The sequence below is a fragment of the Leopardus geoffroyi genome, chromosome E3 (assembly GCF_018350155.1).
Source record: "Leopardus geoffroyi isolate Oge1 chromosome E3, O.geoffroyi_Oge1_pat1.0, whole genome shotgun sequence".
NCBI lineage: Eukaryota > Metazoa > Chordata > Mammalia > Carnivora > Felidae > Leopardus > Leopardus geoffroyi.
In genome coordinates this window covers 17,724,258-17,796,346 of record NC_059340.1, presented here as the reverse complement: position 1 = coordinate 17,796,346, position 72,089 = coordinate 17,724,258, and the positions used below count along the sequence as shown (strand labels likewise).

Below are 72,089 nucleotides of genomic sequence, written 5' to 3'. Positions count from 1 at the left end.
TGTCCTGGATGAAAGCCTAACAGTTAAAAAAATGTACATATTTCATATTAGATTTATGCTTAAGGGTTTTATAGCTTTTTGGTGTTATAAATGATGTTTTATTTTATTTTCTGATTAGAAAATTAGTCGTAGCAGAATAAGAAATAGATTAGATTTTTATATGTTGATCTTGCTGAATAAAATTAGTTCTAGCAAGTTATCAGTTAATGGTCTTGGATTTTCATACTTTCTGCAAATGCTGACTTTTTTTGCCCATTGAACATGCGTTGGGCAGGAAAGAGATTTATGATTGGATGTTACTGCTGCCCATCATTTTTGCTCTTGGGGAGGCAACAGAATGATCAGAACAATTCGTCCTTTTGAAGTGGTTTCCTAGCTGTGCCAGATTTACTCAGACTCAAAGAGAAAATAATTGTACCAATGGTGATAAGTAATACTGGAATATTGCTTTATATTGACTTGGGTAGAGAATGTAAAAGCGATAAAAAAAAAAAGAAAGAAAGAAAATAAAAGAAAAAGATAAAGAAAGAAAACCCCAGACAAATAAAGAGAAGTAAAATTTCCTTCTAAAAGCTTATATTTTTTTAAAGTTTATTTATTTTGAGAGAGAGAGGGAGAGTGTGTTTGCATGTGCAAGAGCACTAGCAGGGGAGGGGCAGAGAGAGAAGAAGAGAGAGAGAATCCTAAGCAGGCTGTATGGAGCCTGGCAAAGCTTGAACCCACAAACCCTGAGATCATGACCTGAGCTGAAGCCAAGAGTTGGACACTTAACTGACTGAGTCATCCAGGAGCCCCTGAAAGCTTATTTTATTAAAAAAATTTTTTTTGCCACTTATTTATTTATTTATTTATTTATATGAAATTTATTGTCAAATTGGTTTCCATACACCACCCAGTGCTCATCCCAATAGGTGCCCTCCTCAATGCTCATCACCCACCTTACCCTCCCTCCCACCCCCCATCAACCCTCAGTTTGTTCTCAGTTTTTAAGAGTCTCTTATGGTTTGGCTCCCTCCCTCTCTAACTTTTTTTTCCTTCCCCTCCCTCATGGTCTTCTGTTAAGTTTTTCAGGATCCACATAAAAGTGAAAACATATGGTATCTGTCTTTCTCTGTAGGACTTATTTCACTTAGCATAACACTCTCCAGTTCCATCCACGTTGCTACAAAAGGCCATATTTCATTCTTTCTCATTTCCACGTAGTAGTCCATTGTGTATATAAACCACAATTTCTTTATCCATTCATTGGTTGATGGACATTTAGGCTCTTTCCATAATTTGGCTATTGTTGAAAGTGCTGCTATCAACATTGGGGTATAAGTGCCCCTATGCATCAGTACTCCTGTATCCCTTGGGTAAATTCCTAGCAGTGCTATTTCTGGGTCATAGGGTAGATCTATGTTTAATTTTCTGAGGAACCTCCACACTGTTTTCCAGAGTGGCTACACCAGTTTGCATTCCCACCAACAGTGCAAGAGGGTTCCCGTTTCTCCACATCCTCTCCAGCATCTATAGTCTCCTGATTTGTTCATTGTGGCCACTCTGACTGGCGTGAGGTGATATCTGAGTGTGGTTTTGATTTGTATTTCCCTGATGAGGAGTGACGTTGAGCAGCTTTTCATGTGCCTGTTGGCCATCTGGATGTCTTCTTTAGAGAAGTGTCTATTCATGTTTTCTGCCCATTTCTTCACTGGATTATTTGTTTTTCATGTGTGGAGTTTGGTGAGTTGTTTATAGATTTTGGATACTAGCCCTTTGTCCGATATGTCATTTGCAAATATCTTTTCCCATTCCATCAGTTGCCTTTTAGTGTTGTTGATTGTTTCCTTTGCAGTGCAGAAGCTTTTTATCTTCATGAGGTCCCAATAGTTCATTTTTGCTTTTAATTCTCTTGCCTTTGGAGATGTGTCAAGTAAGAAATTGCTGCGGCTGAGGTCAGAGAGGTTTTTTTCCTGCTTTCTCCTCTAGGGTTTTGATGGTTTCTTGTCTCACATTCAGGTCCTTTATCCATTTTGAGTTTATTTTTGTGAATGGTGTAAGAAAGTGGTCTAGTTTCATGCTTCTGCAGGTTGCTGTCCAGTTCTCCCAGCACCATTTGTTAAAGAGACTTTTTTTTCTATTGGATATTCTTCCCTGCTTTGTCAAAGATTAGTTGGCCATACATTTGTGGGTCCAATTCTGGAGTCTCTATTCTATTCCATTGGTCTATGCGTCTGTTTTTGTGCCAATACCATGCTGTCTTGATGATTACAGCTTTGTAGTAGAGGCTAAGTCTGGGATTGTGATGCCTCCCGCTTTCGTCTTCTTCTTTAATATTTGGCGATTTTGATTGGGATTGCATTGAATGTGTAGACAGCTTTGGGTATTATTGACATTTTAACAATATTTATCCTTCCAATCCATGAGCACAGAATGTTTTTCCATTTCTTTGTATCTTCTTCAATTTCCTTCATAAGCTTTCTATAGTTTTCAGCATACAGATCTTTTACATCTTTTGCTAGGTTTATTCCTAGGTATTTTATGCTTCTTGGTGCAATTGTGAATGGGATAAGATTCTTTATTTGTCTTTCTGTTGCTTCATTATTATTGTATAAGAATGCAACTGATTTCTGTACATTGATTTATATCCTGCGACTTTGCTGAATTCATGTATCAGTTCTAGTAGACTTTTGGTGGAGTCTATCAGGTTTTCCATGTATAATATCATGTCATCTGCAAAAAGTGAAAGCTTGACTTCATCTTTGCCAGTTTTGATGCCTTTGATTTCCTTTTGTTGTCTGATTGCTGATGCGAGAACTTCAAACACTATGTTAAACAACAGCGGTGAGAGTGGACATCCCTGTCATGTTCCTGATCTCAGGGGGAAAGCTCTGTTTTTCCCCATTGAGGATGATATTAGCTGTGGGATTTTCATAAATGGTTTTATGATGTTTAAGTATATTCCTTCTATCCTGACTTTCTCAAGGGTTTTTATTAAGAAAGGATGCTGAATTTTGTCAAATGCTTTTTCCGCATTGATTGACAGGACCATATGGTTCTTATCTTTTCTTTCATTAATGTGATGTATCACATTGATTGATTGCGAATGTTGAACCAACCGTGCAGCCCAGGAATGAATCCCACTTGATCATTGTGAATGATCTTTTTATATGCTGTTGAATTCAATTTGCTAGTATCTTCTTGGGGATTTTTGCATCCATATTCATCAGGGATATTGGCCTGTAGTTCTCTCTTTTTGCTGGATCTCTGTCTGGATGGCAATCAAAGTAATGCTGGCTTCATAGAATAAACCTGGAAGTTTTCCTTCCCTTTCTATTTTTTGGAACAGCTTGAGAAGGATAGGTATTATCTTTGCTTTAAATGTGTGGTAGAATTCTCCAGGGAAGCCATCTGGTCCTGGACTCTTATTTGTTGGGAGATTTTTGAAAACTGATTCAATTTCTTCGCTGGTTATCGGTCTGTTCAAGTTTTCTATTTCTTCCTGTTTGAGTTTTAGAAGTGTGTGGGTACTTAGGAATTTGTCCATTGCTTCCAGGTTGTCCAGTTTGTTGGCATATAATTTTTCATAGTATTCCCTGATAATTGCTTGTATTTCTGAGGGATTGGTTGTAATAATTCCATTTTCATTTGTGATTTTATATATTTGGGTCATCTCCCTTTTCTTTTTGAGAATCCTGGCTAGAGGTTTATCAAATTTTTTCAAAAAACCAACTCTTGGCTTCATGGATCTGCTCTACAGTTTTTTTTTTTAGATTCTATATTGTTTATTTCTGCTCTGATCTTTATTATTTCTCTTCTGCTGAGTTTGGGGTGTCTTTGCTGTTCTGCTTCTTGTTTCTTTAGGTGTGCTGTTAGATTTTGTATTTGGGATTTTTCTTGTTTCTTGAGATAGGCCTGGATTGCAATATATTTTCCTCTCAGGACTGCCTTCACTGCATCCCAAAACGTTTGGATTGTTGTGTTTCCGTTTTCATTTGTTTCCTTATATTTTTAAATGTCTTCTTTAATTGCCTGGTTGACCCATTCATTCTTTAGTAGGGTGTTCTTTAACCTTCATGCTTTTGGAGGTTTTCCAGACTTTTTCCTGTGGTTGATTTCAAGTTTCATAGCATTGTGGTCTGAAAGTGTGCATGGTATGATCTCAATTCTTTTATACTTATGAAGGGCTGTTTTATGACCCAGTATGTGATCTCTCTTGGAGAATGTTCCATGTGCACTCGAGAAGAAAGTATATTGTGTTGCCTTGGGATGCAGAATACTAAATATATCTGTCAAGTCCATCTGATCCAATGTATCATTCAGGGCCCTTGTTTCCTTATTGATCCTGTGTCTAGATGATCTATCCATTGTTGTAAGTGGAATATTAAAGTCCTATGCAAATACCACATTCTTTTTTTTATACATATGAAATTTATTGTCAAATTTGTTTCCTACCACATTCTTATCAATAAGGTTGCTCATGTTTGTGATGAATTGTTTTATATATTGGGGGCTCCCATATTCGGCGCATAGACATTTATAGTTGTTAGCTCTTCCCACTGGATCGACCCTGTAATTATTATATAATGCCCTTCTTCATCTCTTGTTACAGCCTTTAATTTAAAGTTTAATTTGTCTGATGTAAGTATGTCTACTCCAGCTTTCTTTTGACTTCCAGTAGCATGATAGATAGTTCTCCATCCCTTCACTTTCAATCTGAAGATGTCCCCAGGTCTAAAATGAGTCTCTTGGAGACAGCAAATAGATGGGTCTTTTTTTTTTTTTTTTAAATCCATTATGATATCCTATGTCTTTTGGTTGGAGCATTTAGTCCATTTACATTCAGTGTCATTATTGAAAGATATGGGTTTAGAGTCATTGTGATGTCTGTAAGTTTCATGCTTGTAGTGATGTCTATGGTCCTTTGTGGTCCTTGGAACATTTCACTCACAGAACCCCCATTAGGATCTCCTGTAGGACTGGTTTAGTGGTGATGAATTCCTTCAGTTTTTGTTTGTTTGGGAAGACCTTTATCTCTCCTATTCTGAATGAGAGACTTGCTGGATAAAGGATTCTCGGCTGCATATTTTTTCTGTTCATCACATTGAAGATTTCCTGCATTCCTTTCTGGCCTGCCAAGTTTCAGCAGATAGGTCTGCTACTATTCTTATGTGTCTACCTTTGTAAGTTAGAGACTATTTAGACCTAGCTGCTTTCAGAATTTTCTCTTTATCCTTGTATTTTTTCAGTTTCACCATGATATGTCATGCAGAAGATCGATTTAAGTTATGTCTGAAAGGAGTTCTCTGTGCCTCTTGGATTTCAATGCCTTTTTCCTTCCCCAGATCAGGGAAGTTCTCAGCTATGATTTGTTCAAGTACACCTTCAGCCCTTTTCTCTCTCTCTCTCCTTCTTCTGGAATTCCTTCTGGAATATCCATGGATATTGTTTTGTTTGATTGCATCACTTAGTTCTCTATTTATTCCCTCATACTCCTGGATTTTTTAATCTCTCTTTTTCTCAGCTTCCTCTTTTTCTATAATTTTATCTTCTAATTCACCTATTCTCTCCTCTGCCTCTTCAATCCAAGCTGTGGTCACCTCCATTTTATTTTGCACCTGATTTATAGCATTTTTTAGCTCCTCATGACTATTTCTTAGTCCCTTGATCTCTGTAGCAATAGATTCTCTGCTGTCCTCTATGCTTTTTTCAAGCCCGGAGATTAGTTTTATGACTATTATTCTAAATTCTTGTTCTGTTATATTGCTTAAATCGTTTTTGATCAATTCATTATCTGTCACTGCTTCCTGGAGTTTCTTTTGAGGAGAGTTCTTCCGTTTCATCATTTTGGGTAGTCCCTGTGGTGGCTCCAAACTGCAGGGCACTTCTCCTGTGCTGTCTGGAGTAACTTGTGTTGGTGGGCGGGGATGCAGACCCAATGTCTGTCCCTAGCCCACCACTGGGGCCACAGTCAGACTGGTGTGTACCTTATCTTCCCCTCTCCCAGGGGCAGGACTCACTGTGGAGTGGTGTGGTCCCTGTCTGGGCTACTTGCACACTGCCAGGCTTGTGGCGTTGCTTCGATGGGATCTGGCCAAGGGCATATTAGCTGGGGTGGATCCGCTAGGTGCACAGGGTCGGAAGAGGTAGGCTTAGCTCACTTTACCATCGGTGGTCCCCTGAGGGAGGGGCCCTGCAGCACCAGGAGGGAGACAGGCCCATGGGAGGGATGGATCCACAGAAGCACAGTGTTGCGCATTTGCGTGGTGCAAGCAAGTTCAGTGATGGGAACTGGTTCTCTTTGGAATTTCGGCTGGAGAATGGGAGAGGGAAATGGTGCTGGCCAGTGCCTTTGTTCCCCCACCGAGCTAAGCTCTGTCTTCACGGGCTCAACAATAGCAGAGCTGTTGACTTTTAACATTCCAGATGTTAGGTCCCACTGCCTGTCAGAACTCACGGAGTCCAGTTCCTCCACTTTTGCAAGCCAGACTTCGGGGGCTCTGCCTTGCTGGGCAGGCTGCCCCTCCACCTCCCTGACTCTCTCCTGCCAGTCCGTGTAGCACACACCACCTCTTTGCCCTTCCTACCCTCTTCTGTGGGCCTCTTGTCTATGCTTGGCTCCTGAGAGTCCTTTCTGCTAGTCTTCTGGTGTTTTTCTGGGTTATTTAGGCAGATGTGGGTGGAATCTAAGTGATCAGCAGGACGAGGTGAGTCCAGCGTCCTCCTACGCCACCATCTTCTTGTTTCTTCCAGTTAAAAAAAATTTTTAATGTTCATTTATTTTTGAGTGAGAGATAGAGTGTGAGTGGGGGAGGGGCAGAGAGAGAGGGAGACCCAGAATCTGAAGCAGGCTCCAGGCTCTGAGCTGTCAGTACAGAGCCCCACCCAGGGCTTGAACCCACAAACTGAGAGATCAAGACCTGAGCCAAAGTCAGACACTTAACCGACTGAGCCACCTAGTCATCCCTTTAGTTCCTTTAAAAAAATGATTTATTTTGAGAGAGAAGGAAAGAGAGTGAGAGTGCACGCATGTGTGTGTGACTGTGAGCCAGGGAGGGGCAGAGAGAGATACAGTGAATCCCGAGCAGGCTCTGTGCTATCAGCAGAGTCCAATGTAAGGCTAGAACCCATGAACCATGAGATCATGACCTAAGCCAAAATCAATACTCATACACTTAACTGATTGAACCACCCAGGCGCCCCTGAATTTCTGACTCCTTAAATTGTAAAGTTAGGATATTGATTTGAGGTCTTCCTTTTATTTTAATGTGTTTATAGCTATAAATTTTCCCTTAACACTGCTTTCATGTTGTCCCATTTTAAGTTTTGATATGTCGCGTTTTTGCTTCATTCATCTCTAAGTATTTTAAAATTTCCCTTGTACAGGAGTACTGATGCATAGGGGCACTTGTACCCCAATGTTCATAGCAGCACTCTCAACAATAGCCAAATTATGGAAAGAGCCTAAATGTCCATCAATTGATGAATGGATAAAGAAATTGTGGTTTATATACACAATGGAATACTACGTGGCAATGAGAAAAAATGAAATATGGCCCTTTGTAGCAACGTGGATGGAACTGGAGAGTGTGATGCTAAGTGAAATAAGCCATACAGAGAAAGACAGATACCATATGGTTTCACTCTTATGTGGATCCTGAGAAACTTAACAGGAACCCATGGGGGAGGGGGAGGAAAAAAGAAAAAAAAAAAAAAAGAAAAAAAAAGAGGTTAGAGTGGGAGAGAGCCAAAGCATAAGAGACTGTTAAAAACTGAGAACAAACTGAGGGTTGATGGGGGGTGGGAGGGAGGAGAGGGTGGGTGATGGGTATTGAGGAGGGCACCTTTTGGGATGAGCACGGGTGTTGTATGGAAACCAATTTGACAATAAATTTCATATAATAAAAAAAAAATAAAAAATAAAATAAAATTTCCCTTGTAATTTCTTCTTTGACCCATTGTTTGTTTAAGAGTGTATTGCTTAATTTTTTTTTACAAATTTGTGAATTTCCCAGTTTTCCTTCTATTGTTGATTCTAATTTGCTCCCATTATGGTTGGAAAAGATACTTTGTATAATATCTATCTTTTAAAATGTATTGAGAGTGGGGTTCCTGGCTGGCTCAGTCAGTATAGCACACATCTTGGGGTAGTGAGTTCAAGCCCCATGTTAGGTGTAGAGCTTACTTAAAGAAATCTGTTGGGACTTAAGGGGCACCTGGGTGGCTCAGTCAGTTGAGTGTCCAACTCTGGATTTTGGCTCAGGTCATGATCTCATGGTTCCTGGATCAAGCCCTGTGTTGGGCACTGGGTTGGCAGTGCAGAGCCTGCTTGGGATTCTCTCTCTCCCTCTCTCTCTCCCTCTCCCCTGCTCTCTTTCTTTCTCTCAAAAATAAATACATAAACATTAAAAAAATAAAGTGAGTCTTTTATGGAAAGCACACAGCATATAGCTGGATCCTGTTTTTCAAATCCATTCTATAATCCTTGTCTTTTGTAAAGAGGCTAATCCATTTACATATGAAGTAATTACTGATAAAGAGGGACTTACTTCTGTCATGTTGCTGTTTATTTTCTTTATGTTTATGACTTTTATATCCTTCATTTTATGCATTACATTTTTTGGGTTTAGTTGATTTTTTTTTTTTTTGCAGTGAAACATTTAAATTCCATTCTCATTTCCATTTTTGTATATTGTATACATGGGGTTTGGTTACCATGGGGATTACATTTAACATCATAGCTATAACATTTTAATTTTAATTAAAAAATTTTTAATGTTTATTTATTTTTGAGACAGACAGAGACAGAATGCAAGTGGGTTAGGGGCAGAGAGAGAGGGAGACACAGAATCCGAAGCAGGCTCCAGGCTCTGGACTATCAGCACAGAACCCACTGCGGGACTTGAACTGTGAGATCATGACCTGAGCCGAAGTCGGATGCTCAACTGACTAAGCCACCCAGACACCCCTAATTTGAATTTATACTAGCTTCACTTCAGTAACATACTAAACTCTGCTTTTATATAGCTCCATTCCCATGGAATTTGGCTTACTTGTTTATTTATTTATTTAGAGAAAGAAAGAGTGGGGGAAGGGCAGAGGGAGAGAGAGAGAGAGAGAGAGAAAGAAAGAAAGAAAGAAAGAAAGAAAGAAAGAAAATGTTAAGCAGGCTCAATGCCGAGTGTGGAGCCTGATGGTAGGGCTCTATCTCATGATCATGAGATTATGACCTGAGCTGAAATCAAGAGTCAGATGTTTGACTGAGGCACCCAGACACCCTTCACCCTCCATTTTGCTTATTTATGTCACAAAACTACATCTTTATACACTGCATGACCAAAAAATAGACTAATACATGTTTTTAACTATGCATTAGTTTCTTAAATTATGTAGAAAATAAAATGTGGCATACAAACCAAAGCTAGTAATACTAGCCTTTAGATTAGTAGTTTACAAAGTGCATCAATCTCTTAAATTGTGTAGAAAACCAAAAAAAGGAGTTACACACCATTGTTACAATAACACTAGTGTCTACTACTGCATGTATTTACCTTTAACTGAGATTTTCATTTCTTCATATGACTTCAAGTTGTTGAGTAGTGTATTTTCACTTCTTTTTTTTAAGTTTCTTTATTCATTTTGAGAGAGAGAGAGAGAAAGCAGGGGAGGGGCAGAGAGAGAGAGAGAGGGAGAGAGAACACCAAGCAGGCCCCCTGCACTTATCATGGAGCCTGATATGGGGTTTGACCCCACAAACCATGAGATCATGACCTGAGCTAAAACCAAGAGTCGGACCAAGAGTCCAGGTGCCCCTAGTGTCCTTTCATTTTAAACTGCAGGACCCCCTTTAGCATTTGTTTCAGGGTAGATCTAGTGGTAATGAGCTCCTTCAGCTTTTGTTTACCTAGGAATGTCTTGATTTCTCCTTCACTTTTTTTTTAATGTTTCTTTATGTATTTTGAGAGAGTGTGTGTGTGAGCAGGGGAGGGACAGAGAAAGAAGGTGAGACAGAATCCCAAGCAGGCTCCATGCTGTCAGAGAAGAACTTGACACAGGGCTCAATCCCCCGACTGAGATCACCACCTGAACCAAAATCAAGAGCCAGATGCTCAACCAACTGAACCACCCAGGCACCCCTCTCTTTGACTTTTGAAGGACAGTTTTGTGGGATATAAAATTCTTGGCTTACAATTTTTTTTTTCCAGTACTTTGAAAATATCAGCCCAATGCCTTTTGGCCTCCAAAGTTTTTGATGAGAAATCTGCTGAAATTTTATTTAATATCCCTTCTTTGTGATGATTCACTTCTCTTTTGCTGCTTTCAGACTCTCTTGTCTTTGGCTTTTGACAGTTTGATTATAATATGCCATGTATGAGTCTCCTTGAGTTCATCCTGCTTGGAATTTATTGAGCTTTTGTAATATATATATTCATGTCCTTCAAAAAATTGGGAATTTTAGCCATTATTTCTTCAGAAAATCTCTCTGACCCCCTCTCTCGTCTTCTGACACTTCCACAATGTGTATATTGGTCTGCTTAATGATGTTCCACAGGGGGCCATCTGGGTGGCTCAGTTGGTTAAGTGTCCAACTCTTGATTTTGACTCAGGTCATGATCTCATGGTTTGTGAGATTGAGCCCCAAGTTGGGCTTTCCAATGACAGCAATCAGACTGCTTGGGATTTTCTCTCTCTTCTCTCTGCTCCTCTCCCGCTCTCTCTCTCTCAAAAATAAACATTAAAAAAAAATCATGTTTCTCAGATCCTGTACACTCTTTTAACTTTTCTTCATTTTTTTGTTGTTTCTCAGACTCAGTAACTACAGGTTATTGTCCTACCTTTAAGTTTGCTAATTCATTTTTCTGTCTGTTTTTGTAACTTTCTAATGAATTTTACACTTCAATTAATGCACCTTTCAGCTCTAAAATTTCTTTTTGGCTTCCTTTTATTGATATTTCCATTTTGTTTATATATGTATAATATAATATACATATGTATAATATAATATAATATACATATATATAACATACATATAACATACATATATATTATACATATGTATATATATGTATATATATACATACATACATATATATGTAATTTCTTTACTTTCTCTATGTTTTCCTTTAGTTATTTGAGTAATTTTAAGCAGTTGTTTTATTTACTTATTTATTTATTTATTTAAATCTAAGTTAGTTAACGAGCACTGCAGTATTGGTTTCAGGAGTAGAATTTAGTAAATTATCATTTACATATAACACCCAGTGCTCATCCCAACAAGTGCCCTCCTTAAGGCCCATCACCCATTTAGCCGTTCCCCCCACCCAACGTCCCTCCAGAAACCCCTTTTTTTTTTCTCTGTATTTTAGAATCTCTTATGGCTTGCCTCCCTCTCTGTTTTTATCTTATTTTTCCTTCTTTTCCCCTATGTTTATCTGTTGTGTTTCTTAAATTCCATATATGAGTGAAATAATATGATATTTGTCTTTCTCTGACTGACTTATTTCACTTAACATAATACATTCTAGTTCTATCCATGTTGTTCCAAATAGCAAGATTTCATTCTTTTTGATCACTGAGTAATATTCTATTGTATAAATAAATAAATAGTTATATTTATTTATTTTTGAGAGAGAGAGAGAGAGAGAGAATGAGTGTGAGTGAGCAAGGGGTGGAGAGAGAGAGAGGGAAAGAGAGAGAGAGAGAGAGAACCCCATGAGGGGCAGAGAGAGAGAGAGGGAGAGAGAGAGGGAAAGAGAGAGAATCCCAAAGTGGGACTCAAGCTCACCTGATAAGGAGCTCAAACTCATGAACTGTGAGACCATGACCTGAGCTGAAGTTGGATGGTTAACTGATTGAGCCACCCAGGCACCCCTATATATCACATCTTCTTTATCCATTCATCTGTCGATGGACATTTGGGCTCTTACCATAATTTGGCTATTGTTGATAGTGCTGCTATAAACACTGGGGTACATGTGCCCCTTCGAATCAGCATTTTTGTATCCTTTGGATAAATACCTAGTAGTGCAATTGCTGGGTTGTAGGGTAGCTCAATTTTTGATTTTTTGAGCAAACTCCATACTGTTTTCCAGAGTGGCTGCACCAGTTTGCATTCCCACAAACAGTGCAAAAGAGTTGCCCTTTTTCCACATCCTCGCCAACATAGGCCATTGCCCTAGTTGTTAATTTTAACCATTCTGACAGGTGTGAGGTGGTATCTTACCGTGGTTTTGATTTGTATTTCCCTGATGATGAGTGATGTTGAGCATATTTTCATGTGTCTGTTAGCCATCTGGATGTGTTCTTTGGAAAAATGTCTGTTCATATCTTTTGCCCATTTCTTCACTGGATTACTTGTTTTTTGGGTGTTGAGTCTGATAAGTTCTTCATAGATTTTGGATACTAACCCTTTATCTGATATGTCATTTGCAAATATCTTCTTCCATTCTGAAAGTTGCCTTATAGTTTTGTTGTTTATTTCCTTCTCTGTGCAGAAACTTTTTTTATTTTAAAGTTTATTTTTGAGGGAGAGAGTGCAAGTGGGGGAGGCAGAGAGAGAGAGAGAGAGAGAGAGAGAGAGAGAGAGAGGGACAGAGGATATGAAGTAGGCTCTGTGCTGAAAATAGAGAGCTCGGTGCAGGACATGAACCTATGAACCGTGAGATCATGACCTGAGCTCAACTGACTGAGCCATCCAGGTGCCCCTGGATGTCTTTTATCTTGATGAGGTCCCAATAGTTTGTTTTTGCTTTTATTTCCCTTGCCACCAGAGACGTGTCTAGTAAGAAGTTGCTGCTGCTGAAATAAAAGATGTTGCCTGTTTTCTCCTGTAGGATTTTGATGGCTTCCTGTGTCACATATAGGTCTTTCATCCATTTTGAATTTATTTCTGTAGATGGTGTAAGAAAGTGGTCCAGGTTCATTCTTCTGCATGTCACTGTCCAATTTTCCCAACATCATTTGCTGAAGAGACTATCTTTTTTCCATTGGATAATCTTTCTAGCTGGCCATACATTTGTGGGTCCATTTCTGGGTTCTGTATTCTGTTGCATTGATCTATGTGTCTGTCTTTGTAGCAGTCCCATACTGTCTTAATGATTACAGCTTTGGAATACAGCTTGAAGTCTGGAATTGTGATGTCTCCAGCTTTGGTTTTCTTTTTCAGGATGGCTTTGTCTATTCAGGGTCTTTTCTGGTTCCATACAAATTGTAGGATTGTTTGTTCTAGCTCTGTGAAGAATGCTGGTATTATTTTGATAGGGATTGCATTGAATGTGTAGATTGCTTTGGGCAGTGTTGACATTTTAGCAATATTTGTTCTTCTGATCAATGAACGTGGATTTTTCCCCATTTCTTTGTGTCTTATTCAATTTCTTTTATAAGCTTTCTATAGTTTTCGGCATGCAGATCTTTTACCTCTTTGGTTAGGTTTACCCCTAGGTACTTATGGTTGGTTTCTGGTGCAATTGTAAATAGGATTGATTCCTTGATTTCTCTTATTGCTGCTTCATTATTGGTGTATAGCAATGCAACTGATTTCTGTACATGGATTTTTATATCCTGTGACTTTGCTGAATTCATGTGGCAGTTCTAGAAGTTTTGTGTTGGAGTCTTTCGGGTTTTCCACAGAGTATCATGTCATCTGCGAAGAGTGAAAGTTTGACATCTTGCTGATTTGTATGCCTTTTATTTCTTTTTGTTGTCTGATTGCTGAGGCTAGGACTTCCAACACTATGTTGAACAACAGTGGTGAGAGTGGACATCCCTGCTGTATTTCTGACCTTAGATGGAAAGCTCTCAATTTTTCCCCATTGAGGATGATATTAGTTGTGGGTCTTTCATATACGGCCTTTACAATTTGAGGTATATTCCTTCTATCCCTACCCTCTTGCGAGTTGTTATCAAGAAAGGATGCTGTATTTTGTCAAATGCCTTTTCTACATCTATTGAGAGGATCATGTGGTTCTATCCTTTCTTTTATTAATGTGATACATCATTTATGGATATTGAACCACCCCTACAGTCCAGGAATAAATCCCACTTGATCATGGTGAATGATTCTTTAATGTATTATTGGATTTGGTTTGCTGTTATCTTTTGGGAATTTTTGCATCCATGTTTATCAGGGAGATTGGTCTGTAATTCTTCTTTTTAGTGGGATGTTTGCCTGGTTTTGGAATGAAAGTAATTAATGCTGGCTTCATGAATGAGTTTGGAAAATTTCCTTTCATTTCTACTTGTTTTGGAACATCTTCAAAAGAATAGGTGTTAACTGTTATTCAAATGTTTTTATTAGAATTCCTTTGGGAAGCCATCCGACCCTGGACTCTTGTTTGTTGGGAGATTTTTGATTACTGATTAAATTTACTTACTGGTAATGGGACTGTTCAAATTTTCTACTTCTTCCTGTTTCAGTTTTGGTGGTTTATATTTCTAGGAACTTGTGCATTTCTTCCAGATTGCCCTATTTGTTAGCATATACTTACTCATAATATTCTCTTATCATTGTTTGTATTTCTGTGGTGTTGTGATCTCTCCACTTTAATTTATGGTTTTATTTATTTGGGTCCTTTCCTTATCTTTTTGATAAATCTTACTAGGGGTTTACCAATTTTGTTAATTCTTTCAAAGAACCAGCTTCTGGTTTCATTGATTGGTTCTACTGAGTTTTTTTTTTTTTCTTCAATATTATTGATTTTTGCTCTAATCTTTATTAGTTTCCTTCTTCAGCTGTTTTTGGGCTTTATTTGATGTTCTTTTCCCAGCTCCTTTAGGTGTAAGGTTAGGTTGTGTATTTGAGACATTTTTTTTCCTTCTTTAAGAAGGCTTGGATTGTTGTATACTTCCCTCTTATGATTGCCTTTGCTGCATCCCACAAATTTTGGACTATCATGTTTTCATTTTCACTGGCTTCCATGTACTTTTTAGTTTCCTCTTTTATTTCTTGGTTAACCCATTAGTTCTTTAGCAAGATGTTCTTTAATCTCCAATTATTCATGATCTTTAAAAAATTTTTCTTGTGGTTGATTTCAAGTGTCATAGTGTCATGGTCTGAAAATGTGCACGGTATGATCTCAATCTTTTTGCATTTTTTGAGGGCTGATTTGTGACCCAGTATGTAATCTATTCTCAAGAATGTCCCATGTGCACTCAAGAAGAATGTGTATTCTGCTGCTTTAGGATGAAATGTTCTTAATATATCTGTTAGGTCCATCTGGTCCAGTGTATGGTTTAAAGTCATTGTTTCCTTGTTAATTTTTTGCTTAGATGATCTATTCATTTCTATAAGTGGGGTGTTGCAATCCCCTACTATTGTGGTATTATTATTTTTTTAAATCTTTATTTATCTTTGAGAGAGAGAGAGAGAGAGAGAGAGAGACAGAGTATGAGCAGGAGAGGGGCAGAAAGAGAGGGAGACACAGAATCTGAAGCAGGTTCCAGGCTCTGAGCTGTCAGCACAGAGCCCGACATAGGGCTTGAACTCACAGAGCACAAGACTGTGACCTTAGCTGAAGTCGGACACTTAACCAACTGAGCCACCTGGGTGCCCCTATTATTATGGTATTATTATCAATGAGTTTCTTTATGTTTGTAATTGATTTATATACTTGGGTTCTTGCAAGTTGGGGGTATAAATATTTGCAATTGTTATAAATCTTGGTGGATAGACCTTAATTATGATATAAAGGCAACTGTTTTAAAGTGTCTAGGTCTACCATCTGGTCTTCCTCTGGAATAGTTTCCATTTTTTTCCCCTTTGAATTGGGCCATACTTTCTAACAATATAGTAGCTCTGGAAATCAGATTCTTTCCCTTCCCCAGGGTTTGTGTTCTCTCTGTCTCTCTCATTCTCTCATTGTTGTAGGCTATCTCTGTGTCAGGGATCAGCTTGAGGTATTAATGTCCTCTTTGGGCATTTATGGTGACTTTCCAGACTCTTCCATGTAGCAGTTTCTTTTTTTTTTTTAATATGAAATTTATTGTCAAATTGGTTTCTATACAACACCCAGTGCTCATCCCAAAAGGTGCCCTCCTCAATACCCATCACCCACCCTCCCCACCCTCCCACCCCCATCAACCTTTAGTTTGTTCTCAGTTTTTAATAGCAGTTTCTTTTGAATGTCCTAGTTCTTAAATGGCTGGCTCCCCCCAAAAAAAGAAAAGGAGAAAAAATGGAGAAGAAAATGTCAGGAGCCCTTTAAATCTCCTGGATTTTGCTTCAGTCAGAGATGGAGGGGCTTGCATATTTGTGGAGGATGGAAATCCAACATGGCTGCCTGCCTGTGTCTGAAACTCTGAGATCAGAAGCTGCAATCAACAATCAGAACACTCCTGCAAGCTGCATGCAAGCTGCTCCTGGAACATAAACACAGCTTCCTGCTGCCAGACTGTGGGAGATGGGAGATCCATAGCTGCTGCAATAATAAGAAATGAAATAGACTGAAATTAGCCACAAGTGTATACATAGACTCCAGAGTTCCTATACAGTCCCACCAGACAGATTATGCCATTACAATTGCTGTCTAGGTAGGGAGAAGAATTCCTTGTTCTCCCTACTTTGTTATCTTTTGGAATCATCATTCTGTTTCAATTAATTTTGAGGGGATCTTTATTAGAACCAGCCACTGTTCTGTGCACTGGAAATAGAGTGATGAGCAAGACACACAAGAGTCTCTGCTCTTAGAGGTTATATATTATAGTTGGGAGTCAAACAATAGAAAAACTAAATAAATACATAATTTCATGTCATGATAAGTGCTATGAAAAAATACTTGAGTATCTGTAGCAGATATCGTAGTTTCTCCACTCACATCCCAATCAGTGTTTAACATTCTTATGTAATCTAGTCAGATTTCTAGCTATCATTGCCTGCAAGTGCTTGCCTGACCGTTCTTTCTGTTTCTTGGAGTCTCTATGTGGGTGTAGGTCAGGCAGGTTGGGAGTACCAGAGAATTAGGCTACCACAGAGAACACCCCTCAACCAATAGCTGATGTGAATTGTGGATAAGAATTTAGACCCCTTGCCCTTCAGGTGGATAACTTTGAAGCATGTTTATTTATTTATTTATTTATTTATTTATTTATTTATGTGTGTAAAGAAACTTATTTACATAATATTATTGAATACAAAAGAAAACATACAACTTGGCTGTGAAGACCAAACACATATGACATAACTAACAATAAACAATATGGTGGAAATTTGTAAACAAGAGTTAAATAATTAAGAATAGTAAAGTCTTGGGGCGCCTGGGTGGCGCAGTCAGTTAAGCGTCCGACTTCAGCCAGGTCACGATCTCGCGGTCCGTGAGTTCGAGCCCCGCGTCAGGCTCTGGGCTGATGGCTCAGAGCCTGGAGCCTGTTTCCAATTCTGTGTCTCCCTCTCTCTCTGCCCCTCCCCTGTTCATGCTCTCTCTCTCTCTGTCCCAAAAATAAAATAAACGTTGAAAAAAAATTAAAAAAAAAAAAGAATAGTAAAGTCTTGACTATCAGGATGTTTTAGACAATTATCAGCTAGTTGAATTTTCCAGATAACTGAATTGTATTCCTTTCAGAATCCAAAAGAATTTTATTTTACTCATTATCCTTTCCAAATATTTATGCAATCCCTTGTCTTTTTAAATAGAGTTAGCTAACATGATGCAATCTAAAATTCACGTTATCTACCCTCTCCCATGCAAGTACTAACCAGGCCCGACCCTGCTTAGCTTCCGAGATCAGACGAGATCGGGCGCGTTCAGGGTGGTATGGCCGTAGACGACCCTCTCAAAATAATACCAGCATTCTTCACAGAGCTAAAACAAATAATCCTAAAATTTGTATGGAACCAGAGAAGACCCAGAATAGTCAAAGCAATCCTGAAAAAGAAAACCAAAGCTGGAGGTATCACAGTTCCGGACTTCAAGATGTACTACAAAGCTGTAATCATTAAGACAGTATGGTAGTGGCACAAAAACAGACACATAGATCAATGGAGCAGAATAGAGAATCCCCAAATGGACCCACAAATGTATGGCCAACTAATCTTTGACAAAGCCTGAAAGAATATCCAATGGAATAAAGACAGTATCTTCAGCAAATGGTGTAGGGAAAACTAAACAGTGACATGTGGAAGAATGAACCTGGATCACTTTCTTACACCATACACACAAAAAAAACTCAAAATGGATAAAAGACATAAATGTAAGACAGACAGCCATCAAATTCCTAGAGGAGAAAGCAGGTAAAAACTTCTGTGACCTCAGCTGCAGCAACTTCTTTCTCAACACGTCTCCAAAGGCAAGGGAAACAAAAGCAAAAATGAACTATTGGGACCTCAAAATAAGAAGCTTCTGCACAGCGAAGGAAATAGCAAAACTAAAAGGCAACTGACAGAATGGGAGAAGACATTTGCAAATGACATTAGATAAGGGGTTAGTATCCAAAATCTATAAAGAACTTAAACGCAACACCCAAAAAAACAAATGGTCCAGTGAAGAAATGGGAATAAGACATGAATAGACACTTTTCCAAAAAAGACATCCAGATGGCTAACAGGCACATGAAAAAATGCTCAACATCACTCATCATCAGGGAAGTACAAATCAAAACCACAATGGGATACCACCTAGCACCTGTCAGAATGGCTAAAATTAACAACTCGGGAAATGACAGATGTTGGCTAGGATGCGAAGAAAGAGGAACCCTTTTGCACTGTTGGTGGGAATGTAAATTCGTGCAGCCACTCTGGAAGACAGTATGGAGTTTCCGCAAAAAATAAAAAATTTAGCTACCTTATGTCCCAGCAATTGCACTATTAGGTATTTATCCAAAGAATACAAAAATGCTGATTCGAAGGGGCACATGCACCCCAATGTTTACAGCAGCACTATTAACAATAGCCAAAGTATGGAAAGAGTCCAAATGTCCCAAATGTCATCTACAGATGAATGGATAAAGAAGAGGTGGTATATATACACAATGGAATATTACTTGGCAATCAGAAAGAATGAAATCTTGCCATCTGCAACAATGTGGATGGAACTAGAGTGCACTATGCTAAGCAAAATTAGTCAAAGACAAATATATGATTTCATTCATATGTGGAATTTAAGATATAAAACAGATGAACATAGGGAAGGGAAGCAAAAATAATATAAAAACAGGGAGGCGGACAAAACATAATAGACTCTTAAATACAGCAAACAAACTAAGGGTTGCTGGAGGGGTTTTGGGTGAGGGCATGGCCTAAATGGACAAGTGGCATGGAGGAGGGCACTTGTTGGGATGAGCCCTGGGTGTAATATATATAGGTGATGAATCACTAGATTCTACTCCTGAAATCATTATTACACTATATGCTAACTAACTTGGATGTAAATTAAAAAAAAAATAAAAAGAGATAATAAAAAAATAAAATTCACTTTACCTGGAAAAAACACAAAATCCTTCTTTAATCTCACTAATTATAATATGGGTATTTCTTTTTTAAATTTATCAGTACATGTAGTAATCCTAAGCAGCAGGCACTGTTCTTAGTATTTAACATATCTGCTAAATCAGTTTCTTATTCTTTTTTTAAAATATAAGTTATTCTCAAGTTAGCTAACATACAACGTATACAGTGTGCTCTTAGCTTCAGGAGTAGATTCCCACGGTTCATCACTTTTCTCTTTCTCAATTTTTGAGAGAGAGAGAGAGAGAGAGAGAAAGAGAGAGACAGGATGCGAGCAGGGGAAGGGCAGAGAAAGAGGGAGATATAGAATCTGAAGCAGGCTCCAGGCTCTGAGTTCTGAGCTGTCATCCCAGTGCCTGATGTGGGGCTCAAACAAATGAACTGTGAAATCATGACCTGACCTGAGGTCAGATGCTTAACCCACTGAACCACCCAGGCATCACACAATTTTATGGTATTCTTCCTATTCCCACTTCCCCACCAGTGTTTCTTGCATCACCTCCCAAATAAATTACTTGCACTTGGATCCTTGTCTCAGGGTCCATTTTTAGGGGAACCCAAGCTAAGATTTTATCAAGAGGGGGCCTGGGGATGGATGGGAAGGAATGACAGGGACCCTATAAATAGGTGCCCACCTGTGGTCACTTGGTCAGGTGCACACCCATTGCCGAGTCATTGAGAAAGTCTCCGTGGTTTGGATAGCTATTCTGAAATTTTATCTATGTCTTTATACATAGTGGACGCTTGGCCCTGCTCAGGGCAAAAAAGGGCCCTCATGTCTGAGCTATAGCAACTTCCTGTGGTGGTCAGAGTGTGAAAGCTTTTTTTTTTTTTTTTTTTTTTTTTTTAAGCTTATTTATTTTTGAGAGAGAGAGAGACAGCGCGCTAGAGCACATATGAGCAGGGGAGGGGCAGAGAGAGGGGAAGAGAGAGATTCCTAAGCAGGCTCCAGCTCAGTGCAGAGACTGATGTGGGGCTAGCTAGCACTCATAAACTGTGAGATCGTGACCTGAGCTGGAACAGAGCGTGAAAGCTTTTACCAAAACAAACCAAGCATATTCATGAAACTACTCCTCCACACCCTGATATTCTCTCATCCAGAGCTTATGGTCTTATTCCTCTTTCTTCAGCTCCTTTTCCTGTTAATAAGTATAGGCACTTTGTTGTTTTAAATTATTTACTGGTGTTTTTATTTTCTTTCTGATCATAAAAGTCATTTTTTTGGTATAAAAAATTTAAATACAAAAGAAATACAGAAGAAAATTCATAGACCACAATTCTTTGACACAACTCACATTGAGAAGTGGGATCTATGTCCCCTCTCCTTGAATGTGGATGAGATCTGTGACTGCTTGACCAATAGAATATGGTGGAAGTGACTCTGTGACAGTTCCCAAGTCAAAACCTTATGAGGCTTGACACTTTCAATTATTGTTTTTTGGAATACTTATTCTTAAATTCTAATCACTGTGCTGTGAAAAGCCCAAGGAATATAGAGAGGCCACATGAAGGTACTTCAGTTTACAGCCCCAAATGAGCTCCCTGCCTGCACCACTGCCAGTTATGTGAGTGACCAATTTTGAAAGTCCAGCCCAACTGAGCCTTGGATGATTCCAGCCTTAGTCATGATCTGACTGAAACCATGTTAGATTTTATGAGAACAGCTGAAGCTAGACAACCCACAGGACAATGAGACAATGAGTTGCTGTTTTAAGTCACAAAGATTTGTAGTGGTTTGCTACACAGCAATAAATGATTGGAACAAACTCATAATCCACTGTCTAGAGATAACCATTATTAACATTTTGCTTTTCTTACACACACACATTTTTATCTTTTTTAAAAGTTAGTTGTTAGTTAATTTAAAACGTTTATTTATCTATTTTGGGAGAGAGAGAAGGAGGAACAGAGAGAGGGAGAAAAAGAGAATCCCAAGCAGGCTCTGCACTGACAGCACAGGGCCTGATGTGGGGCTCTAACTTATGAATGATGAGATCATGACCTGAGCTGAAACTAAGAGTTGGATGATTAACTGGACAATTAATCAACTGAGCCACCCAGCAGCCTCCATACATATATGTTAAAAGAAGTTAATTAATTAATTAATTAGTTTTGAAAAAGAGGGAGAGAGAGCAGGGGAAAGGCAGAGGGAGATAGAGAGAGAATCTTAAGCAGGCTCCATGCTTAGTGGGCCCAATCCCATGACCCTGGGACCTGACCCAAAATCAAGAGTTGGATGCTCAACCAACTAAGCCATCCAGGCACCCCTAAATAAATAATTTTAGAAAAAAATGAACAGAGGAGTGGCTGAGTGGCTTAGTCAAACATCAGACTCGTGATATCTGCTTAGGTAATGATCTCACGGTTTGTAAGATGGAGCCCCGAGTTGGTCTCAGTGCTGACAGCATGGAGCCTGCTTAGGATTCTCCCTCTCCTGTTTCTCTGCCCCTCCCCGACTCATGTACAAGTGCATATCTCTCTCTGAAAATAAATAAATAAATAAATAAATAAATAAATAAAATATTTAAAATATTTAAAAAATGTACAGATTTTTAATGGATTTTTAAAATTTATTTTTATTTTATTTTATTTTATTTTTTCAATGTATGAAATTTATTGTCAAATTGGTTTCCATACAACACCCAGTGCTCATCCCAAAAGGTGCCCTCCTCTATACCCATCACTCACCCTCCCCTCCCTCCCTCCCCCATCAACCCTCAGTTTGTTCTCAGTTTTTAAGAGTCTCTTATGCTTTGGCTCTCTCCCACTCTAACCTCTTTTTTTTTTCCCTTCCCCTCCCCCATGAGTTTCTGTTAAGTTTCTCAGGATCCACGTAAGAGTGAAACCATATGGTATCTGTCTATCTCTGTATGGCTTATTTCACTTAGCATCACACTCTCCAGTTCCATCCACGTTGCTACAAAGCGCCATATTTCATTCTTTCTCATTGCCACGTAGTATTCCATTGTGTATATAAACCACAATTTCTTTATCCATTCATTGGTTGATGGACATTTAGGCTCTTTCCATAATTTGGCTGTTGTTGAGAGTGCTGCTATAAACATTGGGGTACAAGTGCCCCTATGCCTCAGTATTCCTGTATCCCTTGGGTAAATTCCTAGCAGTGCTATTGCTGGGTCATAAGGTAGGTCTATTTTTAATTTTTTGAGGAAGCTCCACACTGTTTTCCAGAGTGGCTACACCAGTTTGCATTCCCACCAACAGTGCAAGAGGGTTCCCATTTCTCCACATCCTCTCCAGCATCTATAGTCTCCTGATTTGTTCATTTTGGCCACTCTGACTGGCATGAGGTGACATCTGAGTGTGGTATTGATTTGTATTTTCCTGATGAGGAGTGACGTTGAGCATCTTTTCATATGCCTGTTGGCCATCTGGATGTCTTCTTTAGAGAAGTGTCTATTCATGTTTTCTGCCCATTTCTTCACTGGGTTATTTGTTTTTTGGGTGTGGAGTTTGGTGAGCTCTTTATAGATTTTGGATACTAGCCCTTTGTCCGATATGTCATTTGCAAATATCTTTTCCCATTCCGTTGGTTGCCTTTTAGTTTTGTTGTTTGTTTCCTTTCCTGTGCAGAAGCTTTTTATCTTCATGAGGTCCCAATAGTTCATTTTTGCTTTTAATTCCCTTGCCTTTGGGGATGTGTCAAGTAAGAGATTGCTACGGCTGAGGTCAGAGAGGTCTTTTCCTGCTTTCTCCTCTAGGGTTTTGATGGTTTCCTGTCTCACATTCAAGTCCTTTATCCATTTTGAGTTTATTTTTGTGAATGGTGTGAGAAAGTGGTCTAGTTTCAATCTTCTGCATGTTGCTGTCCAGTTCTCCCAGCACCATTTGTTAAAGAGACTTTTTTCCATTGGATGTTCTTTCCTAAAGATTAGTTGGCCATACGTTTGTGGGTCTAGTTCTGGGGTTTCTATTCTATTCCATTGGTCTATGTCTGTTTTTGTACCAATACCATGCTGTCTTGATGATTACAGCTTTGTAGTAGACGTTAAAATCTGGGATTATGATGCCTCCTGCTTTGGTCTTCTTCAAAATTACTTTCGCTATTCGGGGCCTTTTGTACATGTGCATATTCTCTCTCTGAAAATAAATAAATAAATACATAAATAAATAATAAATAAATAAATAAAATATTTTAAATATTTTAAAAATGTACAGATTTTTAATGGAATTTTTTTTAAGAGGACAAATATTTATTTGCTCTGGTTATTAAGCAGGTGGGACTAGGGGCAAGAGAAAATGTGTTAGAGATAGAGTGAAAAAATCATTGACTTGGGGAATCACATTAGTAGTCATATACAAGGTGCAGTTTGGTGTTCTATATATTTCATGTGTGACTGAATAAAGGAAACCTCATTTATGTATGTATTTATTTTTAATATTTTTATTATTTATCTTGAGAGAGAGAAAGCACGAGTGGGGGAGGGGCATAGAGAGACAGAGAGGGAGAGAGAGAATCCCAAGCAGGGTCTGCACAATCAGCACAGAGCCTGACACGGGGCTTGAACCCACGAATAATAAGATCATGATCTGAGCCGAAGTTGGATGGTAAGCCGACTGAGCCACCCAGGTGCCCCAATGCTGCATTTAAAATGGAGTCAGGAGGGGGTGCTCAGTTGGTTAATCTTCCAACTCTCAATTTGGGCTCAGGTCATGGTCTCACAGTTGGTGGTGAGATAGTGAGATCGAGCCCCTGAAATTGAGCCCTGCATAGGGCCCTGTGCTGGGCATGGAACTTGCATAAGATTCTCTCTCTCCCTCTGCCTCTCTCCTACTCACTCATTTTCTCTCTCTGTCTCTCTCAAAAAAACAAAATGGAGTCAGGAAAACAGTAAGGGAAGCTCTCACACTCACTGCTCCTGGTCATTTGCAGGCTCCAACAGAAAGGGACTGCATTACACAACAGGAAGACACTTATACTTTATATTTTCTTTCCTTTTTTAAATTTAAATTCAAGTTAGTTAACATACAGTGTAGTTAGTCTTGGCTTCAGGAGTAGAACCCAGTGATTCATCTCTTATATATGACACCCAGTGCTCATCCTGAAAAGTGCCCTCCTTAATTCCCATCACCCATGTAACCCATCCCCACCCACCCAGCTCCAGCAACGCTCAATTTGTTCTCTGTATTTAAAAGTCTCTTTTGACTTGCTTCCCTCTCTGTTTTTATCTTATTTTTCCTTCCCTTCCCTATGTTCATCTGTTGAGTCTCTCAAATTCCACATAGGAGTCAAATCATATATTTGTCTTTCTCTGAATGACTTATTTCGCTTAGCAAAATACCCTCTAGTTCCATCTATGTTGTTGCAAATGGCAAAATTTCATTCTTTTTGATTATCAAGTAGTATTCCATTGCATACATATATATATATATATATATATATATATATATATATATATATATACTACATCTTCTTTATTCATCAGTCAGTGGACATTTGGGCTCTTTCCATAATTTGGCTATTGTTGATTGCATTGCTATATACATTGGGATGCATCAGCCCCTTCGAATCAGCCCTTTTGTATCCTTTGGATAAATTACTAGTTATACTTTATATTTTCTTCCTCCTAAAAGATTTTTTCCTTGCTGACCAACAGCCCAGTCAGTGAGAGAAAATGTCCCAACTCAGGAATGAAAAGCCACTATACTTTGAACTCCCAGTTTACTTCAATGGAGTTTTTGTTTATAACTGCCTTTCCCAACTCATTTCTTTCCTCTATAAAAGAGCTTTCCTGTCCTTTGTTTTTGGGACTTGGTTTTGCCATAGCTTGTAAGTCCCAAATCACAATTTCTATTATTCCTGAATAAACCCAGTTTTGCTGGTAAAGTAACTGACAGTTTTGTTTTGAAGGTTAACACATGAAATTATGTCTTTGAAAACAGATTTAGAAGTGAGTAGTCATGATGGAATGTAAGGATGTATCACAGAGTGAGACATCATTCAACCATCCCTCTGTTGTTGGCTATTGAAGCAATTCTAGTTTTTTGTTATTAAAAACAATGTCACAGTGAACAAGCTTGTAAATACATCTTTGTACTTCTCAACTATTTTTTAGGATAAATTTCTGGAAGTGAAAACTCCTAGACAAAGTGTTTGAGGCTTTTTTTTTAAAGCAAAATAATATTTAAAAAGCACTGGGTTTCTCTGTACCTGACTTGTCCTTTCTGATGGCTATAAAAGGAGGACAGCTGTGGCTGAAGGGTACTCCTATTTCCTTGGGCAGGAGGGAAGGACATTTTGCAAAGTGTACTTTCAGAGAGACACAGTGTGACTGTCCACATATGCTTGGTCTGTATTAATATTAGTTTAGACACATGTTCCAGGAGGCAGACCCTAAGTTTCTTCAGCTTGCTTTTCTGTTTTAAATATATATATATATTTATTTATTATATTTATTTATTTATTTATTTTAGAGAGAGAGAGGATGAGCAAGAGGCAGGGGAGAGGGGTGGAAGGAGAGAATCTTAAGCAGGCTCCAAGTAAGCAGGCTCCACACTCAGTGCGAGCCTGTCACAGGACTTGATCCCAGGACCCTGGGATCATGACCTGAGCCAAAATCAAGAGTCAGATGGTCAACCAGCTGAGCCACCCAGGCACCCCTCAGGTTGCTTTTCACAATGTTTGGCCAACCCTAGAAGCGGGTGGGCAAAGAATACCTTTGGGACAAGGATCTTGTTGGTTTGGGCCAGGAATATGGTTAGGGAGGGAGCACAGGCTGTTTGTAGTCCAAGGAAGAAGGTTGAGCAGGACTGTGCTCACTAAGCCCCCGCCCTCTTCCTTTGAATCTCTAATAGACTTCTGCCTCCTACTTCTCCTTTTCTGTCCTTCCTGTCTTTGGTGGCTTTCTTGAAGTGGCTAGTGGTGCATCCAGCTCCACAGTTTCTGCTCCCTCCAGCTATGACTCACAGAGTTCTTCTGTTAACAGGTACCCTAGGGACTTGGTGGTGGTGGGGTGATCAGAGTGAGGAGACGGGGACCTTTTGAGTCTCTGAGTGGAGAGAGAGGGCACAGAATATCTAGGAGTTAGACGGGGGGAATTTGAGGAAGGACAAGGGATTTAAGAAGCAGAGAGAACTAGACCAAGATGGGATGACCAGAGAAGATTGGATGAGTATTTAAATTTACAGACAATGCAATGGGGTTTGGCTGTCCCCTTCACTTTACAGATGAGGAAACTGAGGTCCCAGACAGGTGGAATGATATGCCCAAAAGTCAACATATATTGGATTCTCAAAGTGTTTCTTGGATTCCATTTTACCATCTCCACTTTGTCTACAGTTCTATTTTCCAAGGAACCAGGTGTAAATGTTTGTTGAATGACCAAAATGATTCAAATCTGCTTCCTTTCATGCCTGTGCTTTGTGGAGAATGAGCCAAATAAAGGGAAAAAAAATGCTTGAGAGTTGCATACGAAGGAAATTGCCTAATAGAGAGTCTTTAAGAACTTGTTAGGCAAATCAGCAGGGTAGGAGCATAGGGTGGAGCTCAGAGAGGGACTGATTGTACCCCCATATTAGTGGTCTTTGGGCCAAGAGTCAGCAAAGTAACTTATGCCTGTGGCCATAAGGCATGGATTCCCCTACCTGTTTTTGTACTGTGAGCCATAGGTCTCAGGTGAACATTTGCAATTGATTCATGATAAGGAAAGCTAACTCTGAATCCCGGTGAAGTGACACGTTATTTTCTCAAAAGAATTCCATTTGTCTCATTAGTAAATTTATATTACAAAAAAGCTGTACTCAATTATTATATTTTGAATTTCCCTAGTGAAAAATTTGTGGAAATACATTTTCTCTCTTGTTGTGTAAGTACTTACCTAATGTACTCTACTTGCTTCTTGGCCCACAAAACCTAAAATATTTACTATCTGGCCCTTTATAGAAAAAGTGTGCCAACTTCCACTTCAGACAGTTGGACAGTAAGACAGTTGGACCTGGGAGGCAGATATCTCCATGCTGGGTTAGGATGAATTCCAGCAGGTAGATGCACAGAGCAGGAGGGCAAGTTGCTTTTTTAAAAAATTTATTTATTTTTATTATTATTAGTGTTATTTTTATTTTTATAAAGAAAGGCAGACTGCCACGTGCAGCGCCTCATTTGGATGTGTCTGGAGTCTTGGAAGCTTGACTATCCTACGTTCTCCTACAAATGGACCTTGAGAGCTTGTTTGGAGGTTCTAGCATGGGAGCGCAGCTACTCATATACTTGTGGCGGAAGAACGGTCCTCCTCTGTCAGGGAAGGTCGTCCTCTTCGACCGAGCGCGCAACTTTGGGAGGGAAGCACATGGAGTGGTGAGGGAGGAAGGAGACACCCGCCTAGCCAGTCAAATCAGCCGAATCAACCCTGGCAATCAATGGGGTGACAGATGTTGCAGCCAGATCACCCTCACATCCAAGTTGCTTTCTTATCTCCTTATGTCCTCCTGACCCTCAGGCTTTCTCCTCCTTCCAGCCTTGGCCTTATTATGTCATGGGTTCAACCTGGATACTAAGCATGCAACGCTATTCCAAGAGAATGCAGCGGGCTTCGGGCAAAGTGTGGTCCAGCTTGAGGGATCCCGGTAAGGACCACATGTGGAGGTCTCTGTATTACACTTCTCTTTAACACTTATATACTTGAAAAAAAAATCACAATTTTGTGGATTTTTTTCTTGATTTACTTTTTGTATAGGTAATACAGATAGAGAGTTCTAAATTCAAAAGATCCTAAAGAGTGCAATAGTAAAAAGTCTCCTCAGCACATACTCCCTTCCCCCATTCTTTACCCAGGAGGTTCCCTGTTAAATGGTTTCTTGTGGGTCCTTGCAGAGTCTTTGTTGTGTGTACCTCCAAATTTCCTTAACTCCCATTCCCCACACAATTTGTAGCACACATTTTATTCAAACTACTGCTGCCTATTTTTGTAAATAAATTTTATTGATCCCATCCTCATCCCAACTTGCTATTCGTTGTTTATGGACACTTTGGAGCTACAATGGGAGAATCAAGAGGCTTCAACAGGGAGTATATGGCCTGCAAAGCCTAAAATATTTGCCTATATAAAAAGAATTATGGAAATAGTATTACCTTTCCACAAAAAGTTTGCCAGCCTCTGCTCTATTCTGAGCTTCGCATTTTTTTTTCTTTTTTTTTTTTAATTTTTTTTAAACGTTTATTTATTTTTGAGACAGAGAGAGATAGAGTATGAACGGGGGAGAGGCAGAGAGAGAGGGAGACACAGAACCGGAAGCAGGCTCCAGGCTCTGAGCTGTCAGCACAGAGCCCTACGCGGGGCTCGAACTCATGGACCACAAGATCGTGACCTGAGCTGAAGTCGGATGCTTAACCGACTGAGCCACCCAGGCGCCCCTACATTTTTTTTTTCTTAATAGAGCTTGGTAATTTTCCCAGATACATGCATAAAAACTTTACCCATTCTTAAAAATTTTTTCTTAAATGTTTATTTATTTTTGAGAGAGAGAGAGAGCACAAGCAGGGGAGGGACAGAGAGAGAGAGAGAGAGAGAGAGAGAGAGAGAGAAGGAGACACAAATCTGAATCAGGCTTCAGGCTCTGGTGAGCACAGAGCCTGATGTGGGACTAGAACCACAAACCATGAGATCATGACCTGAGCTGAAGTTGGACACTTAACCAACTGAGCCACCCAGGTGCCCCCTAACTCATTCTTTTAAATTCTTGCATCATATTCTATTATTTTGAGGTACTATAGTTTACATTGATATTACATTTAAATCTCTTCTTAATAGACATTAGATTGTTTCCAAATTTTTGTGATGTGAAAAATGCTGTCCTTTTGTACATGTGTGAGTATATTTGGAAGCAAATTCCTAGAACTAGGATTCCTGGATCAAAGGAATGCATATGTGATGTTATAGATGTTTCCAGATTACCCTTGGTGGAGGTGGAAACAGTTTGCACTTACACCAGAAATTTATGGAAACACTTACTTCCCCACCCACCTGCCAACCCAATGTGTAATCAAACTTCTTGATCTTTGCAAATTGAATAGGTTAGATATGGTATCTCAATTTAGTTTTAAATTGCATTTATTTATTTATTTATTTATTTACTTATTTATTTATATTTATTTTTTGAGAGAGAGAATGTGCAGGTGCTCATGTGTGCGAGTTGGGAAGGGGCAGAGAGAGAGGGAGACAGAGGATCTGAAATAGGCTCCTCACTGTCAACGCAGAGCTCTGTGTGATGCTCTAACTCACAAACTTTGAGATCATGACTGAACAGAAGTCAGACTCTTAGCCACCCAGGTGCCCTTATTTTTATTTTTTATTTTTATTTTTTAAAGCGTTTATTTATTTTGAGAGACAGAGCGAGAGAGCAGGAGAGGGGCAGGCAGAGAGGGAGACAGAATCCCAAGCAGGGTCTGCTATGTCAGGGACTCAAACTCATGAACTGTGAGATCATGACCTGAGCTGAAACCAAGAGCTGGATGCTCAACTGACTGAGTTACCCAGGAGTCATGCAGGTGCCCCTTAAATTGCACTTGTTTTTAAATGAGAAATGTATTTCCTTTTCTGTGAACCTTTTTCTTATTTGTTGCCCATTTTTCTATTGTTTTATTTCTTTTTTCTTTATTGATTTGTAGGAGCTCTGACTATATTGAGGAAAGTAGTCTGTGGCATGAGTTGCTAATCTCCCTCTCACCAGTTTATTGTTTGTCCTTTAACTTTGTATATGGTAGTTTTTCACATACGGAAATTTAGAAAAAAGTTTTTGTTCTCTATAGTTAAGAATCTGTTTCTTGGTTTGCCTTTCTCTTTTTTTGTCCCTTCGCTTATTGCTTGGTTTCTTAAATTCCACATATGAGTGAAATCATACAGTATTTGTCTTTCTCTGACTGACTTATTTCACCTAGCATAATAGTCTCTAACTCCACCCATGTCATTGCAAACAGCAAGATTTCATTCTTTTTTATGGCTATTAATATTCCATCATGTATGTGTGTGTATATACATGTATATGTGTATATATATATCATATTATCATCATCATCATCTTTTTTTTTAAGATTTTATTTTTAAGTAGTCTCTACACCCAGTGTGGGGTTTGAACTCACAACCCAAGATCAAGAGTCACACACTCCACTGACTGAGCCAGCCAGGCTCAAAATACACCATATCTTCTTTATCCATTTATCAGTTGATGAACAATTGGATTTCTTCTATAATTCGGCTATTGTAGATAATGCTGCTGTAAACATTGGGATGCATGTGTCCCTTTGAATTATTTGTTTTGCATTCTTTGGGTAAATATCCAGTAGTGCAATTGCTGGATCGTAGTACAGCTTTATTTTTAACTTTTTGGGGAAACTCAATACTGTTTTCCAGAGTGGCTGCACTAGTTTGCATCCTACCAACAGTGCATGAGGGTTCCCCTTTCTCCATATCCTCACCAATACCTGTTGTTTCTTGTGTTTTTCAATTTTAGCCATTTTGATAGGTATAAGGTGATATCTCATTATTTTTTTAATGTTTATTTATTTTTGAGAGAGAGAGAGAGAGAGCATGTGCACAAGCAGGGGAGGGACAGAGAGAGAGGGAGGGAGACAGAGGATCGGAAGTGTGCTGACGACAGAGAGAACTCACGAACCACAAGATCATGACCTAAGCCAAAGTCAGATGCTGAACCAACTGAGCCACCCAGGTGCCCCCAAGGTGATATCTCATTGTAGTTTTGATTTGCATTTCCCTGATATCACATACAGAAATTTATTCAAAATGACTGAATTTAAAATGGTTGAATTTATTCATCAAAAATTTTTCTTTAAATTCCAGTATAGTTAACATACAGTGTTATATTAATTTCAGGTGTACAATATAGGATGCAACAACTTTTTTTTTTTAAATTTTTTAATGTTTATTTATTTTTGAGACAGAGAGAGACAGAGCATGAATGGGGGAGGGGCAGAGAGAGGGAGACACAGAATCGGAAGCAGGCTCCAGGCTCTGAGCCATCAGCCCAGAGCCTGATGCGGGGCTCGAACTCACAAACCGTGAGATCGTGACCTGAGCTGAAGTCGGACGCTCAACCGACTGAGCCACCCAGGCGCCCCAGGATGCCACAACTTTTTAATGACTTCTTGGTTTTGTGTCATCCTTAAAGAGGCCCTTCCCCTTCCAATATTTAAACTTTTCCCATTTTTTTTCTTTGCTGAATCTTCCTCCTATTTCAGGGAATTGGGAAATACTGAGGGTTGTCTCTTCTCACTTTCCTTTGAGTGGCAGAACTTCCATGGTCTCCTTCTTTCCCACATGCCATGGTTTTCTCTTGTCCCTGTAGTGATCTTTTCCTAACTCTCCCCCCAGGTTGGTGGTTGGAGCCCCCCAGGAGATAAAGGCTGCCAACCAAACAGGTGGCCTCTACCAGTGTGACTACAGCACGGGCAAGTGTGAGCCTATCTCCCTGGAGGGTGAGTCACTGCCCCTCCCTGGGATCCAGGTCTAGGCTTCCACCTGTGTGTACACCTGAACTTGCCAGGCATTCCTTTTGTTCTGAGCGTCTGTAGTTGGGGGCTCAGGCATCCAGTTCATCAGTCTCTGTGCTGTATGCAGACTCTACCTCAGATACTTTCAGGCACCCCCTTCATGCTCCTTTCCTGTGACTTAGGTTCACCTTGATCTGTTTAGTCTGCATGTCTCCCAGGTTAAAGTGACCTCTGTTGACCTTCACATAGCCCATTTTATGCCCCTGAAGGTGACCATGTATATATATATATATGTCTCCTCAGTCCCCCCGGAGGCGGTGAACATGTCTCTGGGCCTGTCTCTGGCATTTGCCACCAACCCTTTTCGACTGCTGGTGAGTTGTCCTGGGTCATGGGATTGTTCTGAAAGAAGGAGTCAGGGGCTTATGGCTGCTGGGGCTGGGGTCTGTGGAGGGTGGCGATGCTGAGGTAAAAGGACAGGAAGCAGGAACAGCCCCTCCCACATGCAACCTTCCCCCAGGCCTGTGGTCCCACTCTGCACCAAACTTGTAAGGAGAACACCTATGTGAATGGCTTATGCTTCCTGTTTGGATCCAACCTACGGCAGCAGCCCCAGAGTTTCCCAGAGAGCCTCAGAGGTAGGTGGCCTTTGGCAAAGAATACAGATGGGTAGTGTGAGCATAAGGGCAGGACTGGGATGGGGACTATTCACAGCCTGAGGGGTGACTTAGGGATCTAGGTGCAGAAGTGGGAGGCAACTAGGTTCCAACAGAGATGGTAGGAGTTGATGCTAGGATTTTGCACTTTAAGAAAAGTCCTGATATAAATATAAATATAAATATAAATATAAATATAAATATAAATAAGGAAAGTCCTGATACGCCCACTCATCTTTGTGAGATGATGTCCCAACCATTGTCCTTAGAATAAGTGCCTAAGTCTCCTAATCATAGCCTTTGAGGCTCTGAATAGTATGGCTTCTTCAACTTCTCTCCCATCCAGTCTACCTCAGCCACTGTGCTCCAGCCACTCTGGCTGCCTTTCTTCAAGAACAACACCAAGTTGTCCATGTCTTAGGGCCTTTGCACTCACTATTCCTTCAGCCTGGAATGCTCTTCCCTCAGATCTTACCTGGCAACCCATTATTGTCAACTCAGCTCAAATGTCACTTCTTCAAAGAGGCCTTTTCTGAGTGGATCTTCTAATCTTTTCCATCATCACTCCCTACCACATTGTCCTACTTTACCATTTTCATACTTGTATGTACATATTTTACTTGTTTATTTTATGTCCTTTCTTCTGGAATGCAGGCTTCATGATAGCAAGGATACTACTGTCCAGCTTGTTCATTGTTCTATACTCTCATATCTATTGCTGCTTAAGAAATTGCCCCTGAACTTAGTAGCTAAAAACAATAAATGTTAACTATATTACAGTTTCTATGAATCAGGAATCTGGGCATGACTTAGCTGGGTAGCTCTGCCTTAGGGTTTTTTTTTGTGAGATTGAAGTTAACTTGTTAAACTGGAGCTGTGGTCTCATCTGAATGCTTGACTGAGAAAAAGATCCACTTCCAAGCTCATTTACCAGATTGTTGAACTGAAGGCCTCTGTTTTCACTGGCTGTTGCTGGAGGCTTCTCTCAGTTGTTTGTCACATGGGCTTCCCTATAAATAATCTCATAACTGCTCCCCACAGAGCAGCTGGCTTCCTCCAGAGTGAGTAAACAAGGGATTAGGAGAGCAAGAGGGAGAGAAAACACCCAAGGAAGAAAACACAGTAGTTTCATAATCTAATCTCAGAAGTAAAAACACATTACTTCTGTAATTTTATATTTCTTTTAATTGAGTCAAAAAGTCTAGCTCACACTCAAGAGAAGGGACTATGCAAGGGTGTTATTTCCATGAGGTGAGAATCTTGGGGACCACCTTAGTGGCTACCTACCACATTCTTGTTCCCCAAACATTTGTTGACTGAAAAAGTGAGTGACTGACTGAATCTTTTTCTTCTAAACTACTTTTTGCCACTTATTTCTTCAGCTGCTTGGCCTTCTTTTTCTTGTCTTCAAGTTGGTTCTGGAAACAAGGACAGATATATCTTCCTTTTGTAAGTTTCTTTTTTCTCTCAAGCTCTGCTCCTTTGTACTTTACTCTCAAAAGATAACCTTCCTTCTTCGCAAAGAAAATCAAAGTTGCCAGGGATGAACTCCCTCCATTTACCCCTTCTCCTTGTTCAAATTTTGCAATGGTATCACCCTTGGTTTTAGAGAAAGACCTGTCTCTCCACCTTTCCATGAATCACTCTTTTCTCTGGGCTTTTGAGGCTCTCTCACCTCACCAACTTGAAATCCACATCCTAAATCTTTCATTCTCTCTAGGAGCTTAAATTTCTACCCCTCTTTTGAATGTAAACATGCTCATGCTTATCCATATCTTAAAATCAATCAACCACCAAAATTAATAGCACTAAAAATACCCTTCCCTCTCCTTGATCTCCTCTATATCTTCTGCCATTTCTCCTTACCTTCACCACCACACTTCTTGAAAGGGCTCTCTCTCCTTGTTTCCATTTCCCCCATATCACCATTCTTCACCCTCTGACATCTGGCTTCTGCTCAACCATCATATAAATCTTCCTCTTGCAAACGGCACTTATGACTCCCTAAATGCCAAATCTCTTTTCTGCCCTCATATTTACTGACTTTTCTGATGTGACTTATAGATCATCTCTTCTTTCCCAAAACAACTTGGCTCTAGATTTCTCCCTTCTCCTCCCTTCCCCTCCTCCTTTCCTCTCCCTTCCCCTCCCTTCCCCTCCCTCCACCTCCCCTCCTTCCTCTCCTCTCCCTTCCCCTCCCCTCCCCCTCTCCTCCCCTTCCTTCTCCTCCCCTCTCCTGCCTTCTCCTCCCCTCCCCTTCCCTCTTCTGTCTTTGCTTCTCCCCCTGCCAAGGGCTTCTGTTAAGCTTCAGCTCCAGACAGTCTTCCTCTGCCTTCTTTGCATGCATAGAGGTACCATGTTACAGCTTCTATTCTTGTCCATGTGTTCTTCCTGCCCAATCACATCCAGTTCTGTGGCTTCAGCTCCACCCTCACATTTCTCTCTTTTGTTCTCACTCTCAGGATTCAATACTTTTCTTTTAAAAGTATTTTTAAAAGTATTTTTAGGGTGCCTGGGTGGCTCATAGCTTAAGCATCTGATTTTGGCTCAGGTCGAGATCTTATGATTCCTGAGTTGGAGTCCCACATCAGGTGAGCACGATCCCCTCTTTGGGTGACCTTGAGCCCCAATTTGGATGAGCATGAGCCTCACTTTGGTAAAAGAAAAACAAAAACAAAAAAGCAAAAAAAAAAAAAACAACCCCGCAAGCCCCACTTTGGGTTAGCCCTGTTTCTCTCCTTCCCTCTCTCTCTCTCCCCCTCCCTCTATCTCTCTCTCTGCCCCTCGCTCACTTGTGACACCCCCTCTAAAAAAATAAAATAAAAAATATCTTCAATTCTTTAAAAATGATTCAAAATTCAAAAAGTACTAAAGGACACACTATAAACATTTCATTGCCAGTTTCTCATCTTATTCACAAGCATATACATATCTATAGTCTTCATTTTGTGCCACAAATGGTGGCACATTCTGTACACACTTGATCCTTTCCAGTTAACATATCTTTGAGATTTTAAAACATTTTTTTGATTAATTTTCTTTGTATATTTTCTATAGTTAATTTTCTTTGTATATTTTCCATATAAATGTTAGAATCTGTTTATTTATTTTTAAAAAGCCAACGCTTTTTTTGGGTAATTTAATTTTTTTATAGATCATACAGTAAAATTGACCTTTTTCTTTTAGTGTACAGTTCCATGAATTTTAAAGTATTTATGGGTTTGGATAAAAAACTAACGTGAACATGGGGTGCCTGGCAAGCTCAGTCAATACAGCATACAACTCTTGATCTTAGGGTTGTGAGTTTGAACCCCATGTTGGTTGTAGAGATTACTTAAAAATAAAGTCTTAAAAAGACAACATGAACAGAAAACAAGAGTTCTATTACTCCTTTAAAAAATCCTTCATACTATCTTTTTATAGTTAGTTGCTTTCTCCCCCTCCACTCTAGTACCTGGCACTCACTAATCTGTTCTCCATCACTGTACAGTTTGTCTTTTCAAGAAAGCTACATATATGGAATTAAAACCTTTTGAGATTGGCTTCTTTCGCTAGTATAGTACACTTGCATTTCATTCATGTTGTTGTGTGTATTAGTAGTTCTTTCCTTTTTTAAATTGCTAAGTAGTATTTCATTGCATAGATTTACCACACTCTAGGACATTTATGCATGCTCAGAGACAGTCAGTGGTTGTGACAGGTTCTGGTCAGTTTCTTTTTCTTTTTAAAGCTTTTAAAATTTATTTATTTATTTATTTTAATTTTTAAATGTTTATTTATTTATTTTTATTATTATTTTTATTAAATATAATTTATTTTCAAATTGGTTTCCATACAACACCCAGTGCTCATCCCTCCTCAATGCCCATCACCCACTTTCCCCTCCCCTGCCTCCCATTAACCCTCAGTTTGTTCTCTGTGTTTAAGAGTCTCTTGTGGTTTGCCTCCCTCCCTCTATGTTTGTAACATTTTCCCCCCTTACCCACCCCCATGATCTTCTGTTAAGTTTCTCAAGATCCACATATGAGTGAAAACATATGGTATCTGTCTTTCTCTGACTGACTTATTTCACTTAGCATAATACCCTCCATCCACGTTGCTGCAAATGGCAGGATTTCATTCTTTCTCTTGCCAAGTAGTATTCCACTGTATATATAAACCACATCTTTATCCATTCATCAGTTGATGGACATTTAGGCTCTTTCCATAATTTGGCTATTGTTGGAAGTGCCACCAACTGAGCCACCCAGCAGCCTCCATACATATATGTTAAAAGAAGTTAATTAATTAATTAATCAGTTTTGAAAAAGAGGGAGAGAGAGAGCAGGGGAAAGGCAGAGGGAGATAGAGAATCTTAAGCAGGCTCCATACTTAGTGGGCCCAATCCCATGACCCTGGGATCATGACCTGAGCCAAAATCAAGAGTTGGATGCTCAACCAACTGAGCCATCCAGGCACCCCTAAATAAATAATTTTAGAAAAAAATGAACAGAGGAGTGGCTGAGTGGCTTAGTCAGTTAAACATCAGACTCGTGATATCTGCTTAGGTAATGATCTCATGGTTTGTGAGATGGAGCCCTGAGTTGGTCTCTGTGCTGACAGCATGGAGCCTGCTTAGGATTCTCCCTCTCCTGTTTCTCTGCCCCTCCCCAACTCATGTACAAGTGCATATTCTCTCTCTGAAAATAAATAAGTAAATAAGTAAGTAAATAAATAAATACAATATTTAAAATATTTAAAAAATGTACAGATTTTTAATGGATTTTTTAAATTTATTTTTTTTATTTTATTTTTTCAATGTATGAAATTTATTGTCAAATTGGTTTCCATACAACACCCAGTGCTCATCCCAAAAGGTGCCCTCCTCTATACCCATCACTCACCCTCCCCTCCCTCCCACCCCCCATCAACCTCAGTTTGTTCTCAGTTTTTAAGAGTCTCTTATGTTTTGGCTCTCTCCCACTCTAACCTCTTTTTTTTTTTCCTTCCCCTCCCCCATGGATTTCTGTTAAGTTTCTCAGAATCCACATAAGAGTGAAAACATATGGTATCTGTCTATCTCTGTATGGCTTATTTCACTTAGCATAACACTCTCCAGTTCCATCCACGTTGCTACAAAGCGCCATATTTCATTCTTTCTCATTGCCACGTAGTATTCCATTGTGTATATAAACCACAATTTCTTTATCCATTCATTGGTTGATGGACATTTAGGCTCTTTCCATAATTTGGCTATTGTTGAAAGTGCTGCTATCAACATTGGGGTACATGTGCCCCTATGCATCAGCACTCCTGTATCCCTTGGGTAAATTCCTAGCAGTGCTATTTCTGGGTCATAGGGTAGTTCTATTTTTAATTTTTTGAGGAACCTCCACACTGTTTTCCAGAATGGCTGCACCAGTTTGTATTCCCACCAACAGTGCAAGCATCTTCTAAATTTTGTTGTTTCTTTTTCACTGTATTTCTTCCTTCAGCTCTGTGATTCTACTTGCATTCCTTGAAAAATTGTTTATTTTTTGTTGTTATTCAAAAGTAACATTGACATATTCTACAGATGCCTTCCTCATGGTGACTGCCATCTTGAGACTGTGTCCATGTTTTTATTAAGCTTGGAGCATGGGTTGCATATTGTTTACTTTTTATTTTCACTGCTTAGTAGAGGGTTGACATGGAAAAGAATTAATCCCAGTCTCTAATACTTAATCAGTTCATGCTCTTTCTCCTGTTTCCCAAGAGTGCCCTCGGCAAGACAGTGATATTGCCTTCTTGATTGATGGTTCTGGTAGCATCATCCAGAGCGACTTTCAGAAGATGAAGGATTTTGTCTCAACTGTGATGGGTCAATTCAAGAAATCCAAAACCTTGGTGAGGGCAAATGGGTTGGTTAGGAAATAGTTCATATAAAGCTGCCAAATCCATGGCAACCAGTCTGCCACTTTTCTCTTTTACTTCTATTGCAAAATTGCCAATTGATCATGTTTTCTTTCATGATCCTCTTTCCTGCTCTTTCTGGATGCAGCCTCAGCATTCTCCCAGCCCTCTGTAAAGCAGGCCACTCTGACTAATTGATAAGGGTTGGCATGGGAGATGAAACCTACCTGTCATCTCTGGCTGAGTTCTAGTATTTAGAGGTGGGAGCTGATGGCAGATCTCTGTCCTGGTGTGGCAGAAGAATTGGGGGCAGTGTAGAATTTGGAGGGATTTGGAGACTTGAGTGTTTCAAGATTTATGTAACATTTCCTAAGAGGTGGGTAAGTGTGAGGAGGGACACTTTCTCCAGTGTAATACCAGATGCCTGTTCCCAGTTTTCTTTAATGCAGTACTCTGAAGACTTCCAGACTCATTTCACCTTTAATGAATTCAAGAAAAACCCTAACCCATCATTGCTGGTGAGGCCAATAAAACAGTTGCGTGGGCGGACACACACTGCCACAGGAATCCGCAAAGTAGTGTAAGTTCTTTGCTTAGGATGGAAGGAGGAGGTGATATTTTTTAGTTGGGATTTGAAGAATGAAGGCAGTTGTTCAGACAGGGATGGGGTAAAGGATATTTATGGTGGAAGGAACAGCATGAGTAAAGGTGTGGAGGAGGGACTCTGCATTGTATGTTCATGAAATACAAGTTGTGAGTAAAGGTAGGAGTGAAGGGGAGACGTGAGGGTAAAGCTAGAGGGTGGCCACAGAGATTAGTTGAGTTCAGGTCCCTTAAGGCAACTGAAAAGCCAGTGGGGATCCACTGAAGGTTTTAAGCAGTGGGGAGATGTCACCACATCTTGTTTTGGAAAGTTCACTCTGGTGTGTGTGTGTGTGTGTGTGTGTGTGTACGTGTATAGAGGTGAGGGTGGGGATTGGGACAAAAGTATAAGAAGGTGAGCTAGAGACCCGTTGCATCAAACCAGGAAAGGTTTGTGAGGGCCCAATTAAGCTTAAAAATTTTGTTTTAATTTAAAATAGTTTAAAAAATCAATATATGCAAAAGTATATAAATGCAGTGAAGATTTCTTTTCCTTCCACTCTTCTACCTTCTCCTGTTGCCTTTCCAGGTCATGGGGCAGCCACATCTCAGTGTTCATTCCAAGGGAGCCCAAACCCCTCCTAGCTACATCTGAGCCAGTGACTGCTGATGCTTCCTCCTTAGCATTAAGAGTATCTCTGTTCACATTTGACTTTTCTTTCCTCTTCCCTGGACAGAAGAGAATTGTTTCAGAGCAGTAGTGGAGCCCGGGAGAAAGCCTTTAAGATCCTAGTAGTCATCACGGATGGAGAAAAGTTTGGCGATCCCTTGGAGTACAAGGATGTCATTCCTGAAGCAGACAAAGAGGGGATCATTCGCTATGTCATTGGGGTAGGAAATGTGGCTCTCTGGCCTGAGCTTCTGTGGCCTGATGCTTCTACTTGGATACACCCTCCCTTCAATTTGTAAATATCGGTTAAACCAAGGTAAGGCAAGGTCACTGCTAGCCCACATGAGCCTGTATCAATTATTGTTACAATAATGCAGTACAACAAATTATCTCAGATTTCAGTCCTTTAATTTTTTTTTTAACAATTTATTTTTATTTTTGAGAGGGAGAGAGAGAGAGAGAGAGAGAGAGAGAGAGAGAGAGGGAGACATAGAGTCTAAAGCAGGCTTTAGGCTCTGAGCTGTCAGCACAGAGCCTGATGCAGGGCTCAAACTCATGGGCTGTGAAATCATGACTTGAGCCAAAGTCGGATGCTCAACTGACTGACCACCCATGCGCGCCGGAATTCAGTCCTTTATTTTTAAAAAAAATTTTTTAGGGGCGCCTGGGTGGCTCAGTTGGTTAAGCGTCCGACTTCGGCTCAGGTCATGATCTCGTGGTCCGTGAGTTTGAGCCCTGTGTCAGGCTCTGTGCTGATGGCTCAGAGCCTGGAGCCTGTTTCAGATTCTGTGTCTCCCTCTCTCTCCGACCCTCCCCCGTTCATGCTGTCTCTCCCTGTCTCAAAAATAAATAAACGTTAAAAAAATTTTTTTTAAAATAAATAAAAAAAGTTTTTTTTAAACGTTTATTTATTTTTGAGACAGAGAGACAGAGCATGAACGAGGGAGGGGCAGAGAGAGAGGGAGACACAGAATCAGAAGCAGGCTCCAGGCTCTGAGCCATCAGCCCAGAGCCCGACACGGGGCTCGAACTCACGGACCGTGAGATCGTGACCTGAGCCGAAGTTGGACGCTTAACCGACTGAGCCACCTAGGCGCCCCCAGAATTCAGTCTTTTAAAAGAATAAGTAAGTCTGTAGTTGAGCTGGACAATTTTTCTGGCTTTGACTAGGCTCACTCTTAAATCTGTAATCATTTGAAGGTTGCTTGGCAGCTTTGCTGATCTTGGCTGGGCTCTCTCCATTTTTGAGGGTTGCCATCTATGTCTGTCTGCTGGACTGGAATGACTGGAACAACTGGGGTAACTTGGCTCTGCTGCTCCCAGTATCATCTTACAGTGGGCTAGCCTGGGCATGTCTTCATGGTGAAGGCAGGGGAACAAAAGAGCAAGTGGGGGCACCTGGGTGGCTCAGTCGGTTGAGAGTCTGACTTCAGCTCAGGTCATGATCTCATGGCTTGTGGCTTCAAGGCCCCTGTCGGGCTCTGTGCTGACAGCTCAGAGCCTGGAGCATGCTTCAGATTCTGTGTCTCCCTCTCTCTCTCCACCCCTCCCCTGCTCATGCTCTCTCTCTGCCTCTCAAAAATAAATAAACATTAAAAAAACAATAAAAAAAGAGCAAGTGGAAATGTTTCAAGCACTTTTTTTTAAAGCATCTGTCTGAATCATGTATGATAATATCCATTGGCTGAAGCAAGACACATAGCCGGACCCAGAGACAACAAGCAGGGCAGATTGCTCTGCCGTAAATAGGAGGATACAGCAAAGTTTTGGGGGAAAGGGCTTGGATATAGGAAGAGGTATAGAGTTGGGGATCATCAGTGTAATCAAACTACCACAGTACCTTGTATGACATAGAAAAAGGTATCATCATGGGTGCATGGGTTGGCAAGTAGGAAACCCCTTCATATAGAGAAAAAGACTCCCTTTACTCTGGGGAGAGGTCAGCTCCATACCAGGAGGCATAGCACAGCAAAGGGACCAAAAGCTAATTTCTCCCTTGACAGAATGTTATGTGCAGTGCATAACCTGCCCTACTATACTTGGTAGTCCTGTCCCTATTCTGCTGCATTTCTTCATCTGACAGATATTGTTTCAGATTCTTTTCCCACAGAATTTTCTTTGCTGGATGAGACTGATACCCCCAGATGATGTCTGACTTGGCCTCTATTCCTTGATAACAGGTGGGAGCTGCTTTCAACAGTCCAAAAACTCGTGAAGAGCTTAATACCATTGCATCAAAGCCTCCTCGTGATTATGTGTTCCGGGTGAATAACTTTGAAGCTCTGAAGACCATTCAAAACCAGCTTCAGGAAAAGATCTTTGCAATTGAGGGTAAGCTAAGGTTCTATATTCCTGTAGCAGCTCCAGAGGCAGCTCCTTATCTCCAAACATGCATTTCCTCTTTAGTAGCTAGAACCTCTTAACCCTTGATATCCTCTCAGCATTAACTCTTTCTCCATTTCCTCTAGTTCCCAGCAACTCTGGCCTCACTTGGTCATTTCCTTTGAAATCAAAGAATGTAGACTTTATATTTACTTTGTAAGCCTTGGCTATAGGCTGAAAAATTGGAGGATAAGGGAGCCAAATCTCAGATAGTATTTTTCAAAAAATTTAGATATGCTACCAACATTTGTCTGTTTGAGTCACTGCTGTATTTCCAGTGTCTAGAATAGTGCCTGGTACATAGAGAGTTCTCAATAAATGTTTATTGAATAAATTAATTCAAAAATTAGGGAAAGGTTCATACACAATCTGGATTTATGGTTTCTCTTGAAAAGTTGGAAGGTTAGACTGCATTCCTACTTGGCAAAAAGAAGGTGGGACCAAATTGCCACCTTCTCTTTAAAAGGAGTACATGCTTTCTAGTGCAACATAGCTCCCATATGACTCTCTTTTTGTTTGGTCAACATAACATTTGAGTTCCCAGCTCTTCTGCTTTCTTTAATGTAGAAAGTGCTCCTCCTCACAGGTACTCAGACAGGAAGTACCAGCTCCTTTGAACATGAGATGTCTCAGGAAGGCTTCAGTGCTGCCATCACCTCTGTAAGTGGTCCTTTATTAAATTGTGATGGGGCAAGAAGAAGGGGGAGAAGAGATGCAAGGGTATGGTGGCTTTTATCTGCAATTGATACTTGTTGGGAGGCATGTTTTTGATGGGGAGCAGTGGTCCCTTTTCTTTTCCTTATCAGACCTTTTTTTTTTTTAAATGAGATATAGTGGACATATGATATTATCTTTAGGTATATAACATAATGATTTGATGTATGCATGTATTGTGAAATGATCAACACAATAAGTCTGATTAACATCCATCACACATTTAGGTAAAAAATTTATTTTTCTTGTGATGAAAACTTTAAGATTTATATTCTTAGCAACTTTCAAATACCAATACAGTGTTATTAACTATACTTACCAGGGTGTACATTATACCCCAGACTTTATTTTATAACTGGAAATTTGTACCTTTTGACCACCATCACCCATTTTGCCTACCTTCCCAACAAATTGCCTTTGGCTACCACCAATCTGTTCTCTGCATCTATGAGTTCAGTTTTTGTTTTGTTTTAGATTCCATATATAAGTGAGATCATACCATATTTGTCTTTCTCTGACTTGTTTTGCCTAGCATAATGCCCTCAAGGTCCATACATGTTACAAATGGCAGTATTTCCTTCTTTTTTATGGCTGGTTAATATTCCATTGTATTATATATAACATTTTCTTTACCTGTGCTTCAGTGGACTCTTAGATTATTTCCATGTCTTCGTTATTGTAAATAATGCTTCAGTGAACATGGGGTGCAGATATCTTTTTGAGTTAGTGTTTTCATTTCCTTCATTTCTTTCTTTTCTTTTTCATGACAGTCATTCTAACAAGTGTGAGGTGACATCTCATTGTGGTTTTGATTTGCATTTCCCTGATGATTAGTGATGTTGAGCACTGGCCATCTGTATATCTTCTTTGGAAAAATGTCTATTCAGATCCTCTGCCCATTTTTAATCAGAAATTTTTTGCTATTGAGTTGTAGGAGTTCTTTATATATTTTGTATATATCAGCCCCTTACCAGAGATATGATGCACAAATATTTTCTCCAATTCTGTAGGTTACCTTTTCACTTTGTTGATGGTTTCTTTTGTTGTGCAGAAGATTTTTAGCTTGATGTAGTCCTATTTGTTTATTTTTGTTTTTGTTGCCTTTGCTTTTGGTGTCAAACCCAAAAAAATCCTTGCCACGATCAATGTAAAGTTGCTTACCACCAGTTTTATTCTTGGAGTGTTATGGTTTATGGTCTTATGGTCCATTTTGAATTGATTTTTGTAAGTGATGTGAGATAGTGGTTCAGTTTCATTCTTTTGCATGAGACTTTTCACTTTTCCCAATCCCATTTATTGAGAGACTGTCTTTTCCCCATTGCATATTCTTGAATCTTTTGTTGTAAATTAATTGACCGTATATGTATGGGTTTATTTCTGGGCTGTCTATGTATTCTGCTATGTTTATCTATATGTTTGTATTTATGCCAATACGATACTGTTTTGATTACTATAATTTTGCAATGTAGTTTGAAATCAGAAAACATGATGCCTCCAGCTTTGTTCTTCTTTCTCAGAATTGCTTTGGCTATTTGGGGTCTTTTGTGGTTCCATACAAATTTAGGATTGTTTGTTCTATTTCCATGAAAAATGCCATTGAAATTTTGATAGGGATTGCACTGAAGCTGTATGTTGCTCAATCTTGTTCCACCTTCTTTCCCAGAATGATCTCTTGCTAGGTGCTGTGGGAAGCTTTGACTGGGCTGGTGGAGCTTTTCTGTATGTGTCAAAGGACAAGTTCACCTTCATCAACACAACCAGGGTAGATTCAGACATGAATGATGCTTACTTGGGTAAGTGGAGACGGCAGGGTAACTCTAAGAAGGGGTCTTGATAGGGCATACCTCAACTAGCATAGACATCACTGGATCTTTCAAAGGCCCTTGGAATAAATTTAAAGACAGAAATTTCAAAATTTCATTTTAGTTATGTTAAAAAAGGGGGATATAGTGCAGGGTCCAGTTATCTCAACCTACTAAGCATGGGGCTACTGCAGTGCCCCTACTCTAAGGATAGGTCTCCTAGAGGGGGCTGAGTCTGTGAAGGAAAGCACTTATCCTCTCAGATCACCATCTTCAGGTTATGCTGCCGAAGTCATATGGAGGAGCAGGGTGCAAAATCTGGTTCTTGGGGCACCTCGATATCAGCACACTGGCCTGGTGGTGATGTTTAGAGAGAATGCTGGTACCTGGGAGACCAACACTGTTATCAAGGGTAGCCAGGTAAGTGCAGAGTATGTGGAGCATAAATGTGCAAACAGAGGCACCTGGGGGCTTGACATTCCAGTATGGGCATCACCAGGTGCTATGTGTATCAGAGTTTTTTATTTTTTATTTTTTTAAAGTGTTTTTTTTTTTTTTTCAACGTTTATTTATTTTTGGGACAGAGAGAGACAGAGCATGAACGGGGGAGGGGCAGAGAGAGAGGGAGACACAGAATCGGAAACAGGCTCCAGGCTCCGAGCCATCAGCCCAGAGCCTGATGCGGGGCTCGAACTCACTGACCGCGAGATCGTGACCTGGCTGAAGTCGGACGCTTAACCGACTGCGCCACCCAGGCGCCCCTAACAGAGTTTTTTAAAGGAGCTTTCAGAGGGCTTTGCGCTGGACAGTCACAAGAATAAGCTTTGTATTTGAGAATGTTGTGTTTTCACTTTTCTAACTACAATAAATAATGACACTTGACTTGTGCAGAGCTTTCTGTGAGTCTCCCTGTGCAAAGAGCTGGTATTTAACCAGTACATAACCAGTATAGCCATATTAGTTATTAGAATATGGAAATAATTCCATATCTGTCAATCAATAGATGCTTTCCTTAGATTAATGCTTTCTTCCCCCTCCCTTACACTCTGGTCTCTTCCTCATTATTCTTTGAACTTCCCCATGATTCAACAACTATGAGGTGAGACAGGGCATCTCAGGGGAGCTTTTGGACCTACTTCATCTAAGCCCATAGTCAGTGCCTGAGCAATCCTAACAGTTCAATATTTTGATTTTTTAAAATGTTTGTTTATTTTTGAAAAGGAGAGAGAGACAGAGTGTGAGCGGGGGAGGGGCAGAGAGAGAGAGGGAGACACAGAATCTGAAGCAGTCTCCAGGCTCTGCACTGTCAGCACAGAGTCTGATGTGGGGCTTAAACTCATGAACCATGAGATCGTGACCTGAGCTGAAGTAGGACCCTTAACCCACTGAGTCACCCCGGTGCCCCTAGCAGTTCAATATTTTGAATATCACCCTGAAAAAGCAGTGTGGTTGCATCTTATGTGTGGCATCATATGTGGTGTGAGACACAAAAGTTTCTAGTTCAAATTATCCTTGAAAATTCCTGAAATAGGGTTGCACTCATGTGTCTGTAGTTCTGTGTGTATTCCTTTCATTTTTATCACTGGCTCATTTTGGTCTGCAATTAATGCATCATATGTGGATACCTGATTGCTCTGATACCTGAACAGCTTGTCATAATTCTTTGCCATAGTCAAATTCTTCATATGGTCTTTTCATAGTTTTTATCAACACATAAAACATAGGCATCAGTGCCTGACACATATAAGGGGTAGGGTGGGGGAGAATACATAGGGGAATTCTAGGAAGTCAAGTGTGAATGTGATGCTACTTCTCTGTTTTAAGTGTGTGTGGTCCAGAATTACATGGAGAAGGCTGGATGGTCAACTCTTTTACCATACACAGGTATTACACATGCAAATTAGAATCAAGGATGATGAATACTAAACTGGGACAGTCTGAGTGTTATGAGAGTAAATGGGAGGGATATCCACACAAGGATGTTAAGGAAAGTTTCCTAGAGAAAGTGACAATTGATGTGGAAGAACTAGAGAAATGAAGAATGTGGAAAGAAGAGGGCCAAAGGAAGGAGAGAGCATGAGACACAGTTCAGAGTGTGTGTATTGGGGTTTGGGGAGTGTGGGTGAAAACACTGGGAAGAACTAGATTAATGTCAAATCTATCACTCCCTCCATTTCTAATGAAATCAGCCTGGTCCATGCCATCATTTCCGTGGACCTAGCTTTAGGTTCCTGTGGGTCTCCCAAAGTCTTATGTTTCCTCTCTTTAATCCATAGAGGGAGAGTGAACTTTCTAAATGAGAAACTGTTGATATCAATCTTCAGTTTAAAACACTTTGTTGACTGCAGACCAATATTTAATAAAAATTTAAATCTATAAAAATGATAATGCATCACAATCAAGTGTAGTTAATCCCATGAATGCAGGGCTTGTTCAATAATGTTCCAGAAATGGACAAGCTGATTATAAAGTTCACATGGAAATGCTAGGGACCCAGAATAGTCAAAATATTTGAAAAAGAAGAATTTCCAATGTCAAAACCTACTACCAATCTACAATAATCAAGACAGTGTGGTATCAGTGTAAAGATAGACCTACAGGTCAATGGAATAGGACGAGGGGTCCAGAAATAAACCTATACATCTATAATCAATTGATTTTTGACAAAGGTACCAAGTTCATTCAATAGGGAAAAATAATCTTTTCAACAAATGGTGTTGGGATAACTGGATATCTCCTACCTCAAAATATACAAAAATTAATTCAAAATAGACCAAAGACCTAAATGTAAGAACTAAAGCTATAAACTTCTTAGAAGGACTCATAGGTAAATTTTTGTAATTTTAGATTTGGCAGTGGTTTCTTAGATATAACACCACAAGAACAATAAAACAAAGAAAAAATAGATAAATTTGGCTTCATCAGATTGAAAACTTTTGAGCATCAAAGGACACTATCAAGAAAATGAAAAGGATGGAAGAAACTATTTATAAACCATATATCTGATAAAGATCTGGTATTTAGAATATATAAAGAACTCTTACAGCTCAACAATAAAGAGACAAAACATGCAATTTAAAAATGAGTATAATATTTGAACAAACATTTCTCTAAAGAGGATATATACAAATGTCCAATAGGCACATGAAAAGATGTTCAACATTATTAGTTTTTAGTGAAAGACAAATCAAAACCACAATAAAGATATCACTAGAATGACTATTTAAAAAAATAAAAAATAACAAATATTGGTGAGGATGTGGGGAAATGGGAGCCCTCATGTACTGCTGGTGGGAATGTAAAATAATAGAATCTTTTTGGAATACAGTTTGGCAGTTCCTCAAAAAGTTAAATATAGGTTTACTACATGACCCAGAAATTCCCCTCCTAGATTAGATATATAGCTTCCGCCCAAACAAAAATAAATGTTCAAATAAAAACACGACTGTTCATAGCAACATTATTCATAATAGTCAAAAGGTGAAAAAAATCTAAATGTTCATCAACTTTTGAAGAGGTAAACAAAATGTGGTGCATCCATACAATGAAATACTATTTAGTTATAACAAGAATGAAGTGTTGACACATGCTACATGGGTAAACCTTGAAAATTTTATGGTAAGTGAAAATAACCTGTCACAAAAGGCTACATATTGTATGATTTCATCCATCTGAAGTGTCTGACTTAGACAAATTCATAGAGCTAGAAAGTAGATTAATCGTTGCCAGGGAAAAGAGGAAAGAGGGAATTGGAGTTGATGCTAACAGAAAGGGTTTCTTTCTGGAGTGATGGAAATGTTCTGGAATTAGTACTGATGGTTACACAACATAGTTTATGAACTAAAAACAACTAAATTTTAAATGGTGAATTTTATGTTATGTAAATTTTATCTCAATTAAAAAAAGCTATTCTGAGAAAAAGAGCAATCAATGAAATTTACCATAACAGCAGACTAAAGAAGAAAAAAAAATCTTAATAGATACAGAAAAAGAATTTGACAAAATATAACATTCACTCATGATGTTTAGTTCTCAGCAAACTAGGAACTAACATTTTTTGAGTTTTGTAAAAAAAAGTACAGCGAGCATCACACTAAAAAATAAAAGAGAACTTTTCCCCCCTAAAATTGGAAATAAGAATATTCACCTTCATAAGTAAGTAAATGAATAAAGAAAGAAAAGAAAAGAATATTCACTTTTACCACTCTTATTCAGCCTTGTACTGACAGATGTAACCAGTGCAACAAGACAAGAAAAAGGGGGAAAAAAGCATACAGAGTGGAAAGGAAAAAAAATAAAACTGTCTTATTTGCGGATTACATGTTGCATGGAAAATCCTAAAGAATCTACAAAAAAAGCTCCTATAATTAATAAGCTATTTCATTAAGTCATACAGAGAAAGACAAATACCATATGTTTTCATTCTTATGTGGATCCTGAGAATCTTACCAGAAGTCCATGGAGGAGGGGAAGAAAAAAAAAAGAGGTTAGAGAGGGAGAGAGCCAAAACATAAGAGACTCTTAAAAACTGAGAACAAACTGAGGGTTGATGGAGGGTGGGAGGGAGGGGAGGGTGGGTGATGGGTAGTGAGGAGGGCACTTTTTGGGATGAGCACTGGGTGTTGTATGGAAACCAATTTGACAATAAATTTCATATTAAAAAATAAGCTATTTCAGTAAGTTCTTAGGTTACAAGATGAATATATAAAAATCATTTGCATTTCTATACTACCAATGAACATTTGGAAATTTATTTTTTATTTTTATTAACTTGTTTTATTTTTTATTTTTTAAAATTTACATCAAAATTAGTTTGCATATAGTGCAACAATGATTTCAGGAGTAGATTCATTAGTGCCCCTTACCCATTTAACCCATTCCCCCTCCCACAACCCCTCCAGCAACCCTCAGTTTGTTCTCCATATTTATGAGTCTCTTCTGTTTTGTCTCCCTCCCTGTTTTTATATCATTTTTGTTTTTCTTCCCTTATGTTCATCTGTTTTGTCTCTTATGTCTCTTTGTCTTATGTCTCTTATGTCTCTTATATTATTTTTGTTTTTCTTCCCTTATGTTCATCTGTTTTGTCTCTTATGTCTCTTTGTTTCTTCCCTTATGTTCATCTGTTTTGTCCTAGTTTGCTGAGAACTATGATTTTTGTCTTTCTCTAATTTCACTTAGCGTAATACCCTCCAGTTCCATCCACGTAGTTGCAAATGGCAAGATTTCATTCTTTTTGATTGCTCCATTGTACATATATACTCCATTGTACATATATACCACATCTTCTTTATCCATTTATCCATCGATGGACATTGGGCTCTTTCCATACTTTGGCTATTGTTGATAGTACTGCTATAAACATGGGAGTTCATGTGTCCCTTCGAAACAGCACACCTGTATCCCTTGGATAAATGCCTAGTAGTGAAATTGCTGGGTCATAGGGTAGTTCTATTTTTAGTTTTTTGAGGAACTTCCATACTGATTTTTAGAGTGGCTGCACCACCTTGCATTCCCACCAACAATGCAAAAGAGATCCTTTTTCTCCGCATCCTCGCCAACATCTGTTGTTGCCTGAGTTGTTAATGTTAGCCATTCTGACAGGTGTAAGGTGATATCTCATTGTGGTTTTGATTTGTATTTCCCTGATGATGAGTGATGTTGAGCATTTTTTCATGTGTCGATTGGCCATCTGGATGTCTTCTTTGGAGAAGTGTCTATTCATGTCTTTTGCCCATTTCTTCACTGGATATTTGTTTTTTGGGTGTTGAGTTTGATAAGTTCTTTGTAGATTTTGGATACTAACCCTTTATCTGATATGTCGTTTGCAAATATCTTCTCTCATTCTGTCGGTTGTCTTTTAGTCTTTCTGATTGTTTCCTTCGCTGTGCAGAAGCTTTTGATTTTGATAAGGTCCCAGTAGTTCATTTTTGCTTTTGTTTCCCTTGCCTCCAGAGACGTGTTGAGTAAGAAGTTGCTGCAGCCAAGATCAAAGAGGTTTTTGTCTGCTTTATCCTCGAGGATTTTGATGGCTTTCTATCTTACATTGAGGTCTTTCATCCATTTTGAGTTTATTTTTGTGTATGGTGTAAGAAAGTGGTCCAGGTTCATTTTTCTGCATGTCACTGTCCTGTTTTCCCAGCCCCACTTGTTGAAGAGACTGTCTTTATTCTCTTGGATAGTCTTTCCTGCTTTGTCAGAGATTAGTTGGCCATACATTTGTGGGTCCATTTCTGGGTTCTCTATTCTGTTCCATTGATCTGAGTGTCCGTTCTTGTGCCAGTACCATACTGTCTTGATGATTACAGCTTTGTAGTATAGCTTGAAGTCTGGGATTGTGATGCCTCCTGCTTTGGTTTTCTTTTTCAAGATTGCTTTGGCTATTTGGAGTCTTTTCTGGTTCCATACAAATTTTAGGATTATTTGTTCTAGCTCTGTGAAGAATGCTAGTATTATTTTGATAGGGATTGCCTTGAATATGTAGATTGCTTTGGGTAGTATCGACATTTTAACAATATTTGTTCTTCGTATGCAGGAGCATGGAATCCTTTTCCATTTCTTTGTGTCTTCTTCAATTTCTTTCATAAGCTTTCTTTCAGTGTATAGATTTTTCACCTCTTTGGTTAGATTTATTCCTAGGTATTTTATGTTTTTTTTTGTGCAACTGTAAATGGGATCGATTCCTTGATTTCTCTTTCTGTTGCTTCATTGTTGGTGTATAGGAATGCAACCAATTTCTGTGCGTTGATTTTATATCCTGCAACTTTGATGAATTCATGAATCAGTTCTAGCAGTTTTTTGGTGAATCTTTTGGGTTTTCCATATAGAGTATCATGTCATCTGCGAAGAGTGGATGTTTGACCTCCTCCTGGCTGATTTGGACGCCTTTTATTTCTTTGTGTTTTCTGATTGCAGAGGCTAAGACTTCCAATACTATGTTGAATAACAGTGGCGAGAGTGGACATCCCTGTCTTGTTCCTGACCTTAAGGGGAAAGTTCTCAGTTTTTACCCATTGAGGATGATATTAGCGTTGGGTCATTCATATATGGCTTTTATGATCTTGAGGTATGCTCCTTCTATCCCTGCTTTCTTGAAGGGTTTTATCAAGAAAGGATGCTGTATTTTGTTAAAAGCTTTCTCTTTATCTATTCAGAGGATCATATGGTTTTTGTCCTTTCTTTTATTGATGTGATGAATCACACTAATTGTTTTGTGGATATCGAACCAGCCCTGCATCCCAGGTATAAATCCACTTGGTCGTGGTGAACATATTTTTTAAATGTATTGTTGTATCTGGTTGGCGAATACCTTGTTGAGGATTTTTGCATCCATGTTCATCAGGGAAGTTGGTCTATATTTCTCCTTTGTAGTGGGGTGTCTGTCTGGTTTTGGAATCAAGGTAATTCTGACTTCATAGAAAGAGTTTGGAAGTTTTCCTTCTGTTTTTATTTTTTGGAAGAGCTTCAAGAGAATAGGTGTTAACTCTTTCTTAAATGTTTGGTAGAATTCCCCTGGAAAGCCATCTGGCCCTGGACTCTTGTTTTTTGGCAAATTTTTGATTACTAATTCGATTTCCTTACTGGTTATGGGTCTGTTCAAATTTTCTATTTCTTACTGTTTCAGTTTCGGTAGTGTATATGTTTCTAGGAATTTGTACATTTCTTCCAGATTGCCCATTTTATTGGCATATAATTGCTCATAATACTCTCTTATTATTGTTTTTATTTCTGCTGTGTTGGTTGTGATCTCTCCTCTTTCATTCTTGATTTTATTTATTTGGGTCCTTTCCTTTTTCTTTTTGATCAAAGTGGCTAGTGGCTTATCAATTTTGTTAATTCTTTCAAAGAACCAGCTTCTGGTTTCACTGATATGTTCTACTGTTTTTTTGATTTCGATAGCATTAATTTCTGCTCTGATCTTTATTATTTCCTGTCTTCTGCTGGTTTGGGGTTTTATTTGCTGTTCATTTTCCAGCTTCTTAAGGCGTAAGGTTAGGTTGTGTATCTGAGATCTTTCTTCCTTCTTTAGGAAGGCCTGAATTGCTATATACTTTCCTCATATTACCGCCTTGCTGCGTCCCAGAGATTTTAGGTGGTGGTGTCATCATTTTCATTGACTTCCATATACTGTTTAATTTCCTCTTTAACTTCTTGGTTAGCCCATTCATTCTTTAGTAGGATGTTCTTCAGTCTCCAAGTATTTGTTACCTTTCCAAATTTTTCTTGTGGTTGATTTCAAGTTTCATAGCATTGTGGTCTGAAAATATGCACCATATGATCTCGATCTTTTTGTAGTTACTTAGGGCTGATTTGTGTCCCAGTATATGGTCTATTCTGGAGAAAGTTCCAAGTGCACTGGAGCAGAATGTATATTCTACTGCTTTGGGAAGAAATATTCTGAATATATCTGTTAAGTCCGTCTGGTCCAGTGTGTCATTCAAAGCCATTGTTTCCTTGTTGATTTTTTGATTACATGATCTATCCATTGCTATGAGTGGGTGTTGAAGTCTCCTACTATTATGGTATTACTATTGATGAGTTTCTTTATGTTTGTGATTCATTTATTTATATATTTATATATATATATATATATATATAAATGTTTACAATTGTTAGGTCTTCTTGGTGGATAGAACCCTTGATTATGATATAATGTCCTTCTGCATCTCTAGATGCAGATTCTAGATTGTCTGATATAAGTATGGTTACTCTGGCTTTTTTTGTTGACCATTAGCATGATAGATGGTTCTCCATCCCCTTATTTTCAATTTGAAGGTGTCTTTAGGTCTAAAGTGGGTCTTGGAAACAGCATATAGATGGATCTTGTTTTATTATCCATTCTGTTACCCTATGTCGTTTGATTGGAGCATTGAGTCCATTGATGTTTAGAATGAGTACTGCAATATATGAATTTATTGCCATTATGATGCTTGTAGAGTTGGAGTTTCTGGTGGTGTTTTCTGGTCCTTTCTAAACTTTGTTGCTTTTGGTATTTATTTATTTATTTATTTATTTCTCTATCTATCATCTATGTTTTTTTTCCCATCTTTTCTCCCCTCAGAGAGTCCCCCTTAAAATTTCTTGCAGGGCTGGTTTAGTGGTTACAATCTCCTTTAACTTCTGTTTGTCTGGGGAACTTTTTATCTCTCCTTCTATTTTGAATGACAGCCTTGCTGGATAAAGAATTCTTGTCTGCATGTTTTTCTGATTCAACACATTGAATATATCCTGCCACTCCTTTCTGGCCTGCCAAGTTTCTGTGGATAGGTCTGCTGCAAACCTAATCTGTTTCCCTTGTAAGTTAGGGATTTTTTTTTTCCCTTGCTGCTTTGATGATTCTCTCCTTGCCTGAGTATTTTGTGAATTTGACTATGATATGCCTTTTTGGTGGTCGGTTCTTGTTGAATCTAATGGGGGTCCTCTGTGCTTCCTGGATTTTGATGTTTGTGTTTTTCCCCAGGTTAGGAAAGTTTTCTGCTATTATTTGCTCACATAACCCTTCTACCGCTATTTCTTTCTCTTCCTCTTCTAGGACCCCTATGATTCTGATGTTGTTACTTTTTAATGAGTCACTGATTTCTCTAATTCTTAAATCATACTCTTCTGCCTTAATCTCCTTCTTTTTTTCTACTTCATTATTCCCTGTAAGTTTGTCTTCTGTATCGCTGGTTCTCTGTTCTGCCTCATCCATTCTTGGCGCCACTGCATCCATCCATGATTGCAGCTCAGTTATAGCATTTTTAATTTCATTCTATTTTTTTTTTACTCATTTTATCTCCATGGAAAGGGATTCTAATCTATTTTTGACTCCATCTAGTATTCTTATTATCGTGATTGTAAATTCTAGTTCAGACATTTTGCATGTATCTGTGTTGGTTAAATCCCTGGCTGTTGTTTCTTTATGCTCTTTCTTTTGGGGTGAATTCCTTCATTTTGTCATTTTGAATGGAGAAAATGAATTAATGAGGTAGAAAAATTAAAATAAAAAAATTAAAGTTAAAAATATTAAAATTAAAAAATTAAAACACACACACACAAATCTAATAAATGATGCTAGATCCTAGGTGTATTTTGGTCTGGGTGTTGACAGTGGTTTGACAGATTAGAGAAAAAAAGTGAGGGGAAGGAAATCGTTTGAGAATTTGAAAAAATGAATACAGTGAAGTATGCTAAAATGAGATGATGGGAGGAAAATGGAATTTGAAAAAATTTACACAAAAGTAAAGAATATAGTAGGAAAAAATTAAACAAAAACATTTTTAATAAGAAGTAAAAATGGAAATGAAATTTTCTCTTTACGTATTCAAGAAAAAGAAAAGAAACAAAAAAGAAAAAAGAGAAAAAAATCATTTGAAAATTTGAAAAAGTGAGTACACTGTAGTAGACTAAAATAAAATGATGGAAGTAAAATAGAATTTGAGAAAACTTACATAAAAACAAAAAATATAGTAAAAAATTAAAGAAAAATATTTTTAATAGAAATTGAAAATAAAAATGAATTTTTTTCTCTTTATTCAAGAAAAAGAATAGTGTAAAAGAGAAAAAACAAAGAAAAAGAAAGAAAGAAAATTGAACAGATGGATCTACTAACAGATTGAAATAGGACTGATATTACTTTGTTTTCCCCTATACATTAGACCATGTAGCACTTTATAGTCCATAAACTAAGCAGGCGGTGAGACTTGTGTTCTTGAAGAGTGAGGTTGACCCAGTTGGGCGGGACTCAGTGTAACATCTCCATTCTCCATTAGATGGCGCTGCTAGCCTACTGGGGTGGATTGTTGTTCATGCGTGGGAGCGGTGAAAATGGCATAACCCAGCTATCCAGTCTCTAGTACGGGAACTCTGTTCTCTCTGATTAGCAATCGCATGTCATTAATCATTATGGAAATGCAAATTAAAACCACAATGAGATACTACTGCATACCTGTTAGAATGATTAACATAAGGAAATAAATTGGTAATACCAAGTACCGGCAAGGGTATGCAATAACTAAAACATTGCCATCTGAATGAAAAATAGCATGCCTACTTTGGAACCAGTTTGTCAATATCTTATAAAGTTCAATATGCAGTTACCATATTAGTAATCCCACTTTTAGGTATTTATGTAAGAGAAATAAAAAGAGATGTATACATGAAAAACTGTATGTGAATGTTTCTACTGGTGGTATTCATAATTGCCAAAAACTAGAAACAATCCAAGTGTCCCTCAACTGGAAAATGAATCAACAAACTGTGGTACATCCATACAATGGAATATCAGAAATACTGGAAATTTAAAGGAATGGACTACTGATAGACAGAACAACATGACTACATCTTAAATGCTTTATTATATGTGAAAGGAGCCAGACGTGAAAGGTTACATACTATATAATGGCATATATATAACATTCTGGAAAAGCCAAAACTATAGGGACAGAAAATCGAGCAGTGGTTGCCAGGAGTTGGTGTTTGAAGGAAGCAGTTGATTACAGCAGGGTATGAGGGAATATTTTGGGAGTGGTGAAACTTATATATTTTGATCATTGGTGGTGGTTACATGACTTTATGTGTTTTCAAAACTTATAAAACTATACTAAAAAGGCTGAAATAGGTGTGTCTGGGTGGCTCAGTTGGTTAAGTGTCAGAGTCTTGATTTCAGCTCAGGTCATGATCCCAGGGTTGTGGGATCGAGCTTCATGTTGGGCTCCTCGCTGAGTGTGGAGCCTGGTTAAGCTTCTCTCTGTCTCTCTTCCTCTGCCCTTCTCCCCTGCTTGTGTTCTCTCTCTCTTAAAAAAAAAGCTTGAACTTTATTGTATGCCAGTTATACCCTAATCAACTTAACCTAAAGACAAAAAAATCCTATTGACTTTAGGTTAAAGCTTAAATGCCTTTATTGGGATATTAGTGAGGTCTCCTTCAATTGTGTGTGGGGCAGAAATCAGATTGCAGTGAGTCATGTGTGACGTCCCCTGCACTTTTCCTTCCTAGAACTTGCCCCCGTTTGAAATTGCTAAATACTCCTCCCTGTTTATCTGTTACTATTTCCCTCTGCTCCACTCTGCTATACTGAGAGCTCTGGAGGATACTGTTTTTCCACTACACAGACTTATGCTTAGCAAATAGCAAATACTTGCTGTTGAATGAATGAATGAATGAATAAAAGGATGAATCTTGATGAATTCTACATATTGACATTAAACATATTTTTTTAGAACATACTTTAAAAATTATTTTAAAAGATAGACAGTACTTCTCAATATCATGCAAAAAAATCCTGTAGCAATAGTTATTTTTAATCTAAGCCAGTTGATTCCTTACTAGCAGGACAATCAACTTTGAATTTTTTATCCCCATCCCCACCCACAGAGATTTACAATATATTGCAAAGATATCCTGTGTGCTCTTCCAGGCTTTTCTGTATAGTTTCCAATCCAACTTTTTCTTTGGTATATTAATCATCTCCTTGGAACACCATTTGGGGTAAATCCTCAGCCAATGCCCATCAACTCTATATTTTTCTCTAGCTAGCAGTACACTCAAATGAGAATTTGAATCATATGGAAGATCACATCTGCTCCAAAGGACTTTCCCTGGCTGAAATTATTTTTCTTCACAGGAAGAAAACACTCACACTTTGATTTTGGTGGCAAGAGATATATGTGTGATCCTGGACTCATCTCTTTCAGATTGGCTCCTACTTTGGGGCCTCCCTCTGCTCTGTGGACATGGACAAAGATGGCAGCTCTGACCTGGTCCTTATTGGGGCCCCCCATTACTACGAGCCGACAAGGGGGGGCCAGGTGTCTGTGTGCCCCTTGCCTCGGGGGGTGAGTAGCTGATGGGGTCTGGGCTGGGTGGGGCCTGGGTATGAGCTGGGAGTTGCCCAGGTTGGGACCTGACACTGTTTTTGTTCAGCAGAGGGCTAGATGGCAGTGTGAGACTGTTCTCCATGGGGTGCAGGGTCACCCCTGGGGCCGCTTTGGGGCAGCCCTGACAGCGCTGGGAGATGTGAATGGAGACAAGCTGACAGATGTGGCCATTGGGGCCCCAGGAGAGCAGGAGAACCGGGGTGCTGTTTACCTATTTCATGGAACCTCAAGACCGGGCATTAGCCCTTCCCACAGCCAGGTGAGGCCAGGTCACTGTCCCTGTCATGACAGTATCCTCTTTGCTGATATGTACTTTTCTTTCTTTCTTTCTTTCTTTCTTTCTTTCTTTCTTTCTTTCTTTCCTTGTTTGTTTCTTTCTCTCTCTCTCTTCCTTAGTGTCCTTCCTTTCTTTTTTAACGTTTATTTATTTTTGAGAGAGAGAGACAGTGAAAGTGGGGGGAGAGGCAGAGAGAGAGGGGGACAGAAAATCCCAATCAGGCTCTGCACTGTCAGCATAGAGCCCCATGCTGGGCTTGAACTCATGAACCACGAGATCATGACCTGAGACGAAGTCTGGCGCTCAACCGACTGAGTCACCCAGGTGCCCCTCTGTCTCTTTCTTAATTTTTTAAAAAATGTTTTATTTATTCTTGAGAGAGGGGAGGGGCATAGAGAGGGAGACACAGAATCCAAAGCAGGCTCTAGACTCTGAGCCATCAGCACAGAGCCCAACACAGGGCTCAAACCCACAAACCGTGAGATAATGACCGAAGTCGGGCACTTAACTGAGTTACACAGGTGCCCCTTTCCCTTTCTAATTCAGCATCCTCAGAGCTGCCGGATCAATTCTCCCAGTACTGGAATTTTAGAATCTTCAAAAATAATAACACACTTCATAGAAATTCTTACCACAACTATAGGAGGTGCATGGGGGCACAATCACCCCCTCTTCACAGATGAGGAGATTAAGGCTCAGAGGTGGTAAGTGGTTGGCTGGGAGTGTTGGGATGCAGGCTTTCCTTTCGTCTGAATCTCAATCTTGGTAGAGTGACCAGTAGTCCTGGTTTGCTCAGATCTGTCCCAGTTTTAGTGCTCAAAGTCTTGAATCTCAGGAAACCCCTACAGTTGGTCACCCTACAGGACTACATGTTCATGGGTTGGTGACCTATACAGCCACACAGAAGGGCCCTGCACTTGGTTTAATGCTCTGTTCATGCTGTCTTGAAATTCTTAATTTTGAACAGGGTGTTCTGCATTTTGTTTGTTTTTTTTGTTTTTTGTTTTTTGTTTTGGTACTGGGTCCTGCAAATTATGTAGTCCATCTTGATGGTTGGTCACTTGAAATCTTGGTCACCACAACTGGTTTCCTCTCTAAAATGGCTCCTTGCTTCTTGCTAGATGGAGCCCATTGTTTGGAGGGATCCCAGAGTCTGGTTCTCTCCCATCACTGCCAGCTGAGACCATCTGGTCTTCTACCCTTGGATCTCTGACTTTTTTCCAGCCTTACCTTTTTCTTATGTTCTTTTTCTCTCTGTTCCCCATCGCTTCTACCAAATCCCTCACACCAGAGTTTCAATCCTATGAACGCATTAAAATTACTTGAAGGCCTTGGGACACCTAGATGGCTCAGCTGGCTAAGTGTCCGACTTCAGTTCAGGTCATGATCGGTTTGTGGGTTCAAGCCCTGCATTGGGCTCTGTGTTGACAGCTCAGAGCTTGGAGACTGCTTTGGATTATGTGTCTCCTTCTCTCTCTCTGCCCCTCCCTCATTCATGCTCTGTCTCTGTCTCTCAAAAAAAAAAATAAACAGTAAAAAAATAAAATTACTTTAAGGTCTTAAAAGGCACAGATGCCTGGGCTCTGCTAATAAGAGCTCCAGTTTAATTGGTCTGGGGCAGTGTGCCAGCTATCAGTAGAGTTTTCCAGCACTATTTAGAAAAATTTCAAATTCACAACAAAGTGAAGGAATTGTACAATGAACACCCATATATTTACAACCTAGAATCTACAATGAACATTTGACTAAATTTATGTTATCACAGATCAAACCTTTATTCATCCTACTTCTATCCATCCATCAGTCCATCTTGTTGTTTTAAACTACTTTTTAAAAAAAGTTTTTGTTTAGAGAGAGAGAGTGTGTGTGCACATGAGCAGGGGAAGGGCAGAGAGAAAGAGAGAGAGAGAATCCCAAGCAGGCTTTGTGCTGTCAGCGTGGAGCCTGACATGGGGTTTGAACTCACAAATTATGAGATCATGACCTGAGCCAAAACCAAGAGTCATATGCTTAACTGACTAAGCCACCCAGTGCCATTGTCCATCTTATTTTTGATGAATTTTAAAATTCTAATTCAAAATAAGTTGCAATGCCCCTAAATAGTTCAGTATGTTTATCATTAACTAGAATTCAATATTTGCTTACTGTTGTTTTTAGGATAAAGTTTACAGACAGGAAATGTGCAAATCCTTTGCCACTCAGTGATTTTGATAAATGCATACACATGTGTAACCCACACCCTTATCAAGATATAGAACATAATCACCACTCCAGAAAGTTCCCTCCTGCCCCTTTCCAGTTAATTTCTGACCCCACTCCATTCCAGAGGAAAGCACTGTCCTGATTATTTTCCACCATAAATGAGTTTTGCCCATTCTAGAATTTCATATAAATGGAATAGAATGAGATGCAGGCCCCAGTATTTTTAAGACACTTGTTAGTTGCTGCCAGGGATAAGAAGCACTGCCTAACCCACTTCTCTCTGCACCAGGGAGCCTTTTTCCACACACAATTGTATGAATATTGTAATTAGGCCTCTTTTCACTGACACCTGTTGCTTCTCTGTGTCAATGCAGTGTGAAGGCTCTGATTTTACTTTATTTTATTATAAAACCTTGACATGCTCATATAAATTTATTAATCTAAAGTAAACAGTGAAAGCCCTAGTTCCCTCTCCTTATCTGCATCATAACTCACTTTGCAAAGGAAAACAAAGGTAAGGGGAGGGTGCTTTATATGTACACACACACACACACACACACACACACCCCACAGACCCAGGAATTAAAAACAAATGCCAAAAGGATTATCCTCTCCTTTTCTACTGTTTACTATCTTATCCTTTTCTACTGTATGTATTTTTTTTTTACTTGCTTTTTTCTTTATGATTGAGGATAAGGTTGGTCAGTGTTTGGATAAGTAAATATGCTGTGGATCTCCCAACTGTGTAATTTTACTTTATAGCTAATGACAAAACAAAACTTCCTCCAAACAGAATACAATAAATTTTTCTCAAAAAACGTTGAGGTATAATATACATACACTAAACACATAAATCTTAAGTGATGAGTTTTCACATATCTGTGAACCCAAGTAAGCACCATTTAGATTTAGATATAGCATATACCCAGCATCCCATGCGTCCTCATCCTTCCTTTCAGTTAACAAAATTTGTAAAAAATGTGGTAAAATATATATTACATAAAAGTTTTCATTTTAACCATTTTAAGTGTAAAATTCAGTGGCATTAAGTACATGACAAGATCACTTTTAAATTTTCTTTTTATTTGGTTGTTATTCTTTCAGTGTTATTCTTGCACATAGATTAAAGAGTAAAAATTGTTCTTATATCTCATTATGAAAAATAACAATCACCACACTCACACTGCAGCTTCCTCTTCATTTTCCCTTCTCTTGAGGAAACTTTATTTCAGATTTTTCAATTATTGTCTATACTCCCCAATAAGATTATTATTTTGCTGCTTCTTGACTTTTATTTTAGCATTGACTTCCCTCTATGAGAGGTGAGCTCTCTTTCAGAGAGCTTGCCCCCTCGGCCCTTTTACCTCTTTGCCCCACTCCTTACATTTATATGAGAATTTTGGTAGATTGATATTCAGTGTTTGCATTATTTTGACATGTCAACGATATTAGGTGAGTCAAATAGCATGCTATGTCACTTCTTTCCTTTTTTTAAAAGTTTTTTTTAGATGTTTCATCATTCTGAGAGAGAGAGAGAGAGAGAGAGAGAGAGAACATGAGCAAGGGAGGGGCAGAGGGAGAGGGAGAGAGAATGTCAAACAGGCTCCACATGGTCACCACAGAGCCTGGCGTGGGGTTCAGTCCCACGAACTGTGAGATCTTGACCTGAGCCAAAATCAAGTGTTGGACATTCAACCACCCAGGTGCCCCTGTAATTTCTTTCCTGTAAAACTTTGTCCTGGAAAACCTAGGTGATTGATGGAAACTTTGGGTGTCATCTCAAGGCTGTGGTCTAAAGCTGAATGGTTGCCCTAATTCCCTGAGAAGTTATAAGAGATGAGACTTGAGTGGAACCCAGACAATCTGTCCTCTTGGGTCACTCTGGGTAACCGAGTTACACACTTCCCTATTCTTTCCCACTCCCTTTCTCTCCTCTTTTCTACCTTCAGCGGATTGAAGGCTCCCAGCTCTCCCCCACACTACAATATTTTGGTCAGTCACTGAGTGGGGGCCAGGACCTCACAATGGATGGACTGGTGGACCTGGCTATAGGAGCCCAAGGCCATGTACTGCTGCTTAGGTAAGAAATTCTTTTATAGCACACCAAATATCTTCCCTTTCAGGAGTGGCTTTGCTGTCTGAAGGCCCCTGATGGTCCTCTGGTGTCCCTACAGATCCCAGCCTGTGCTGAGACTTGAGGTGACCATGGAGTTCACACCCAAAGAAGTGGCAAGGAATGTGTTTGAATGTCGTGCAAAGGTGGTGAAAGGTCAGACTGCTGGGGAGGTTAGAGTTTGCCTTCATGTCCGCAAGAATACACGGGACAGGCTAAGAGAAGGTGAGGCTGGGTAGGTAAGTCTGAAAGGGTTAAATAACTGGAGATATTGATGGGTGTCCCAGTGCAGTCTTCCCAGCCTTCTGGCAGTCCAGAGCAAACTTCCACAGGCTTCTACAGCCTTTTCAAAGCGTGGCTGGAGTGAGAAGACAGTTCCCTGACTGGGTACAGAGGCCCAGAAAACCTCACCAGAAGTGAGCATGTGGCACTCCTTTATTCTCTCAGTTCTCCAGAGAAACAATGGCCCCACATCTGTGAAATAACCAGGATTTTTTTAAGTCAAGAGATAACTCATTTAAAGGGCAGGTTGAGTTGATGAAGCTAAACACAAGTTCAGAAAACATTTAGGCATGGCATTTTATCACAACTAACTTGACTTTCTCCTTGTCTCTAATCTGAAAGAGTGGCATTGTGCTGGGTGTGGGGGAATTATAATGATGGTACTAGAGAGAAATGAGGGAATAAAATTAGGTTTCTAACAGTAATCTTACTAGGCTGAGGAGACAGTAGTCAGTTTGGGGCAGCTTGCATGGCTAGACATTAATATAAAAATGTTGGAGAGTAGAGAATCATGTAGAAGGTGCCCCCAAACCTACATATAAATTCCTCTCAAGTCATAGGCTGACTTCATCAGCAATGTATGTCTAGATCAATACTCTAAGAAACTCAGTAGAAGACAGCAGCCAAAGAGTTGTATAGAAGTTCAGCTCCCTAGTGCTGGGGAAACAGAAATTTTAGAGGGGTATTGGTAAGCAACTTGGTCTTTCTATTGGAACAATGTCTATTCAGACCAGCAACTAAGAGAAACAATAGACAATAGAAATAGACCCACAGGTGATTCAGAAATTGGAGTTATTAGGAATCTAAAAAACAACTACAGTTAATATCTTCAAGAAAAAAAGAGAAAATGATGGAGAACTTCAGAAAAGACCTGGAATTCATAAAATAGAGTAAAATGGAAACTATAGAACTGAAAAATACCCTGACTTAAATTAAGAATTCAATAAATAGATTTGATAGTAGGTTCAAAGTGGAACAAAGAATTAGTGAACTGGAAGGTAAATCAATTGAGAGTATTTAGATTAACACACACAGAGAAAAGAGGATGAAAAATACAGAAAAAAATCGTAAGACATATGGAGCATGGTGAAAAATTTAATAAACGTAATTTGAAATTGAAAGAAGAGAGAGAATAAGAAAGAAGCAACAAAATAGAGGGAAAATTTTTTCTTTTTTATTTAAATTTATTTACTTATTTTGAGAGAGAGAGAGAGAGGGAGAGAGAGACAGAGAGAGCACAAGCAGGGGGAGAGGCAGAGAGGAGAGAGAGAATCCCAAGCAGACTCCAAGCTGTCAGTATAAGCCTGAAGTGGGGCTCATGTGAAATCATGACCTGAGTCAAAATCAAGAGTTATACCCTTAACTGACTGAGCCACCCAGGGTTCCCAGTAACAATTTTTTTAAACTAATGAAAGACATCAAGATTCTCTGCCAAAACAAAGCAAGATAAATATAAAGGAAACCATACCATAGTACATTATACCAATGTATATGACATACATTGTACCATTCCAAGGCACAAATTACTGAATGCCAATGACAAAGAGAAAGAAGTTAAACGCAACCAGAAAAATATACTTAGTTTTCTAGTGTGTAACAGAATAGCTACTATTTTTTGAGTACTTTCTGTGTGGCAGGACTGTGATAAATGCTTTATAGACACTATTTCATTTCATTTTCACCACTGAGAAGGTACAATTATCTTCCTCAACTTAAAAATAAAGAATGGACAGGGTGCCTGGGTGGCTCAGTCGGTTAAGCATCCAACTCTTGACTTGGGCTCAGGTCATGATATCAAGGTTTGTGAGTTCGAACCAGCTGGCTGTGTGCTGACAGCATGGAACCTGCTTCGTATTCTCTCTCTCCCTCTCTCTGCCCCTCCCTTGTGTTCTCTCTCTCTCTTAAAAAAATTAAAAAAATAAGGAATGGAGACTCAAAGAGGTCAGGTAGCATGCCCAAAGTAGAGCTGGGCCTCAAACTCATGCTTGTCTGACTCCAAAGCTGGGATCCTCACTACCATGCTGCCCTGCCCCTTCAGGAGAGATTCAGAGCAACATCACATATGACTTGGCTCTGGAGCCAACTCTCCCACATCCCCGAGTTGTCTTTGATGAGACAAAGAACAGCACACGCAGACAGACAAGAATCTTGAGGCTGAATCGAGAATGTGAGACCCTAAAGCTACTGTTACCGGTGAGCAAGGGTTGGCCACACTCCTGGGTCCTCCATGCATGGGGTGGGTTTGGGAATCTAAGGAGGGCAAACCCTCAAACCCCCTACTATCTCTCAGTATTGTGTAGAGGATTCAGTGAACCCCATCATCCTGCACTTCAACTTCTCTCTGGTGGGGAAACCCTTGTCCTTATTCGGGAACCTCCAGCCAGTGCTGGCTGTGGATGCTCAGAGACTCTTCACAGCTTCGGTGAGTTCTGGAGTTGGGGTCCTTCAGGGTCATGGAAGACACCAGAGGCCAAGATTGTTGAAGAACATTTTATTTCATTTCACATAATTTTATTTCAATATTTTATTTTATTTTGACTTAAATTTTAGTTAACATACAGTGCAATATTGGTTTCAGGAGTAGAATTGAGTGATTCATCACTTACATACAACATAGAGTGTTCATCACAAGTTCCCTCCTTAATACCCATGACCCTTCTAGTCCATCTCCCACTCACTTCCCTCCATCAACCCTCAGTTTATTCTCTGTCATTAAGATTGTCTTGTGATTTGTTTCCCTCTCTTCTCTCCCCATCCCCTTCCCATATGCTCATCTGTTTTTTTTTAAGTTCCACATATAAGTGAAATCATATGGTATTTGTCTTTCTCTGATTGACCTATTTTACCTAGCATAATACACTCTAGCTCAATATTTTATTGTTTCATTTTATTCTTTCCTTTTCTTTCATCATACTTTATTTTTTTGTAGTTTCCTTTTGAGCAGAATTGTGGCAGTGACAACATTTGCCATGATGACCTCAGCATCACCTTCACTTTTATGGGGTGAGTTTCTTTTCCTCACTGCTACCTGAAAACCTGCACCACAACCTGGTGCTCTGTTCTGGCCTCTGAGGGAGCCTGGAACATAGCAGCTGCTTTGGAGGTGTTTGTGTGGTTGCCCCATCCACTGTCTTCTCTCTCCAAGAGTCTGTGCCACCAGAGTAGACTTGCCACATGGAGGGCCTCAGCGTCTCACGGCCTGGCTTGTTCTTTCCACAGTCTGGATACCCTGGTGGTGGGTGGTCCCCGAGACCTGAATGTGACATTGACTGTGAGAAACCAGGGCGAGGACTCCTACAGGACTCAAGTTACCTTCTTCTACCCACCTGGCCTGTCCTATAGGAGGATGTCAGTGACCCAGGTAGTCAAATCCTTCTCAGGCTCTGACTTTGCTTTCCTTGTCCCCACAGGTTCTGGTTCACATCACCATCTCTGTCTCCCTTGCCTTCCAGAAGCAGCGCTCACAGCGACCATGGCGCCTGACTTGTGAGTCTGAAGACTCCACCAATGGGCCCGAGGCTTTGAAGAATAGCAGCTGCAACATAAGCCACCCCATCTTCCCAAACTACTCAGAGGTCAGGCTGCTGTCCCCCTCTCCCTTTCTCTTTTGTCTTTTTCTGAATTCTTTTCTTATTTTTTAAAAGTAGAGGCTCCTTTTTTGTTTTGAAAAATAGCTTTACTGAGATACAATTTGTATACCATACAATTCACCTATTTCAAGCAGACAATTGGGTGGCTTTTTAGTATGTTCACAGAGTTACATATTCATCACCATGATCAATTTTAGAATATTTTATTACCTTGAGAAAAGACGCTGCTCTCCTCAGCCATCAATTCTAGTCCTCTCATTTCTCCAAGCCCTAGGCAACCACTAATGTATTTTCTGTCTCTAGGTTCACCTATTCTGGACACTTCTCATGTATGTTTGCAGCATCTATCAATATTTTATTTCTTTTTACTGTTGCATAGTATCCTGTTGTATGGAAGCACCACATTTTATTTATCCATTCTTTAGTTGATAGACATTTAAGTTGTTTCTTCTATTCTTTTCACTGTCTCTCCTCTCTCTAACTCCAGATCACCTTTAATATCACATTTGGTGTGGAATCTGATGCTTTCTTTGGAAACAGACTACTACTCAAGGCCAATGTGACCAGGTGTGCTGTGCCTATCTTACCCCCTTTGAGGCCCCAACCCCCTGCCCAGGATGGACCACTGCCCTCTCCCCACTGGTTCTCTCCTCAGCTTAGTCAGTTATTCATTCATTCAATAAATACCAACTGAGCACTCACCATGTGCCAGGCATTGTGCCCAGTGCTGGTGAGACAGTGATGGACAAGACAGCTGTGGTTCCTGCCCTTACAGAGATTATAATTTAGTGGAAATATACACAGGAAAGCTCTCTCTTTCCCTTTAGTGAGAACAACACAACTAAGACCAACAAAACTGAATTCCAACTGGAGTTGCCTGTGAAATACACTGTCTTCGTGGTGGTCACCAGGTGCTGGCTTCTAGGGCTTTAGCTCTGCCTTTACCATTATGCTGGACGTGACCCATTGTGTATTTGTGTGTGTGAGTCTATGCACACGAGTGCCTGTGTATATGTGTCTAGTTTATATGTGCCTGGGAGTGTATTTGTGCCTGTGTGCATATGTGTGTGTGTAACCCAAGCTAGCACATCCTGTGTGTCTGACACACATCCCCCCCTGCTTACCGCCCCACTGGCACCTTCTCAGGACAGCATTACCCATGTACTTGTTCACTCCCTTACATACTTAGCCCAAGACTACTTCTCAGGACACCTCTGATGTCCTGACACCTCCTGTACTTTCTTCTTTCTCCCATCAGCCATGAAGTCTCCACCAAATATCTCAGCTTCATAGCCTCAGAGAAGACCAGCCACAGTATAAAGCACCAGTATGAGGTGGGGAGCTGAGAAGGATGACAGGGAGGGAAATCAATGTGCTGGGAATGCAATAATGGGAAATAATGATGGGATACATGCCTCAGGTGCCTACTATGTTCTGGGCTCTTTTCCAAGTTTACTTTCACCCTATACACACAGAACCACACACACACACACACACACACACACCTCATTTTATCCTTACAATGAGTCTTTGAAGGAGGCACTATCATTATCTCCAGTTCACAGATGGAGAAACTGAGGCTCAGAGAAGTTAACAGAACATGGCCACATTGTCCCCACTAGTGAGTGGAAGAGACACCACTTATTACCAACCTATCTGGGTCTTGAATGTGTGTTTAAGTGCTACAATTTACTGCATCCCAGAAAGCATCAAGAGGCAGGCTGCTTGGGTCTGTGAGGACTTATTTAAGTGTACTGGGGTGTCAGGAGTGGGAAGACTGATTCTGGTTGCTGGTGTAAGTGGAAAGGCCAGAGCTCTGAAGTCCACTGCCTTCTTCCCACTGTGCAGGTCAACAACTTGGGACAGAGGAGCCTCCCCATCATTGTGGTCTTCTGGGTGCCTATCAAGCTGAACCAGGTGGCTGTGTGGCACAACCTCCAGGTCACCCTTTCCCAGGTAAGCCTAGCTGGGCTTGAGAAGTGTCCTAACTCCTCCCTCCATAGCCCTTGTCTTTCCTAAAATCTCTGTTTTATTTTGGAGAGACTTTGACCTTCTCCTGGACTTAGGCCATTTCAGCCTCCTTAAGCCTGGATTCACAAACCCTCATTTCTCTCTATTCTCATGGTGTCTCTTTTCCTCAGAACCTCTCCAGAACATGCAACACCACGGAGAATTCTCCCCCTCTCTCTGACTTCATGGCAGAGCTTAAGAGGGCCCCAGTGGTGGTAAGAATAAGCCAGACCCAGCACTGTCCCCCTTGTTGATGCTCAATACCATCTGTCAACTGAGTGGGCTGGGTGCATGAGCATTTTTGCATCCAATTTCTTTAGTCACTTCTCCCCTTTCTTCCCTTCCCCAGAACTGCTCCATTGCTGTCTGCCAGAGAATCCAGTGTGACATCCCATCCTTCAGCATCCAGGAAAAAGTCAACATTACCCTCCAAGGCAAACTCTCATTTGACTGGTATATCAAGGTATGTGAGGGACAGGACTCAGCTGGGCATGGACATGATATTTCAGAGGGCCCATGGGTCCAGATTCAATCTACTCTCTCCTGTAGACTTCAGCAAACTACCTTCAGGTTGTGACCACGGCAGAGGTCTTGTATGATGATTCGAAGTTTGCCCTGCTTCCAGGACAGGAGGCATTTCTGAGGGCCCAGGTATCTATCTTTGGCACAGAGGGACTATTGGAGGTAGGAACTGAGGCTGGGCTTGTGGAGATCTCTGGGTAAAGAGCTAGAAAGAGACAGAGGAGGAGGAGTGGGAGGAGGAGTGAGGGCAGAGGGAGGGGCCAGTCATTGGGTTAAGTGGGGGCAGAAGGTCTGACTGGGGAACCCCTAGAAATTTGGGGTTCCCCTGATGTACCCTCCCTCCCCCTGCTACAGATAGAAACCAAAGTGGAGCCAAATGAAGTGCACAACCCTGTACCACTTATAGTGGGCAGCTCAGTGGGGGGGCTGGTGCTTCTGGCCCTCATCACCGCTGGACTGTACAAGGTATCCCCTCTTCCTGTTTGCTCTCCTCTATCCTCACTGCTTCTTACTCAGCAACTCATTATTGGGTTCAACTCACACCAAGTCACAGAGTCTCAGTTTCTTCAGCTATGAAATGAGAATATAAATACTACTTTGTGAAGGTAATTGGGTTAATATATATGTAGTGTACTTAGAATGGTCCCTGGTACAGAATGACCACTATGTAAGGATTAATCCTTCTCCTTGTATGTTTTATTTATTTTCACTTTCCTGACTCTAACATCAAAGCCATCTCTTTCTCTGCCCCACTTTCCCCAGGTCTCTTTACACTCTGTCACATTATTCTTTGTGCCTCCTGGCCCCTATGTCTCCCCTCCTGTTCTGCATGGCCTTCACCACTTCCCTGACTTTGGTGGCCCTTACTCCTCTGTCTTTGCCTCCACAGCTTGGCTTCTTCAAACGGCAGTACAAGGACATGATGAGTGAAGCTGGTCCCAATGCCCAGCCCCAGTAACAGCTCCTTCCCCATTGAGTGGCCTCTCCTGCAGCAAGTAGGATTCTGGTTAGACCAGCATGCAGGTCCCCAGGCTGTTGGGCAGACTCCGCTATTAGGAGAGTGGGGTGGTAACATCTCAGTCGAAAAAGAACTGCTTGGGTTTCCATTCATGTGTGTGTGTGTTTGTGCAAGTGTGTGTGCAAGCATGTGCATGAGTTGTGTGTGTGACTCAGATGTCTTTTGCATGGGGATGAGTGCCGTCAGTACAACCTCTCAGGCAGAAGAGAATTGCTTAGGCTTCTTTGTGTGTGGGTGAAGGTGCAATTAGGCCTTCCTCTTGACAGAAGTGATGGCAGATTTTGTGGGTGAAGATAAAGGGAAATGTAACAGATCCTGTTCCTGCTGAAGGAAGCAAGACCTTCTTTCATGGGTGAGGACACATATCTGCAAGATGCTTTGCAGCTGGATCAAGACCACATGGAGGAGCTGTGATGGAGCCAAGATCTGATTAGCCACCAGGAGCCTGTCCACTCATTCCATTCCATACTAGAGCTACATAAGGTCCAATGAGCAATGGTGCACCTCCTTTTATGTATGCATTTACTTATTATTTTAATATTACTTTTATTTTTTGGAAGGGTAAACCCATCGACAGAACAAAAATCAAAAGTTGTCCAAGCATGAATGATGAAAAATTTCCCTTCCATCCTGGTCCCCCTAGCCATTCAAGTCCTTCCTAAGGGGTTATAAGGTTATGTGTTTTGGGGTCTTCTTCACAAAGATTTTAAGCATATGCAAACACACACACATAAGCTTTTTTACACAAATGGTAATAGGTGTTATTTATACTGTTTTGCATCTTGCTTTATTCATCAATATGGCTTAGATGTTTTATATAAAGACAAAGTATTTTTTTTTCATTCTTTTATACAGCTGTGTAGTATCCCATTGTATGGAAAGATCATGATGTATTTAACCAGTTTCTTTTTGGTATATTATTTCCAACCTCTCGCAACTACAAACAATGATGAATTAATAAATTGAATATATGTAATTTTTGCATATGTGTAAAGATAATTTATAGGATATATTCTCAGAAGTTTGGGTTCTCCCAGAAACAAATTCAAGATAAGAATTTGAGTGAAAGAAGTTTATTTAACAGTGGCCCCAAGAAATAGGGGAGGGATGTGAGCTGGGAAGGAAAGTCATCCAGGAAAGTCATCCATTTTCAAGAGGGACCACTCTGAACCCTTGGAGCATAACCCTACTGGGATTTCTGGGAGACAGTGTAGAATGCACACCTCAACATTGCCCCACTTGAAGACAGAAGGAGATGAAATATGTATAGTTGACCTTTGAAAAACACGGAGGTTAGGGGCACTGACCCCTCACACAGTTGAAAATCCATGTATGACTTTTGACTCCCCAAAAACTTAATTACTAAGTCTTACTGACATAACATAAATAGTCAACACATAATTTACATATTGTATGTATTATATTGTATTATTTTATGTATTCTTATAATAAAGTAAGCTAGAGAAAAGAAAATGTTATTAAGAAAATCACAAGGAAGGGGTGCCTGGCTGGCTCAATCAGTAGAGCATGAGACTCCTGACCTTAGGGTCATGAGTCCAAGTTCTATGTTGGGCATGGAGCCTATTTAAAATAAAAATTAAAAAAAAAATTTAAGAAAAAGAAAATCATAATGAAGAGAAAATACATTTACAGTACTATATGTATCTTCATTGGAAAAAATCCACATAAAAGTGGACCTGGGTAATTCAAACCTGTGTTGTTCAAGAGAACTGTCCACCAATTCTGCAGTTATTGGCTGAGGTCTGCTCTTGGTGGGGAAGGGAGTCATTAATTCTCTGGCACTTCTGGCCTGTCCTGAATGAGGACAGAGTGGGCTCTGGTGGTCAGAGAAAGAGATAACAGGTGCTGCTAGTTGGAAGTCTGACTGATGAGGCTATGCTCCCCTGGCAAGGTCCACAGGGATCTGGGCAGGGCACCAACAGCACTTGCTACCAAGGGTGTGTACAGGTAAAGTTTTGATAGCTGTTTCTAGGTAGCCTTCCCTCCCCCCAGTGCCCATCTCCCATACCTTTGTCAGTGCAGTAGCCACAACTCTGGCTTCAGCATGTATCCTAATTCTCACACTAGTCCTGCTAAGTAGCCACCACTTGCTAGTTAATAACTTTGCTATTTAATATACCTGAATTTCACTTATGAGAAAACTGAGGCTTGGAGAGATCACATAATGGCCTGAGGTCATTACAGATAGGACTAGAATGGAGCTGGGATTCAAATCTGGTCTGTCTGGTTCCAAAGCTTTCCTCCTTTACTGTCCTGATGATTTTTGAAGAATGGGTGTGCAGCAGGGGCAGTCAGGAATGGGTGTGCAGCAGGTACGAGTTAAGTGTCAGGAGAGTGACTTTTATTCAGCTGTTATAATAATATTAGGTGAGCCATATGAAAGTGCCAACATGTTGACAAAAATGACAATTTCATGGGGCTCATCAAAATACAAGAAAATCATGGTTTAGATTAACAGAAATGCAAGAAAATCATTGCTCAGATGGAAGTCTGTTCCAGATATGATAGGAAGAGGGAAGGAATCTTCCTGTTTGGGAAGGTTTGGGAAGAGACCCCAGGGTAAGCAACACCTGAATCAAGTAGGGGCCGAAGTGTTCCAGTTAGGGGACAGCATAGATGGGGCTGGAGAGTGGGCAAGAGCTTGGG

The 72,089-nt window shown here is 39.8% G+C and overlaps 1 protein-coding gene across 10 annotated transcripts; it reads left to right on the top strand.

Annotated features, from left to right (window-relative positions):
* The first annotated feature begins 26,253 nt into the window (after positions 1–26,253).
* Positions 26,254–70,398, top strand: LOC123588941 (integrin alpha-M-like). 10 transcript variants are annotated; one of them, XM_045460373.1, is made up of 31 exons: positions 26,254–26,361; positions 27,889–27,997; positions 31,759–31,862; positions 32,181–32,251; positions 32,398–32,515; positions 38,268–38,398; positions 38,839–38,984; positions 39,724–39,877; positions 41,837–41,987; positions 42,625–42,698; positions 44,416–44,545; positions 44,832–44,974; positions 57,226–57,366; positions 57,455–57,667; positions 61,837–61,967; positions 62,062–62,225; positions 64,321–64,475; positions 64,573–64,704; positions 65,212–65,285; positions 65,502–65,643; positions 65,735–65,857; positions 66,360–66,439; positions 66,700–66,783; positions 67,131–67,206; positions 67,721–67,828; positions 68,014–68,097; positions 68,232–68,345; positions 68,432–68,533; positions 68,759–68,869; positions 69,294–69,399; positions 69,689–70,398. In XM_045460373.1, exons 1-30 carry the CDS (start codon positions 26,334–26,336, stop codon positions 69,360–69,362), a joined length of 3,462 nt encoding a protein of 1,153 aa, XP_045316329.1. In that variant the 5' UTR covers positions 26,254–26,333; the 3' UTR covers positions 69,363–69,399; positions 69,689–70,398. The 10 variants fall into 10 exon arrangements, with proteins under 10 accessions (XP_045316329.1, XP_045316330.1, XP_045316325.1 ...); XM_045460369.1 differs by having other exon boundaries at positions 26,258–26,361; positions 27,871–27,997; positions 69,753–70,398; XM_045460367.1 differs by having other exon boundaries at positions 26,258–26,361; positions 27,871–27,997.
* The last annotated feature ends 1,691 nt before the right edge of the window (positions 70,399–72,089 follow it).

Coding starts and splice junctions, on each gene's coding strand:
- LOC123588941 (XM_045460369.1), top strand. CDS start 26,334: ATGACTCACAGAGTTCTTCTGTTAACAG. Junction 32,516..38,267: donor TTTCCCAGAGAGCCTCAGAG/GTAGGTGGCCTT, acceptor CTGTTTCCCAAG/AGTGCCCTCGGCAAGACAGT. Junction 64,705..65,211: donor AGAGACTCTTCACAGCTTCG/GTGAGTTCTGGA, acceptor ATTTTTTTGTAG/TTTCCTTTTGAGCAGAATTG.